This window comes from Cervus canadensis, chromosome 8 (assembly GCF_019320065.1).
Source record: "Cervus canadensis isolate Bull #8, Minnesota chromosome 8, ASM1932006v1, whole genome shotgun sequence".
Classification (NCBI taxonomy): domain Eukaryota; kingdom Metazoa; phylum Chordata; class Mammalia; order Artiodactyla; family Cervidae; genus Cervus; species Cervus canadensis.
In genome coordinates this window covers 17,334,442-17,400,404 of record NC_057393.1, presented here as the reverse complement: position 1 = coordinate 17,400,404, position 65,963 = coordinate 17,334,442, and the positions used below count along the sequence as shown (strand labels likewise).

The 65,963-nt window shown below is 44.1% G+C and overlaps 1 protein-coding gene across 3 annotated transcripts; it reads left to right on the top strand.

Moving 5' to 3' along the window:
* Positions 1-6,614: 6,614 nt before the first annotated feature.
* CASP7 (caspase 7) lies at positions 6,615-48,580 on the top strand. Of its 3 annotated transcripts, none has more exons than XM_043476221.1 (8): positions 6,615-6,755; positions 13,893-14,002; positions 24,357-24,440; positions 39,636-39,772; positions 40,376-40,504; positions 43,287-43,462; positions 44,006-44,135; positions 46,753-48,580. In XM_043476221.1, the coding sequence occupies exons 2-8, from the start codon at positions 13,893-13,895 to the stop codon at positions 46,974-46,976; spliced, it is 990 nt and encodes a 329-aa protein (XP_043332156.1). In that variant the 5' UTR covers positions 6,615-6,755; the 3' UTR covers positions 46,977-48,580. The 3 variants fall into 3 exon arrangements, with proteins under 3 accessions (XP_043332156.1, XP_043332155.1, XP_043332157.1); XM_043476220.1 differs by lacking the exon at positions 6,615-6,755 and adding an exon at positions 7,299-7,456; XM_043476222.1 differs by lacking the exons at positions 6,615-6,755; positions 24,357-24,440 and adding an exon at positions 7,299-7,456.
* Positions 48,581-65,963: the final 17,383 nt, after the last annotated feature.

Below are 65,963 nucleotides of genomic sequence, written 5' to 3'. Positions count from 1 at the left end.
AATGCAGGGGGTCTGGATTCGATCTCTGGTCGGGGAACTAGATCCCACATCCCACAACTAAGTGTCCACATGCCGTGACTAAAGATACTGCAACAAAGATTTCGTGTGCCACAACTAAGACCCGGCACTTTTACAAAAAGACCTACAGTTTCCCCACATATTTTGCTCTGTGTGGGATTTCTCCAGCTATACCTGGACATGGGCTGGAAGTCTCAATAATCACTGAGAAAGAACTCTGCCCCAATCCGGAGGGATGCAGAATCACAGCCAAATTTCCTTTAAAGAAAAATGACCTAACACTTCTCTAAGGCTGTGACTGCATCACTGCTGTAAGTTGTGAAAACAAGGATGAACCAAATGCAAGATGCTAAATCTGACTTGTACCATCACTTCTGCTTTTGAAAGGCACTTATTATGTATCAGAAATTGTGAGAAGAAGCAACCCCGCAGAACTGGAAGTGGGACAGTTTAAAGACCTAAAATGAACATGCATTGCTGGGGCCAGAGACACACAGCCCTCATCTGCTTCGCAGACCTTATGGATGGTCTTCCTTGGCTGCATCCTAATCCTCTCACATCAGGCAGAGCCCCTTACGCTTCTGACGGTGATTACATCAGACCCTCCACATCTTAGCCAATCAACAAGCGTGCTCTTCTGGCCCCTTGGATCGGTTCAGACAACACGTGTTAGTCTAGATTCCCCACAAAATAGAACCTGGGGCAAAGGCTTCCATGCGAGAACTTTATTCAGAAGTGTGATCTAGGGGCAGGAAGTGGAGGGAGAGAGTCAACATCCTTTCCCACAGAAGCTTTGGACATTGGATTTCTTGGTCTCTACCTTCCAAGAGGCCACATAAACCACTGCTACTCAGGAACGTCTGCTGGAGGAAGGAAGCAGGAAGGAAGTACCTGCTGGCCCTGCCCACCACTGACTAATGTCTGGCCCCACTGGGTGTTAACTCCCTTATACGTCCATGCTGTGCATATGCCCAAGCAAACCCACAGCATCCTATGCTTCAATAGCAACAGGGAAAAAAGCAAGGGCAACAGCAGACCAAAGACACTGTTGGCTAAACTGACATAGAGCTAGCTGCCACTGTCAAGGCTGGACTGGCATAAGTCTTAAGACAGGTGAGACTAAGTGGATGGAAAAAAGCTCCTGAGAGGTGTGTGATATGTTGGCCAATCAGCAGAAAGTCCAGGACTTGGGCTTGGTGGTGGTGAGCCAGTCAGCTGAAGTAGAGGCTTGTTAACCTCTGATCTAGATGCTTCTGTCAACAGTGTCCCATATTGCTTCTTTTTTTTTTTTCCAAGTCTTGACTCACAGGGAGATTGTGATCAATGAAAAACCCCACATTTCATTTCACATTAGTGACTATCATATTCAGTACATGAACAATCGATTTTTTTTTCAACTTTACCATAGCACTTATTGCTTTTAAATTGCATCCTATTGATGGCAGCCCCATTGCTTCAGCCAGTTAAGATCTTTTTGAACCCTGGTTCTGTCATCGAGAATATGAGGTAATTCCTCTAGTTCTGAACCATTTCCAATGCCCTGCAGGGCCATGGATGTAAAATGATTTTGAGATTATGAAGAGATGACCAAAGAGAAGTAAAAAGAAAGCTATCAAGCCTCCAGTCTGTCGTTGCCACTCTGGTTAGACCAGGCTTTTTCCTCCCATGGTGGGGGTGTGTGCATGCCTACCTTAGTTTAGCTTCTCCCAAAAGCAGAGCTTGAGGTAAGGACTTGGCTGCAGGTGATATATTTGGGAGATGATCTCACAAGGTAAGAATGAGGGTCTGAGGTGAGTGAGCAGAGAAAGAAAAGTCAATAAAGGGTGCATCCTGAGCTAATCACCATTGTGGGCAACTAAGGTTCAATCTTGTTAGGGATCCTCTGAGGCATTGTGTAGAATATTTCCCCAAACCATCCCACTGAAGGACAGAGGCTGGGATACTTATCCACCCAACTCTCATCTCCCAGTGGCTGCATCTCAGGGGCATTAACTCCCTCCACCTCTAGAGTACACCTGTGTGCATAAGCTGAACAGACTTCTACAGCTTCAGAGAAAAGCCCAGAGGCAGAGAAGCAGGGGGATGATGCTGCAGGAACTTAAGGGGGTCCTGGTGCCACACATGGAGCTATTGATGAGCCGAGGGGATGCAAACAGGGTACTGCAAGGTCAGTCACTCAAGGAAACTAACTGTGAGAAGGGGCAAGGAGAGCATCTGCATGAGATACACCATGAACTCCCATGGTCTTCTTTTCCAGCTGCTGGTGTCAATTCTATTCCCTCCTTTCTCTTCTCTGCACTGTGCAACATGTGACCAACACTTGGGGTAGAGAATTCAAGAAGCAAGGGCTTGCCTCTGGCAGTCGGGCTTTCCCAGATCAGAACTCCCACCCCACTCTTACCCGCATCCCTTGGTGTTTTCAGGTGCCTGGGGGTGATCACATGGGGTTAGACAGAGGCAGAGTTGATTTCAATGTATGAATTTGGAGGCAAAAGAAACAATTCATTCCATATAGCCCGTCAGGCTCCTCTGTCCATGAAATTCTCTAGGCAAGAATACTGGAGTGGGTTGTAATGTCCTTTTCCAGGGGATCTTCCCGACCCAGGGATTGAACATGGGTCTGAACTGCAAGCAGATTCTTTACCCTCTGAGCCATGAGGGAAGCCCAACAATATAACACAACTTAACTTGCCATTAAGTCCCTTGGACTGCAAGGAGGTCAAATCAGTCAATCCTAAAGGAAATCAATCCTGAATATTCATTGGAAGGACTGAGGTTGAAGCTGAAGCTCCAATACTTTGGCTACCTGATGCGAAGAGCCAATTCATTAGAAAAGACCCTGAGGCTGGGAAAAATTGAAGGCAGGAGGAGAAGGGGACAACCGAGGACAAGATGGTTGGATGGCATCACCGACTCAATGGACATGAGTTTGAGCAAACATGAATTTGGCTCAAGCTCATGAGTTTGAGATGGTGAAGGACAGGGAAGCCTGGCATACTGCAATCCATGGGGTCACAAAGAATCAGACACGACTGAGCAACTTTAAACAACAGCTTGCCATTACCCCTAGAGGGCCTAAGGAAGAGGCCCCTGCACCTTCTTCCCACCCCAGGGCTGTGATCCAAACTTTACTGAAGAGAGCATGTTAAAGGCTTACTAGATGCAGGGAAGTTATTAGCGGACTGTGCCAGTGGAACTTGCTAGTGATCTGTCCTCTAGAGCTTTCTGGAAATCTACCCTCTAGTGCCAGAGACAGCTGTTCGTGGGGAAGTATCTCAATGGAAGGACACCCGAAGGGGTGCCAGGGAAGTTGCTAATTGCCGGGTACTGCTGGGTGCTGGGGAAGCCAGGTGTGTGATAGAAACCTAGAAAGTGTGCACCCCTTCTGTAGGAGCCCGATTCCTCAAAAGTATGCCAGACACACCAGAACCAGGGAACAAAACTTTACCTCCTGCAGTCTCTCTCTTTTTGCCTTTTTATACAGTCCATGGGGTTCTCACGGCAAGTATACTGGGGTAGTTTGCATTCCCTCCTCCAGTGGATCACGTTTTGTCAGAACTTTCCACTATGACCCGTCTGTCCTGGGCGGCCCTGCACATCACAACCCATATCTTCACTGAGTTACGCAAGTCCCTTCACCACAACAAGGCAGTGATCCATAAAGGGATGGCATCACTGGTTGGATGGCATTACTGACTCAACAGACATGAACTTGGGCAAACTCTGGGAGAGGTGAGGGACAGGGAAGCCTGGTGTTCTGCAGTCCATGGGCTTGCAAACAGTCAGACACAACTTGACGACTGAATAACAACAACAATCTTTCTCTACTGTCCCCAACTGGCAAAGCTGAACATAGGACCACAGGCAAAGGAAAACTACTTAAAAGACCCAGTTCCATTTTCACAGAACGGAGAGCTTAGAGGCAGTGGATAATAGCATCAATTCTTCTTGTCAGGGAATTCAGCCTGAATCCTGACCCACCCCTCTCCCCCTTTGCAGAAGCCTGCTGGTGCCTTGGCCAGAGTCTGGGCTTGGGCCTGTGAGTCCTAAGACGGGCATTTCTGTTCCTCAAGGGATTATCCTTCAGTGGAGTCCTGTACAAAGTCATAGCCTGGCCTGAGCTGTCCTGTGAATAGCAGAAGAAGCAATCACTGATTGCACCCCATGGAGGTGTGGTACCCAGCAGGATGAGGGTGGGATTGTTGAGCTCAGCAGGATTAGCAGCCGCATCCTGGTGACTAGAGCAGAGGGCCAGAGGCAAAGTCCAGAGGGATCAACCCAGGAGCACCCATGAGGTCAGCTCTTCTAAAGACTTCTGAATAATGGAGTTGGGGATTTTTATGGGGTGAAGAGAAAGACTTAGCTCTAATTGTGTGAGTTTGGAAAGGAAGCAGAAAACAGTGACATGGGCCAAAGCTGGAGAAACACAGGAAATACAGTTAGAAGAAAATAGCATTTGGATCTAACAGGTCAGTATCAGAGAGGGAAATTTTTTTTTCTTTAGTTCTTTGAATGTTTATTTACTAATTAATTTATTTATTTTAATTGGAGGCTAATTACTTTATAATATTGTAGGGGTTTTTGCCATACATTGATGTGAATCAGCCACGGGTATACAGGTGTTCCCCATCCTAAACCCCCCTCCCACCACCCTCCCCATCCCATCCCTCAGGGTCATCCCAGGACATCAGCCCCGAGCACCCGGTCTCATGCTTCGAACCTGGACTGGCGATCTGTTTCACATATGATAATATACATGTTTCAATGCTATTCTCTCAAATCATCCCACCCTCGCCTTCTCCCACAGAGTCCAAAAGACTGTTCTTTACATCTGTGTCTCTTTTGCTATCTCACCAGAGAGGGAAAAATTTAAAACTGTTTCTTCCCTTTCCATATCTGTAGTTTTATTTGTTGGTGCTGTGATAATCCAGCCTTGGAGCAATACTTTCAGAGGTGCCACATTAGTCGACACTAGAGAACTGAAAAAGCAAAGTTTTGCTTCAAATCATCTTTCTCTCTGAGTCAGCAGTGAATTCCTGTGTGCAACACGTTTTAATAAATGCATGATATAATTATCACATAACTCTTGCAGATGGAAAATTTATTATTTTTTATAAGCATCCTGATCCTGGTTCTGTCACTAGCAAGCTTATGATGTGGGCAACCTCTCTGAACCTCAGATTCTTTATCTATAACATGAGCAGAGGGATTAGTTGTGAAGGCTCCTCCACATCTATCACTGTTTCATTGTATTTCAGGCATAACTTGCAAAAACTTAATTGTATAAATAAGACAAATTAGAGTAATTTATTTGCCTTACTAAAGGATTTTTCATTTCTCAAGTGATTCACAATTGAATTCCTTCAAAAAGCATTTTATCTTTGGGTCTACAATGACTTAGTTGCCCCTGACATTTCAGAAATATGGGTATTAAAGAAAGAATAGGACACCCTGTCTTAGTCTGTTTCAGTTGCTGTAACAAAATACCACAGGCTGAATAGCTTACGAACAACAGAAATTTATTCCTCTCGGAACTGGAAGCTAGAAGGCCAAGAACAGAATGCCAGGATGGTTGGGTTCTAGTCAAAGCCTTCTTTGGGTTACAGACTGCAATTTCTGTGTCCTCACTTGGTGGCAAAGGCCAGGAAGCTCTGTCTGGCCAGCTTTACAAGGGCACTAACCCCAGGGCTCCACTTTTCAGATTTAAGCGCCTCCCAAAGGCCCCACCTCCTAACGCCATCACTTTGGGGATTAAGTTTCAACATATGAATTGGGGGACGTGTGCATATAGTGCATACACTGTAGCATAGCCATAGTGTAAATAGTATAATGGCCTGTTTAAAATATTCATGAATTCGGGATTCTGGCAGAAGTTATTAAATTACAATTATTCACTTACACTTGCCTGGGGCCAGTGTTTCTTAGACCAAGAAAGTGTCCTTACCTGGTGAGATTTTACGGAGCATATTGAAGTCTCAGGCCCAGAGGAGAGCAAAGACGAGAGGCCCGTTCTTGCCTGACGTCACATCCTGAAGATTCGCTCCTTTCTCTCAAGGCGTTGACAGTTTCATAGCAAATGTCTCTGGTGTGAAGAAAACTGTAATTTCTCCTAAGCTATTTACACCTCAGCGCGCCTGTGTTCATTAGCCGGTCGCGTGAGAAGTCCTGGAGAGCAAAGCCCTGGAGGCCTCCGCTGGAGTCTCCAGGTTGAAGAAAGACAAATGTGGGGGCACGCGTGGGTGAGGGGTGAAGTGGTATTGGGGCAACTACAATGTCGCTCCCGTATTAGACTAACTTACGGCCACACACCCGGTGGCTGGGCTTCCCAGTTGGCATTAGTAGTAAAGAACATGGCTACCAATGCAGAAGACAGAAGACAGGAGGGTTAGATCCCTGGGTCGGGAAGATCCCCACCTAGAGGAGCAAATGGGAACCCGAACCAGGATCTTCGCCTGCAGAATACCAGAGGAGGAGCCTGGCGGGTTATATATAGTTCATGGGGTCGCAAAGAGTCGGACACAACCGTGCGACTCAGCAGGCACGCACGCACGCACCCAGTGGCTGACACGTGGTGGCGCTCAATAGACAGTCCATGAATGATTCTGGAGCCACATCCAAGCCTGCAGGAGGTGTTAGGCTGTGGGAACGCGCCCTGCAGAAGCCGCGGAGTGTAACCAAGTTCTGGGAGCTGGAGACCACGGCAGCTCCCACCCCCCGCCCTCGGTAAACTCGTGCAGGTGCGGGCGCCCCGTCCCCCAGGGGACCCGACCCGCACCCGGTGGGGTCAGGATCTGGCTGGGCAGCAGCCTTCGGGCTTTGGGAACTGGGTCCCGGAGCTGATGCGGAGGCCGAAGTCGAGCTCTAGACAGAGGGCAGCAGCCAAAGGGCAGGAGCGGGTACTCTGACGAGCGCCCCATGATCCGCCGCCCCTGGGAAGTCTGCCGGGCGCGCTCTCAGTTCAGCCCGGCTGGGGACACTGCGTGCGGCGGACTGGCGGAGCGGAGCGCGCTCTTCGGGTCACTGGGAGCGCGGTCGATTCTGCAAAATTTTCTCGGGGGAACGGCGCGCGCGGCGGCGGGATCCCTTTAGAGCTGTGCAAACTTTGCCCAGCACGCTCTCCGGTGCGCGCCACCAGCTTTGCCCCAGGCGCCCTCCGGGGACTGCGGCCGCGACGCTCGGCCAGCGGGGCTGTGCGCGCTCTCCCCGACAGGGCGCGCGGAGACGCGGGGGTCCTGCGCGCGGCAGACGGTACGGAGCGCCGGGTTCCGAGTCGGAGGCGGCGCCCGCAGCCCCGCCCGGTCCGGGTCTAGCCCCGGGCGACTCCTCCCCCGGTTACGCTGGAGCTTTTAGTTTCGATTTGGTTCTAGCTGCCGCAGACCCTCGCAGCTGAGCGACGGAGACGTACGCCATCTCCGGCCCTCCGGTCGCCGTGGGAACGGTAACTTCGGCCCCCGTCTCCGCCGGGCGTCTCTCCCGTGGGCCGCCGCCCTTCCTTTTCCCGCTTTCCTCCCTTCCCGCCCGGCTGCCCGCTCCGGTGTTGTCCCGAGCGCGGTCGTCGGGGGCCGGGTTCCTTCGGGCAAAGCAGCAAAACTTGAGAAAGAAGGCTCTCCCCACCCCCAGTATCACTTACTTTACTCACTTTGCCCTCCCTTCCCGTCTAGCCCCCGGGCTCGGGACACTCGGTGCTATTCGAGATTCGGAAAATGAGGGGTGGACCTGGGAGGTCGGGAGAGGGGTACCTGGAAGGGGAGAAGAGGGGTACCTGGGAGGGCGGGAGGGGCTTGTTCTCTCGTCTGGCTAACACAGGGGCTTCCCGTGTCTGACAGCCCATGGTTCCAGTCCCAGCGTCCCGCCTGTCAGCTGTGGGGCCTTGACCCTCTCTCTGCCTGTCTGTGAAATGGGTCTGGTGGTGGGCCGGGAGGGTCAATGAGGGGAATGCGGTGCACAGCAGTGCCTCTGTCTGGGCTTAGCACACTACAGGTAAGCGTAAGCCGCTGACATCCTGCGGAGCGCTTGATTCCTTGAGGAAGTGGAGAAAGGCAGGACTCTCCGTCTGCAACCCTTCACCTTTGTATGCAAGCTTGCCTTTTATGGGGCAGTAAAATCGTTTGCGAGTGGTTCTGAGTAATCCCCGGGCCTTTTCCCGGGAACTCCTGGGCTGGCCAAGGACGTGGCCCTAACTTTTGTTTACTTACAGGCTAATTACTCCTTTAGGGTCTTATAACCTGATGGCCATCCAGGTCGCCAGCCACTGCCTGGTCTCATAGTTCACTTCTGCTTCCTGTTAGCTGTGTGGCTTTGGGCAGGGTATTGAACCTCTCTGAAAAAACCAAAGTTTCTTCTGTAATAGGCTCCAGCTTCTTGGCAGTGCTGTGAGCATCACGGGACAGTGGAGTACTTCAGGGCCCAGCAGAACCCCCCGGCCCCCTCAGGTGCTGGAGGTGAGCGGTGGAGGTACTCTGGGGGCCTTCTTTTTGAGCCTTTTAGAAAAATTGTCTTCACTGGGGCTAGGGTGAGGCACAAGTTGTATTATGTCACTTTTCAGGGGAAACAGCTGCAATGAAATTCAGATAATAGCTGGGAAATGATTTCCTACCACATATGTATGAGTCACTTAAACATGTGTAGAAATAATCACTAGGGTAACTGTTTTTCAATCTTCACAAAAGCTGTTTAAAATATTAATGTGATTTTTTTTATGCTTTATGGCATTCTTTTTTAATTAAAAAAAATTTTTTTACACCAAAAACATTTTGTATTGGGGTGTAGCCAATTAACAATGTTGTGATAGTCTCAGGTGAACAGACTCAGCCATGCATATACATGTCTCTATTCTTTTTAAACACCAGTGGGAGTTGACAGTAGAGTGTTGTCTTAGTCTTGAGTTCTCCAGACAGTGGTGATAATAGGGAGTCTTTATCAAACATTTAGACACGCGAGATTAGAACATTTAGCATCTTACATGCATTGTTCCATTCATCCTCACAGCCGTGTGTGACTTAGGCTTCGCTGTTTTCCCATTTTACAGATGAGAAAACTGAGGCTTGGAGACATTGAGTCCTTTGTTCAAGTGCGTGCATGTGTGCTAAGTCACTTCAGTCGTGTCTGACTCTTTGCAATCCTATGGACCATAGCCTGCCAGGCTTTTCTGGGGATTCCATGGGATTCTCTAGGCAAGAATTACTGGAGTGGGTTGCCATGCCCTCCTCCAGGACTTTGTTCAAGGTCCCATGGCTGATATAGGTGGAGGTGCTGATTTACACGCCTGGCCTGCAGTTCGCCGTGACTAGGCTCTCAGCCACCTTCCCGAATCCCTTTGATTCCGTTGTCTGTCCCATGCCAACAATTTAGTCAGGGCCCTGAAGGATTCAAAATGTTTAAGTACATTTCAGTTGTGACATTAATAAAGAAATATTTATTGAGTGCCTATTGTATACCTGGCACTTTTCTATGACTGAGACAAAAAAATGATGATTAAGATAACTTCTCAAACTACAAATAAGAGTCCTAGTGGATAAGAGTAAGAGTAATAATAATAACTGAGTACTTACAGAGAGTGCCTGGCATTGCTAATGCTGTATGTGTATTAAATATTAATTTATTAAAAAGAAGATAGATATGTTTGACAATTGAGTAAGCGATATATTCCCCCAAATGACTGACTGGTCTTTGCAGCCTTAGCATTACAGCAGGAATGAATACAAGAAAATGACACCAGACATGCTCTCTCCAGGCATAGCTGACCGAGATAGGCCTGGATTATCTTGGGCTTCAAAGAGAACCATAAATAAAAGGTCAACACCAAGCCTTGGCTTAACTGAAATGATGGGACCAAGAACAGGCACCCCACTCAGTCACCACTCTCATTCTGGGTGAACTTTACTTCAACCAAAAATTAAGGCAAGCCTCAGAGGAATAAGACAGTCACTGAATGTTTAGCCTTACAGATACAAGAATGAAGCTCCATCTTACTGCCTTATTTTAGACACACGTTCTAAACGTTGTTAGAAGGGTCTCTCAGTGCCCCCCTAGACAAGTGTTCAGCTTCAGCCCAGAAAAATGCTCTAGGTTTCAAACAGAAGACCCTCCTGGCTTAGAGTTTGCAAAGAAAGCTTTGGAGATCTTCCTACCTCTGAGCTGTGGAAATCAGCCTGTCACTTAAGTCCAAAGCCCCTTTCAAGTGTCAGGAAGGGATGAGGGGTTTAAGTTGCTCCCCTCTGTTGATGGAGCGTTTCGGGTGTTTGATGGGTATGCATTTCGCTGCCTCCCTCACTTCCACCCTCTCTGCTTCCCCTTTTCAGACCTCAGGTCAAGAGTGAAAGTATGAAAGTGTTATTCGCTCAGTTGTGTCCAGCTCTTTGCGACCCGATGGGCTATAGTCCTCCAGGCTCTTCTGTCCTTGGGATTCTTCAGGCGAGAATACTGCAGTGGGTTGCTATTTCCTTCTCCAGGGGATCTTCCCGACCCAGGGGACGAACCCGGGTCTCCTGCACTGCAGGCTAACTCTTCACCTTCTGAACCACTGGGAATACCAGGTCAAGAGAACTCTCCCTAATTCCTTTGGGGCTTGGTCAGGTCCCTGCTCTGACCACAAGTGGCCCTGATCATGGTTGTCAACGTTCATGCTATGTGCCTTTCTCTCAGCAAAAACAGGGCCAGGTCAGGTGTCTCCCAGATTCCTAGTACACACCTGGTGCATTGAAGTTCCAGGAACTTGTATCTGTATATTGATATATAGATATGATGATCTATATAACAGTCACATTGTTTTATCATCGTACATCCTAGGTTCAGTCTTTAAGATTAGCCTTAGCATTAATATACAATTCTTTCTTCACTCTGTTTGACAATCTCTAGGACAAAAGACTTAAGGCTTCAACACCACATGTCAAAGTTATGTGTCTTTTTCTGGTGGATTTTGTATAACATTAACTGGTTAATTTTGAAAATATCTCCGTGCTTTACTAATAATGATCCACAAGTAACTAAGTCTGTGTGAAGGAGATGAAATAAAAATGATTGCGTGTTTTCTACATGTCTATACTTAACATTCATTTCCTCTGGATATGGGTCATCTCTATTTTTAAGAAACGGTTTGGGTCCTAATCTGAAAAATCTTACTGCCTCCCAGTCAGAAACAGTTTGGTGTCCATGGTGGGGTGTTGATTGTGTGTTGAGGAACAAGATGGCCATCAGACTTCTCACTGTCTTTGTAGAGATCTGGTCATGGAACTTACTCTCCCTGTCCCTTCTCACTGCCCAGCTGACCCCTAAATAAACTGCAAGGTGACAGGATAACACCACTCAGGGCTACAAGGTCAGCACTTTGCCATCTTGGACGCCTCCCCCCATCTAGATTCCTTCTGCCCGCTCTAAAAGTCATTGCTTGTGCTCTGGGGCACAGTCAGATAGATGCCTTATTTTCCAACCGGGTGAAAACCTCTGGGGGAGTACATCTGATAGGAGTACAGACCTGCAGCTGCCACCTGTGACCCTGAGATTGCTGAGATAGAAACCAGCACGAACAGAGTCTGGGGAGGTCTCTCTTTGTTGCAAAAGGCCCCGCCCTTTACAGGAAAGGACACAGGGCTTGGTTTAGGAGAAAGGACTCTAGTACAGGCTCTGCTTCTGACCAGCTGTGTCACTTAGCTAATTCTCTTCGTTTGGGGTGTTTGTTTCTTCCAGCTTCCCATTCAGTTAATATTTGTTTAGCAAATACTTTATGAGTGCCAGGCACCCCTGTCATGATGAACTTACATTGTCATGTTTGATAATGTCAAGCAATAAGAGTGCTGATAATCAAGACAAATACAAGGACTGTAAAGAGACTGGGGGAAGGGAAGGAGCTGGGCAGGTAGGTATAATCAGGGAGGACCTCCCAGCAGAGGTACCAGTGAACTGAATTCTGAAGATAGAGATCTAGCCACCTGGCCAAAGATGGCTTGTCCAGCAAAGGTTTGGGTGATGACTTCCAGACTGAAAGAACCATAAGCCCTGATGGAGCCTGAAACGAGCATGGTGGGCCCAGGGATGCTCAGAGCCTGGGAGGCTGAATGGTATGTTGGTGAGGGCTGGGCTCTGAGTGGTGCTGCTGGCTTCAGTTCTGAGTTTGGTTAACTAGTTACTTAGCCTGGGGCCAGTTACTACCTTTTTCTAACCTCATGTTCCTCATCTGTCAAAGGCAGTGATCTTAGGGCTGATCTAATAGTGTTTGTATGCACGTGTGCTAAGTTGCTGCAGTCGTATCTGACACTTTATGACCCTATGGACTGTAGCCCCACGAGGCTCCTCTGTCCATGGGATTTTCCAGGCCGGAATACTGCGGTGGGTTGCCATGCCCTCCTCCAGGGGATCTTCTCAACCCAGGGATCCAACCCCCATCTCTTATGTCTCCTGCACTGGTAGGCAGGTTCTTTACCACTGGCATCACCTGGGAGATCCCAACATCATTTGGGAGAGTATTAAATAAGATAATACTTACAATGTGATTAGCTCAGCAAATAATAAATTATTTTTATTATCATTAATTTTGCTTCTTAAAGTAAGGGAAGTAGTAGGTGAGTAGGAGATCCTATTGTTGTTTTGTTGCTTAGTTGTGTCTGACTCTATGGCAGTCCATGAACTGTAGCTCACCAGGCTCCTCCTCCTCCTGCGATTTCCCAAGCAAGGAAACTGGAGTGGGTTTCCATTTCCTCCTCCAGGGAATCTTCCCAATCCAGGGATCAAGCCCCTTGTCTCCTGCTTTGGCAGGTGGATTATTTATCTCTTGAACCACCTAGGAAGTCCCAGGGGATTCTGTTGGCTGGTAATTATCCTATATCAGGGGTTAGCAAACCTGTTTTTAAAGGGCCAGGTGATAAAATATTTTAGGCACTTCAGGCCACATGATGTCTGTCACAATCATTCAACTATGGTTGTGGTGGGAAAGTAGCCACAGACAATATGTAAATGAATGGGTGTGACTGTGTTCCAGTAAAACTTTATTTACAAAAACAGGTGGCGAGTACATAGAGTGAGATTTTTAGCACTGAACACCTGTGTGTAGGAAAGACGTAAAGGTCACAAATCAGTAACTTCAGCTTCAGCCTTACAAAATTAGAAAAATCATCTGAAACAAAGAGCTTTATACTCCAGGTTGCTGCTGTTTTTATTTTATTTATTTTTTGGCTGTACTGGGTCTTCATTGCTGCGCACAGGTTTTCTCTAGTTGTGGCCAGCAGGCTTCTGATTGCGGTGGCTTCTTTTGTTGCAGCGCACAGGCTCTGGTGCACATGAGCTTCTGTATTTTTGTCACCTAGGCTCTGTAATTGTGGCTCCCAGGCTTTAGAACACAGCTCAATAGTTGTGGTACACAGGCTTAGTTGCTCTGCAGCATGTGGTATCTTCCTGGACCAGGGATCAAACCCGTGTCCCCTGCATTGGCAGACGGATTCTTAACCAAGGAGCCTCCAGGGAAGTCCCTGTTTTTTGAACTGGGCTTGAGGGATGCCAGGCAAAGGATGAACATCTTATAACCTGTCAGGAATTCAGGAGGAGTTTCTTGTTATTACAGACTTGATGAACCTTCCACAGTTTCTCCTACACAGTGAACATTTAACAAAAGCATGAATGCTGGATTAGAAGCTCCCAGAGGGACGAGGACTTTGCTTTCTTTGCAGCTGTGCATCCAGACCCTGGAGGGAAGCCTGAAGTAGAGCTGGCACTCAAGCATTTGAATGAATTATTGGTACAGCATCCCTGGAGCCCAGATAGGCAGTACTGATCATCTCTAGGCTTAATTAAAAACTATGTCACTGAATGAGTGTTATTTAAAACATCATGAGGCCAGTGATGCCACTGGGTACCAATTTTCTGGTTGGTTTTTTTCCTTCCAGATGGCAGATGATCAAGGCCATATTGTGGAGGAGGGGCCTGAGGATCCCGAAAACAATGATACAGTTGATGCAAAGCCAGACCGGTCCTCTTTTGTCTCATCCATCTTCAGGTAAGTTTCCTTTCTCGCTGAGTTAAAGAGGAACCCCGGGTCACTTCAGCCTGTCATGCCTCTGTCATCCCCACTCACCCGTGTGAAAGGGGGCCTTCAGGGGAGGAAGTCTGTGCTGTGCGTGGGAGATTTGTGCAGAATCCTGCCTGCTATGTATGACAACACTGGGGTCCCCCTCTGCACTCCTCTGTCTCTAGGGTAAGCCCAGGTGTGGGGGAGCCAGGCTCCCCATCAGAGGTCAACTGCAGCCGGGCTCCTTTGGGAAAAAGCTTGGGCTACTGCTTCTGCCAATTGGGACCAGGCTTGGCTGAAAAGCCAAACTGGGGACCATGGGATAGGAGATTTTAGGGTAGCACTCTGCTGATTCCTACCGTTTACTTTTCCTTTTTTCACTTCTTAAATCCTGAGCTTTACATTTAATAATAGCAGCTTCCTTTATTAAGCCTTCATATGCCAGCTCAGTATTGCATGCAATCCTCACAACCCCAGTAGCTGGTTCTGTTGTTACCATCACTTAACAGGTCGGTAAACTGAGGCATTGTGAGGTTTAGTAGCCTGCCTTTGCGATGGCGGTGACTAAATGGTCGAGCTGGGATTAGAATCCAAGCAGTACCAGCACTGCTCACAGCCCTGCTGTGCTCTCTACTTAAAAGTACGGCTGCAGGGAAGTGGAGGGGCCGCTTACCTCCCCTCCTGAACGCTGGTCATGGAGAGGCAGTGTGTGGGGCTCCCTGGCAAGAGGCAAGGGTGGTCTGTGGTCAGAAGCATCAGCCTTCTTGCTAGCTCCTAAACCAAGCCCCACGTTGGAGAGACAGCAAGGGGGATAAAGTCTGAGGTTAGGGAGTGCTCCCCAGCAGTGCTCAGGAAGGGAATTGCTGGTGACGAGGGGCATGCTGGCTCCCTGCAACATCCCGCAGACAACCTTGGGTCACATCATCCCAGACAGGGCTCAGAAAAGTAGGAAGACCTCAGCATCCTAGATCTGCATTCCATTGGCACTGGTTGCCATTTAGGGCCAAAGATATCCCATGAGATGACCAGAAAATACAGCTCCAATTGCTGAAAACTTTTCAAAGTCATGAGGTCGGGTGGTCCAGGCTAAACCATTCCCCAGTGCAGTGGCCTTCAAATGTTTCTGCTCACATACCCCCCAAATAATGTAAAACTAAGACATACCCCCCTCATACACTTTACAGTGACAAAGAAATTTCTTGTCAAAATAGTTGCAAAGGATGTAATAGTATTTCTGTTTTCTCATCTCTCTTGAGTATTCAGGTTAAGTAAGTTGCCTCTAAGTAAAAGAGGAACTGGAATCGTGTAGTAGTCATTTCATAAGTCTTAGTAAAGCCTTTTGTTATACTTCCCAGAAATTATGAAAATGAAAAGGGTATTGTCAAGGCTAACATTTAAAAATCATCCCTTTAAGTGTATGGAGTCTGATTCTTTAGTAATTTAACCCATTAGAAATGTTCATGAACAAGCTGTCCTGTAACATCTATAATTTTTATGTTCTTTTTTCCCCCGAGCCCCTTTTTTGATTGTTTTCCCCCAAACCCCTTTCTCTCCACAGTATTTTATTCTGATGTAATAGACTTAGTTGCTTGAAAGTCTTTTATTGATCACCTCATCATACATCTCTTTAACATATATATGTATGCATATGTACATATGCAGAAGTTTGAAGACATTTTTCCAGGTTTTATGAGTATTAAAAGAAATTTCTCCTAAACTAAGTTATTGTTTTTTATTCACAGTTGACCCAAGCAAATATATGTTGATAAATTGTTAGTGCTGTTAAATCATTTTTCGTAGAAATAATTATCAAATATGGGAGGGGAGGGCCTATAAGAAGCTAGTTTGTGAGTAAATGGACAAATAATACTTTTTGCTAGAGTAAGAAAGAGTTTAGTATCATCGTTTTTTCCTGTCTTTCATTTTTAGAGATAAAAGTGCTGAGATACGGTGAATAAGTACATGGGATGGCAGGAGTTTTGTTATAATGTCACTTAATTCTTTCAATTCCTTCTCAGTTCTGTGCCAAAAATGACAACTCAATTATTTCCTTCTTCAATTGTATTGAAAATAAAGAACTGGAAATTACCTGACTTACAAAACAAATTGTTATTCAACCCTTGAGACCTTTAATTTTTTTCAGTTTCTGGGAAGTACACCAAAAAAGACTTTATTAAAACTCCTCAAATAACTATTAATTAAACCTGTTTCTGTTTTACTTAAAGTCAAGTTGTTTAACCCAAAATGCTCCAATAGAGATAAGATAATTAAAATCGCATTAATAAGTATTTTTCAGTATCATTTTGGTGAGATGCTTTTAAGCTGTCTGCTGTTTATTTATTTTTGAAAACTGGTCCTTTCTCCTCATAACCTACTCTCCTTCTTCGTTCTCCACCTGAGTTATTGACACAGTTCTTCAGCAGTCACCCAAGCCAGGTGGAAAGGAGGAAAGAAGGGAAGGGCACAAAAGCCAGTGCTGGGCTTTATTTATTCACTTATTTGTGATTAAGTGTTTGCTTTGCTCTCCAAGGACTCGAGCTCAGTGATAGAGTCTTTGGGAATAGTCAGGGTGTTAAAGTCCTTAAAGGAGAGTCACACCGCTCTCATTTCATCCTATCACGTGTATTTTTTAAAATATTTTTTGATATATAATTGGATCTAAACAGCCCCGTGTGGCCCCATATAGCCCTATTTCTGATGCCATCCTTCACCCTGATCAGACTCTTGTATAAGTATTCATAACGAGCCCCTACCTCCTCCTTGAGCACACCACAATGCGAGTCAGGGAGACTCATGGACACCGATGTTTGGCTGGCCCTTTGTTAGATGATGTGGCAGTTTCTATGTCATCTAAGATTTAGGGTGAATGTAAAGTCCACCCTTCTCTTCTGTCAGCGAGATGGGAGTTCGTAGAGGGGCGGTGGTATCGTACTTAGGCAGACCACTTTTAGGAAAAATACAAATGGAAATTCAGGGTCTGGCAATTCATTCACTTAAAAATGTCTGCATCCCTCAGAAGGTCTTTGAGTACCCTGGTTAGAGACCGCTGACTAGAAGACCCACCATGTTGCAAAAAATAGGTGTGGTCTTTGATGTGGGGTTTTTTTACCCCCATAAATTCTTTGGAAAGGTAAATAAGCCTGTATATAATCTATATTCTGGCCCACTATACCCTTTTTATGTATTAGTTTCTCAGTTTTTGCAACCCCATGGACTGTAGCCCACCAGGCTCCTCTGTCCATGGAATTCTCCAGGCAAGAATACTGGAGTGGAAAAAAAAAAAAAATACTGGAGTGAGTAACCATTCCCTGGTTCCAGGGCATCTTACCTTCTTTATAGTGTGGCTGATATTAACATTAGGCTTCATATTATCAAAATAAGTAGTAAGTACCCTTGCAAAATATTTAAATTCAATTCCATCTTCTGAACTGCTTATTTTAGTTGTATGAATTAATCCATAATTGTTGACTTACTAAATAGTATTTGAGCTACATTAAATGTCAATTTAATGTTGTCTTCATCCAGGTTGTGAAATATTAGTTGCTTATTTTCTCTGCCTTCACTCAGATCTGACCTATACCCACGTTAGATAGTATACCAGCCACCTACCAAACAGTTAAAATTCAATCAAAATGTATGACAAACCCTTAAAATTTAGATTTTTTTCCTCCCTTTTTTTGTTTGATTTTTTTGCTTTTTAGCTTTAGTAGAATAGAAGTTTCTTTCATCTAGTAAAGTATCTTTAAAATTTTAACCACTTGAGATACCATTTTGATCACTAATTAATTATTTCATTTGTTCATTAATTTTTTAAAATTTATTTATTATTATTTTTGGCTGTGCTGGGTCTCCTCTGGGAGGTAGATGTGGTTGCAGTGTGTGGTTTTCTCATTGCAGTGGCTTCTCCCGTTGTGGAGCACAGACTCTAGGCGTGTGGGCTTCAGTAGTTGTGGCACGCAAGCTCTGTTACTCCACCACATGTGGACTCTTCCCGGACCAGGGATCGAACCAGTGTCCCCTGCATTGGCAGACAGATTCTTATCCACTGAGCCACCAGGGAAGTCCCGTTCAGTAAACATTTACGGAGTGACAGAGAACGTAAGTCCCTTGCAGCAAGTCCCATAGTTGACTAGTGGCAGAGCCAAAATTTGAACCTCTACTCCCCTGCCTCTCAAACCGAGCTCTCAACCACCACTCTCAGTTGCCGCCTTATGTGCCAGGTCCCGTGTTGGGCCCTGGGTTTGCAGCCGGCAAGCAGACCAACATGATCAGTGTGGTCTCTGCCTCAGACACTCACACTCTGGTAGGGAAACCATACATGGAACCAGTAACTGAAGTGTGACGGTGTCAGGAGTGGGCAGAGCAGAGATGGGGGGAGATGGGCCGAGCCGGATTTTAGAAGGACTTGTCTACACGTCACAGAAAGGATCTGGAATTGGTTCTAAGGATGGGGAGGTCACTAAAGGGTTTAAGCCGTAGAGTGACTTGATTGATGATACCTACAGAAACCCACAAGATCACCGAAGCTGCAGCACGGAGGAGGATGCTCTGAAGACGGGTTTGTGGGGAGAGGAAGTGGGTTAGGAGCTCCCCAGGCAGAGTGGATGGTGTAGGTGGAGTGGGACGGGGGCCTCCAGGGCTTCTGAGAGGTAGAAGTTGTCAAATTTTGACCAAGTGGAAGGAGAAGCCAGACAAGAGGAGAGTGACACCTGGATCCCAGGGAGTGTTGAAGGCGGCTCGTGCCCACTGAGCCCTCTAGCCCGGCAAGGGGGTCAAGCCCTTTCTGTTTCCAGTGTCGGGGGGATAGCACTGCAGCAGCATTTGCTGCCTTTCAGTTCCTCCCTGACCGTGCCTGCGGCCTGTGGCTCTGCTGACCAAAACCTCGTGAGAAACTTGGATGGTGTCAGAGACCTCGTATATGATGGGGTGAAACTCCAAGTGTGATTAAGACAGGATGATCTGAAGCAAAGAGCGAGTGTCCCTTATCACACCTGGACTGTGGACATTCCACACTTACCGTCTGGGCTTTATGGATTCTGACTGGGGTTGTAATTCTGTGACTGGGGTGACCTGAACACAGCACTCGATGCTGGTTGTTTCCTGCAAGTCTGACAGGTGTGTGGCAGCCCCTCCGTGGTTCCCTCTGTGGAGTGTGGGGAACTTTGCATCCCTCACGCCAGAGGGGTGGGTGCAGGCTGTGGTGTGGGAGTGTTGCTGCTCTGGGTGCTCCCCACAGCTGATGGCAGGCACCTTCCCCCTCCTGTCCCATCCCCAGCTCCCTTCTCTAGGTGTCAGAATTGCAGGAAGGTAAGGCAGTGGACTCGATGGACATGAGTTTGAGCAAGCTCCGGGAGTTGGTGATGGACAGGGAAGCCTGGCATTCTGCAGTCCATGGGGTCGAAAAGAGTCGGACACGACTGAGCGACTGAACTGAACTGAAGGCAGTGGAGGGGGCAGTAGCACCCCATCTGTCTCTAATTGAGGACCCTCACCCTCCACTGGAAACCCCAAAGACTCCGGGAAACAAAAAGACCCCTCTTTTCCCCCAGAAGTCTGGCTGGGATGGATGCAGTGGCCTAGGTGGTCCCAGGCCCTTCGACTTGTCTTGGTTTTTTTTTTTTTTTTTCGTCTCACTGCCACTAGATGGCATGACAGCATCGTTTTATTTCCATTTCATTGCATGCATGCTCAGTCATGTCTGACTCTGCAACCCCATGGACTATACCCTGCCAGGCTCCTCTGTCCATGGGATTTTCCAGGCAAGAATACTAGAGTCAGTTGCCATTTCCTCCTCCAGGGGAATCTTCCCAACCCAGGGATTGAACCCAGGTCTCTTGAACCATCAGGGAAGCCCATTTCATTGGGCCCTGAGTAAGTGAAGTCAGTCGTATCCAACTCTGCGGCCCCATGGACTGTAGCCTACCAGGCTCCTCTGTCCTTGAGTAAACCAGACTATTCCTTAATTTGCATTTCTTAAAACACGAAACTTTATTAAAATGTCTTCTACTTATCTGATTACTGAAGTACACTTGGAAAAGACAGAGAACCTCAAAGTAAAAATATTCAGAATGTAAAATTTAAATTAGTAAAATGTTTGGACTTAGCAACTATATTCCGATAAACTTTTTTTAATAAAAATAGAAAAAGTTCCATAAAAAATTGTTTTAAATGAGCTAGAAGTAAGTGCTGCGTGCCCTCTGTTCTGTACCTGTTAATCTAACCAACTGTGGATTGAAAATATTGGGAGAGGGGGTTCCAGAAAGTTTCAAAAGGCAAAATGGATTTTCAGAGTGCCAGCAACTATTTACACAGCATTTATATTGTTTTAGGTATTATATAAGTAGTCTGAGGATAATTTAAAGTATAAGGGAGGATATGCCTATATTATATGCACACGGTGCTAAGCTGCTTCAGTCATATTGGACTCTTTGCAACCTCCTGGATTGTAGCCCATCAGGTTCCTCCATCCATGGGATTCTCCAGGCAAGAATACTGGAGTGGGTTGCCATTCCCTTCTCCAAGGGATCTTCCCAACCAGGGACTGAATCCCCATCTCTTAGGTCTCTTGCTTTGGCAGGCAGGTTCTTTACCACTGGTGCCACCTGGGAAGCCCTATATGAAAATACCACCCCGTTTTAAACACCATACTTGAGCATCCAAGGATTTTGGTATCCTCAGGGGTCCCAGAACCAATTGCCCTCAGATACGAAGGGACAACTGTGTGTGTACCATCTATGTTTATTATGAGCCATCATTTTTGAACAAGACTTCATGTCATCTGAGCACTGGAAGAAGGATTTCTCTTGATATTAACAGTAACCCTAGATCCTAGCCCAGGTTACCTGCCATCCGTGTTAACAATGTGGACCCTGCTCTGGATATAAGCTCAAGTTCTTAATGAATATCTAGGCACAGCTAAAATAGCTAGTAACCGGGAATAACTGTTCACAGAATTGTAGAGTATTGGGAGCTGCATGAGGCTGGGAGAGGAAGGATGGGGGCAAGCTGGAGGAGGAGGGACTTGTCAGAGAATAGACAGGTTATGGGGGACTGGAAGAGCCTGCCTGGCGGGGGTGGGGGTGGGGCACAATGCCACAGGGGAGTGATGGTCAGGCCAGGCCACACAGCACAGGTCTCCGTGGAGGCCCTTGAACAGGCTGAGTTTTGTCCCAGTGGCACTGCTGGAAGCCAGGGCAGATACAAAACCAAGCCCTGCCCAGTAGCCTGGAAGATACCCCTTCCCAGCAACACTGCAGCTGAGAAATCAGAGACTCCTTTCTGAGTCTCTCCTCAAGGTCACTATTAAAGGAAATAAAAAATGCAGAAAACAGATTGCACAGGCTCTCAAACTTCCCCGGGGCCTTGGTGGAGCCGGGGGTGTCCCTGCCAGGGGTGTGTTTACCCTTCCAGTTCCTGAGTGAGGAGGGCAGGAGAAAAGGCTTGTTTTCGAAGCTTGATAAACTCCCTACTTTTGAGGCTCTGGCTCAGATCCCGTGGGCTTTCCCCTCTGTGTCATCTCTGAGGTCCAACTTTTGTCCTTCCTGGAGTGTGTTTCATAAATAGCACTTGGTTGTAATTCTTCTTTCTCCTGGGCTGCAGCTTGAGTTGCCCCACCAGTAAGTGTTATATGTAAACAGGTCCCTATTTTGTTTTTAAAAAGTGCTCTTTGTGTGGTTATAAGAAAGATCCAGGTGGCCTGCCTGTTCATTTGGAGGGGGGTGGGCGAATTGGAGAAAAGCAGAAACAAAGCAGACTTTAGCTTATTCCAAAGACTGTGTCCCTAATTAAGCAAAAGTCATTCAGTCATACTTGTTGATTGAAGCAGACCAGGTCCAAGCACCCTAAAAGAAAAAGAACTTTAAAGTATACCCAGGCAGTTTACTTTTTTTTAGTAAAAGTAGCCTTCAAGTTCAGACCCTGGAATCCTGGAGGCCTGTCTCCCAATTTTTTATATAAAGAATAATCATGGTTTAATTAGTTGAAGCAGTGATGGTATTGCTTAAAATACCAGTGCAGTGCAGAGTTGGACAACTCAGGTTCAGATCCTGGCCCTGAGTCCCACTCTAGTTGAGTAGAGTGTGAGTAACTAGAACAAATTTTTTGGCTCTCTTGAGCCTCAGTTTCCTCATCCATGTGATAGAAATACCAATAACATCCACTGGGTTGTTGGTGAGAATTAAAGAACCTGATGAGGGAGAAATCTTAGAACTGTAATTTCAAACCAGAGAACTCCTTGAAAGGTAATTTATCCAGTTCCCCTTCTGTAATGATCAAAGCAAGTGAAGACCAGAGAGGTAAAGTCCTCTATTCACAGTCACCCAGCAAGACCAAGACCCAGGTCTAACTTGGGGTCATTGCATCAAGTGCCATCCACAAGTGCAGTGGCATCGAGCTGTTCAACCATATTAATCCACCAGCGGGGCGGTTTTTTTTCTTCCACCCAAGTGGGTCAGCAAATTTAATTCTTCATTGAAACTGCTCCCTTTCTGCTTCACTTCAGCTGAGGGATGGTATACAGACAGCATTTCAACAGGGCTAGCGATGGGCTTTCTGATAAAGGGGGCCATGTGACCATTTCAGGAGCAGCAAGCCACACCTCTGAAACATGATCAGGCAGTCTAAAACTTTGAAGCCATAACTTCTACATGTATAGATGATTGCTCTTCTAGAAGAGAAATAACAAGCTATAATGTTAGCAGAAAAAGTGAGGAAGGAGTTCGGGAGAGAATGGATACATGCACATGTATGGCCAGGCCCCTTTCGCGGTTCACCTGAAACTGTCACAACATTGTTCATTGGCTATACCCCAATACAAAATAAAAGGTTTAAAAAAAGGGAGAAAGGGCGGTAAATAGTAATAGAACTTTTCAAACACCGTTAGCATAGAAGTCCAGTAATAAAAAAGTCCTATGAGAATAAGACCCATTGTTTCCCAAGGGAACTTGTAGTCACAGTAAGAAATGTGCATTATGGTCTTGCATGATCAAACCCCAGCTCACTGGTGCTTAGGGCTTTCTGTCTGGCCTACAGCTGGTAAGATGACTTTGTAAACTCCGCGGCTAAAAGTGGAAAAGGTAGATGAAGTGGTTCTGAGAGAATCAAAACAGAGTGTCTGAGCTGTTCTCAGTTCTGGAGCCTGCAGCCACAATACAGATACCACTGGGTCTCCCACTTTGTTCTAGGCTATTTAAAGAGAATTCAGTCCTTCATTTCAGCTGAATGATTTTTTTTTAAGTCGTTTATCAGTTTTTATTGCCAGAGGTCTCTATTCTTTTTTAAAGGAGGAAGTTGGAAATATGGAGGCTGATAATTCTTCTCCTTAGCCTGACTTTAAACTGACTTTCTTTCCCAATATAAGTGTATATTTGCAAACGTAGTTTCAGAGTGGAAGGAATGGAGCCAGTTTTCTCTCCTTCATAAACCTGAGGATGGCAAGTGATTAGGAGGTTTGCCCAGGAGAGCAGATGTTGTAACTCGACTTCATCAGCTTCACACCTTTCACTTACTGTGACCCTGAACCAGGAAATTGAGAACAGCACTGCTGAGCTATTTGCTTAATAATCTGGGTTTTTATGTGTTCACCTCTTCCTCATTGCATTTGGAGGAGTGAGATAGGAAAAGTGTAGTCATTTCCTGAACCATTTGCTTTTTTCAGGACCCTTGAAAAATGATTATATGCCTTATTTGAAAATTAAGGTGCTTGGTATACCTCTATGGTCTTTTGTTTTATTACTTACAGTACTATCTTGAGTATCTTGATAAGGAAAAAAAATAACCTTAATGAATTTGAACTCTGATTGAACACACACTCACTTCCTACTTTTCATTCACTTACATAAAATTTTACATCTTTTCGCAGTTCCTATGTGTGCTGTTTTGCCACCTTTTTGTGCATTTGGCACTTCGGTGGGTTGCCTACATCTGCATGCTCATCACTTTAAATAGCTGTGTAGTATTTTATTCTCCCTATCCTCTGTCCCCTGCTCGGCCATTGCCCCATTGTTTCTAGTTTTTCACTCTTAAAGATGGTGCTGCTGGGTGCATCTTCGTGGAAGTGTGTGGGTTTTCCCTTGGGCCCCCAAGTTCCTGGAAAGTCACTTTTTCTCTAGGGAGCCGTCCGGGAATAGGGAGGAGGCAGCCACGTGGAGCCTGGGCATTTCTGCCGGTCAGCAGAGAAGGGGGAGGCCAGTGTGATGTTCCCAGCCCCAGTGTGAATGGTCCTATGGAAAAGTCCAGCGTGCAGTTCACTGCTGATTCAGTCACAGGCCTTCAGGGCCGGGCGGACTGTGCCAGTCTCCTGCCCCTGCTGAGCTCCGAGCATGTTGAGTTTTTATTATTTCAGGGAAGAAGGAAACTCACTGCCGGTCATCGCAGGGCGAAGCGTAGTTCTGATGCAGAGAGGGGTGCTTTCGGATGGAGACATGAGGTACCACCTTCACTCTTTTCCTTCCTCTCGGTCTTGTTCTGTGCCTTGGTGTGTCCCAACTGCTGGGGATGCCCTCTCCTTAAATCTTGAAACCATGAATGAATCATCGCAAAAATATTTAGACAAAGCAGCTATGAAAACCGGAGCTCTGGTTCCCATTGAAGCAGCCCTAGGGAATTGTGTGCCTGGTGGTGTGTTTACTTTCGTGTTGATGAATGTCTGCAAACAGAGCTACTGGGAATCCTATTCATGGAGACACTTTAGAAAATAAATAGGAGCGGGTGCTTATATATTCCCTTCCAAATATAGAAAGGTATAATTCACATTTTGAGCAGCCTAGGGGATCTGTAAGAAGATAAAACCTGTATTTATTCACTCCGGTGATGGGGAAAATTATACTTGTGCCGAGTGTATTATAAAAATTTATTGTGCACCTTCTGAAGTTTTTTTACTTCTTTGTAAAGTAGGCACAGTATTTTTATCCTATAATGTTTTCTGGTATGAGTGACTGTGGATTTTTCAAGGAAGTCTTTTTGTATAAATAACCATCGGAGCTTGGTTGTAATTCTTTGTCTCTTGATGTTGCTGAAATGACTGAGTTAGCCATGCACTGTGAAATTTGAGGTTCTAAAAAATGGCTCTCAATCTAAGAGGTTAGAATTACCTAGTTCCTTCCTGATAATCAGTGCTGGCATTAGCTGTGTTCCTAGCAGAGATTTGAGCTTACTGGAATGCATCTGGAAGTTGAAAATAGTGGTCCTTCCCCATATGAGCGAGGAACTACATCAGCAGGCAACATGAAGGATGGTGAGGAAGCACCATAGTCAACCAGCCTGCTTCTGTAAATTAGCTGCTCATTGTATCTGAGTGCACACTTGAGCGCACTTCCTAAGTCAGTCCTTCTGCTGGGCCTTCGTGGCTCTTGTGATCTTGCTTGTCTGGCCCCAATTAAGCATGGTGATTTTGTGGTCAGATTTGTTTTTTTAAAATCTGCAGCCAATTGTGTAACACATGAGCTTTTAAGAGGATTTTGGAACTTTTAATTCACTGGTTTATGAGAGCCTTGCAGGGTTCAAAACCAGAATCCAGTGTTTCTCCTCGGCGCAATAATCTTGGCCAGTGTGTTCAGAATGTAGAAAGGTCAAGTTAGAGACTAAGTTTATCAGCACAAAATCAGCAAAGGGAGGGGACAGAATGGGGCCTGGGGAGGGTAGAATGGGATGGCATAGAATCTGGCTTTGAAAGTACCCTGGCTGGTCTTTATTTGTTACATCCTTCCATACCTCTCAGTTGTACTTTGTAGAACAAATGTGGGTAATGATTATTAACAGACTTCTTAAAGCATTAAACACTATTGAAAAATATTAATGGAACAACAAGGCCCTAATGTAGAGCACAGGGGACTGTATTCAGTATTGTGTGGTAAACCATAATGGGAGAACATATGAAAAAAAGAATATATATATTCAGATATGTGTATCTGAATCACTTTGCTGCACAACATTGTATATCAACTATAGTTCAAAAAAATAAATTTTAAAAATGTATCAGTGATCCTTGTTCCTGGTGACTTGGGGGATATCTGTAGTGGTTCCTCCACCATTTATGCCATTTGTCAGATTCAGGAGAAAGGCTGGTTTCCATTGATCTGGACTGGAGCAAAGTGCAGGCGTCCACCTCTTGGGGTCTAGTGTAATAGCCGTTTTCACATGTGCTAGCATCTCCTGCAGAAAAGCTCAATGAACCTGAGAGGACAAGAACAGCCACTTTTAGAAAATCTTATCTTCGGGGGAGGATCGTCAGCTTTAGAAGTTTTTAATCTGGATCCTTGAAAGCTTTTTATCACCCTGTCCGTTCCCTCCCTGGCCCCCACCCTTGGAGAACCTGCGCTGCTGAGGTGTGGACCAGACCACATTCATCTCTGTGCACTTGGCTGATGGATTGATACCATCTCTTTGGAGCTTTTGAGGGTCTTATGATTCTGTCCAGCAGCAGTTGTTTATCTAACAATCTGCTTGGCTCTGGCCATTGATCTCCAGACAGTAACTTTATGAGCTGCTAACGCTGGGATGGCAGAGCTCCCCTCCCCACACTCTGCTGATATGAGTTATGGGGCCACCAAGGCAATGCTGGAGACTCGCTCAAACATTGTGCAAACAAGGGCACATCAGGATGACCTTGCTTGCAAAGAGGCGTTTCCTGGAAGTGTCTTGGTTGTTGCTGTTAATTTCGGTTTAATGTTCAGCTCAGCTGTCACCTCTGTCACCTTGCAGATTTCGTGGAGAGCCATAAATCCCACACGTGACCCTAAATATAACCATGCTGCTGACCCAGGGTGCCTTCCACAAGGCCGTGGGTCCCCGAGGCATATCTGGTGTGACCTTCTGGCCCAGAGCTAAGGGGCCCAAAGGCTGCAGCCCTGTGAAGAGTGGCATTTGATAGGGTGGACAAGCTGGTGCTTCCTACCTTGTTTAGGAGGGAGAGGGACTGGTCTACCCTCCAGGACTGGGACCTCTGCTTCCACTGGCTCTGGAAGTAACCAAGAGGCTTGAAGCAAGAGCAGAGACAGGAGTGAAAGGTCAGGGTCAAGAGGGCCCAGACTAGTGCTAAGGCCCTCAGGCTTCAGAGGGTGTGACCATCTCCAAGAAAACACCCAGGCCTGGGGATCAGAGCCTGGATCTAGGGCGAAGCCTGGGCATCTGTTTTAACAGAGAAACCCTGGAATAAGGTGTTAGACCGCAGAATAAACCTGGGCACTGCCACTGTCTAGCTTTGTGATCTTGGACAAGTTAATGCAATCTGTTCTATGAGTTATGGGGTTAATGCCTCATTGAGTTATTGTAAAGATTACATGAGATATAATATGTAAAGCAGCAAGTGTTCAAAAAGTGGTACTTAGAACTGTATTTATTATTGTTGTTACTGTTGACGCATAGACGAGCAAGAAGTTTAGAAAGTTAGGGAAAGAGGTGAAATTGCAGTAGAAAACAGAAAAATGGGGTGTTTGGGGACGTCTCAATAGTTTGCACAAAAAAAGTATGAATCCAAAAATTTCAAAAAGGTAATGTTCAAAACAGACCTGATCTTGAAATTCATTTGCAGCAAGTGATTTTTAACTAGTAAATAATAACTTTAAAAAAATCTTTGAATAGTTGCCTTATTCATAGATACAAAAAGAGATATACAGTCAAAATTCCTCCTCCTTCCTACTGTCCTACCCTTGGCCCCTGGAACACAGGTAATCACTTTTGACGCTACTTAATAAATAACATGGGCTTCCCAGGTGGTACTAGTGGTAAAGAGCCCACCTGCCATTGCAGGAGACGGAGAGGTAAGAGACTCAGTTTGGATCCCTGGATTGGGAGGATCCCCTGGAGGAGGGTGTGGCAACAGACTCCGTATTTCTGCTTGGAGAATCCCACGGACAGAGGAGCCTGGCAGGCTATGGTCCATAGGGTCACAAAGAGTCGGATGTGACTAAAGAGACTTGACAGGCACGCAGGTGATAAGTAACATTCGTAATAATAATGACATTTATTTACAGCTTACTACATGCCAAACACAGTTCTAAGTGCTTTGTGGGTATTAACTTGTTTACTAGCTTTGAGGCAGAGGCTGTTATTGTTCTTTTTACAAATGAGGAAACTGAAGCTCAGAGAGGTTAGGCTAAGTAACTTGCCCAGGATCGTTCAGCAATGTGCTGGAGCAGAGTTTCAAACCCAGGCAGTCCAGTCCCAGAATCTGTGGATTTATCCTTTGTATCATCCTACAGGAGTCTCTTTATGCAAATCCAAGTGAGATACTAATTTTTCCTGACAGGTAGCACAGTGTTCTCACTGTTCTTCTGCTTTGTTTTGCTCTTCAGTTAATGCTACTTATTGGAAATCATGCAACAGCAAGACAGACAGAGCCTCCCCATTATTTTTTAACAATACCGTTTGGTTTGGATTCAAGACCTTCTCTTTTAGAGTCCATCCAGGAAGTATAGACCGAATTGGATCTTGATACTTGCCCTGCTGGTTATTATAAGAGGGAGTGGCTAATTGAATAAACTTAGGTCTGCCAGCCAGGTCTTTTCATGGAGGCTTGCTATTATTAAGTTTCAAAATTGGAAATGGGAACCGTGGGAGGGAAAAAAATAATGGAAGAGAACTTCTCCAAAAGTATTTCCAAACAGTGTTAGGTGTCAGACACAAAAGAGCAACTTGAGCACAGTGATTGTCCGGTGTCCTGCGGAATCAGCGCCTGGGGCTCCCTAACATAAGCCCCTCTCACGAATCAGTCCCCTTCCTATGTGTGAGGCTGGCCCAGTTCATGTCTCTGCCACAGCCTGGCAGCAGTAATGGGCAGAGTGGGAAAGATGGCGCAAGAAGGAGAATGGGGTGGAAGGGAGCTAGATAATCCCCAGGAAGAGGGACCCTGAAGCCTCACAACTAGCAGGTGGTAGACTCTAGTCTCTTAGACTCTTTCTTGCAGAATATATCCATAGGCGACAGTCTGTAGTCCACTTGGGTTTTGTTTGTTTGTTTTTGGTTTTTCCTTTTTGTTGCTTTTGGCTGGGCTGGGTCTTCATTGCTCTAGGCAGACTTTCTCTAATTGTGGCAAGTGAGGGCTTCTCTCTAGTTGCAGGGCAAGGGCTTCTCATTGCATGGCTTCTCTTGTTGCAGAGCACAGGCTCTAAGTGTGTAGGCTCAGTAGTCATGGCACATGGGCTTAGTTTCTCCAAGGAGGCATGTGGAATCTTCCCCGAGGAGGGATCGAACCCATGTCCTTTGCATCAGCCAGCGGATTCTTAACCACTGGACCACCAGGAAAGTCCAGTCCACTTGGTTTCTTCCTGGCTCTTTTCCCCTGGTGACTTCTCAACAATCGTTTCCTCCTCTTGCTTGTCTCTTGTTACATACGTTAAACTAATTGTCAGGGTTTGCTTCCCCAGACTTAAGCTACAGGTGGAGTTTTCTCAAAGCCTGTGCCTCTTAGCAAGATAAACTTGATGGGATTGAGTTGATAATCACTCTCTGATGCACATCTTTCGTAGAGAAAGACCTGAGTTTCATTTTAACAAAAAACCTATTTGGGTTAGAAGGAAAAAGGAATACAGACTGACTCAAATCCGGAAGGAGGAAGCAGATATGAAGTTCATTTTGAAAATGAGATTTCAGTTTAGGGGAAGAATGTTGTTGTTCTTGTTCAATCGCTAAGTCGTGTCTGACTCTTTGTGACCCCATGGACTGCAGCGCTCCGGGCCTGCCTGTCCCTCACTGTCTCCTGGAGTTTGCCCAAGTTCATGTCCATTGAATCAGTGATGCTATCCAATCATTTCATCCTCTGCTGCCCTCTTCTCCTTTTGCCTTCAGTCTTTCCCAGCATCAGGGTCTTTTCCAACAAGTCAGCTGTTTGCATCAGTTGGCCAGATTATTGAAGCTTCAGCCTCAGCATCAGTCCTTCCAATGAGTATTCAGGGTTATTTCCTTTAGGATTGACTGATTTGATCTCCTTGCAATCCAAGGGACTCTCCAAGAGTCTTCTCCAACACCGCAATTGGAAAGCAACAATTCGGCGCTCAGCCTTCTTTTTGGGGAAAGAGTAAGAAAGGGAAGTTGTCCTTACCTCCCTTAAGATATTTAATCGGGATGAGAATCACATTTCATATTCATTTTTAAAGTACTTTTTAGAACCATGGAAAGTATTTTCTTTAAAGTGTGTATCTTTACATGCACACTTTTGTGTTCCTATTTTTAAAACAGTTTATTTTCCAAATTCTGTTCTGATAGAAACTGAGTCCTTTTCTTTAAGGTAACTTATAGCTGAGCCTGTTTTTCTATGTTTTTTTCTTTTTGGCTGTGCTGTGGCTTACAGGATCTTAGTTCTCTGACCAGGGATCAAACCCTTTGCCCTCAGCATGGATAGTGTAGAGTCCTAACCACTGGACGGCCAGGGAATCCCCAGAGCCTGTGTTTCTTATAAAAGATACTTGCTGGTGTAGTTTTGCTTATCACCACTGAGGTTGGGTTAATGGCAGCCTAAAGATACCACAGCTTGTTTATTATTTGGATATCATTGTACAAATTGCTTGAAAATAATCTATGTTTCAGAAAACAGTAAAATTTTATCTCTTAAAGGGCTTAAACGTGGCCTCCAGCCTGTCAGACTTAATGCTCCTCTTGTTAGGGTCTTTGTTGTTTAGTGGCTAGGTCATGTCTAACTGTTTTGCGACCCCATGGACTGTGGCCATAAATTAGCTAAAGACCTGTCAGGAGTCAGTGAGAAAATGCAGATATGAGAGTTTTATCAAGATAGCAGCCCATAAGAAATACTGACATGCTAATTATTGTTATATTACATATAAAATGGGTGTGATTATACCCCATCCTTCTACCTCAGAGGTGTCAGTTGAAGACCAGAGACTCTGTAAATGTATGGAATATGGTGTAGATATTTTAACTTGCCCAGAGAACACCATCCGTGGAGGTCATTGACACAGTGGCAATAAGGAAGCCAGTCCTGCTCCTCCCCAAATGGGGTGTCCTTGACCAGTACAGAAACACTTTTGCTGACACTCATCTCTGAGCTTTTATGGAGCCCTTAGAGTGGGAGAAGACTCCACGGGAAGACCTGCTGTCACCGAAACTCCCCACTGTTTTGTGACAGTCACAGAGGCCCCAGGGAATTCAAGAGAGGAAGCTGATGTTCTGTGAAAGCAGAGACTCACCGACCCAGGGCACACGGGATAATGCAGACCTCTGTCTGACCCCAGGTCCAGGGCTCTTTTGTACTGCCTCTCTGGGGGAAATTGTTTAGTCGCTCAGTCGTATCCAACTCTTTGTGACCCCATGGACTGTAGCCCACCAGGCTCCTCTGTTCATGGGATTCTCCAGGCAAGAATACTGGAGTGGGTTGCCATTTCCTTCTCCGGGGAATCTTCCCGACCCAGGTGTTGAAGCCGTGTCTCGTGCATTGAAGACAGATTCTTTACCACTGAGCCACCAGGGAAGCCCTGGGGGAAGTAGGATGAAGGAAAATTGGCATCACCCCTGTAAACAGACAGGAAACAAAGGAGAGGGAGTCTTTAGAAGGTAGGAGACCAGACCGAGGACATTTCTCTTTTAGAAATAAAATGATACAACACAAGAAATTTGACCTTATAAAAGTAGAAGATAAAGTCACGTTAAAGCTGAAAACAGCAATAAGGAATCTGAATGTTGAACTTACACAACTCATCTGTAATCTGGGCCAAAGTAGGAGGGGAAAGGCCACCTCCTTTCAGATTCTGATAAACTCAGGTAACACTGAATGAAAACTCAGAGTAAAGGACCCTTGGACCAGGGAACAAGCTCAGCTTTTACTTTCATTTTACTTATTCCAACTTTTTAAAAAATTTGTTTTAATATGAACCATTTTTAAAGTCTTTATTGAATTTGCTACAGCATTGCTTCTGTTTTAAGTTTTGGGTTTTGGCCGCAAGGCATGTGGGAGCTTAGATCCCTGACCAGGAATCGAAACCTCATCCCCTGCATTAAAGGTAGTCTTAACCACCAAAGAAGCTCCTTCTTCCAACTTTTGATCAAGCTTTGGGAGAGTGGTGGACACATCACTCTGTAACAAATACCCAAGGGCATAGGACTCTGGAACTCTGACTTGAAGGAGGAGACCTGGGATGGTCCCACTCCGCCAGTCACTTCTTGGGTGACCTTGGACAACTCCCTGCCTGTCTGTGGACCTCAGTTTCCATGTCCGCCAAATAAGCAAACAAAACCTGATTCATTCATTCATATGACATTTTTTAAATCCTGATTGTGCCAACTAAAACCTTTCTTGCAGTATTTAGTAGAAGTGGCAGGAGTGGATATATTTGACTTTTTCCTGATCTCAAGTGGGAAGCATTCAGCCTTTCATTATTAAGTATGTCATGAAAATTCAGTTAATTATCAAGTCAGAAAAAACAGGAATTTTGGAACTTGAGAATTGTACCCCGGGAAGCAGATTCACAGAAAGCTCTGAGAACTGCTCTACCTGTTAGTCAAAGGCATGATTATATACATTTTTGAGACACGGGATTGTACATCGAAATTGCATACTGGGGGTTTTGGTGGTCCAGTGGTGAAGAATTCACCTTGCAATTCAGAGGACACGAGTTCAATCCCTAGTCGAGGAACTAAAGTCCTGTGTGCCGTGGAACACCTAAGTTCTTACCCTACAACTACTGACCCTGCATGCCTCAACAAAGATTCCACGTGCCACAACTAAGACCCAAAGCAGCCAAATAAATAACTTAATTTTTTTTAAAAATGACATACTGGTATTTCACATGAAGTTCACCAAAGACACATAGCCCAGGTAAGCACATGCAAAGCCAGCAGCAAGTCACCATGACCCCCCGCAGAGTCAGGAAAGAATGCTATATACATTGCTAGCATCAGAAGAAAAAAGAAATATTGATCTTTGCAGCTGAGCTGGCAGCCCCATCCTATAAGAGCCCTGGTTAATGTATAATGCAGAGGCTTACTGCACATTAGGAAGCGGAGGGAGGCCCAAACAAACACAGAGTTTGTGTTTAATTTTTTCATGCCCTGCCTAAAAATATAAATTTCATTTCATTAAGTATGATATTAGCAATGGGTTTTTCATAGATGCCCTTTGCAGGCTGAGTTAGTTCCATTGTAATCCTAATCTAATTATCATTTTTCTCATAGCAGGGTGTTCAGTTTAGTTCACTCACTCAGTCGTGTCCAACTCTTTGAGACCCCATGGACTGCAGCACGCCAGGCTTCCCTGTCCATCACCATCTACCGGAGTGTGCTCAAACTCATATCCCTTGAGTCGATGATGCCATCCAACCATCTCATCCTCTGTCATCCCCTTCTCCTCCCACCTTCAATCTTTCCAGCATCAGGGTCTTTTCCAGTGAGTCAATTCTTCACATCAGGTGGCCAAAGTATTGGAGTTTTGGCTTCAGTATCAATCCTTCCAGTGAACATTCAGGACTGATTTCCTTTGGGACTGACTGGTTAGAAGTCTGTCACTGTTTCCATTGTTTCCGCATCTATTTGCCATGAAGTGATGGGACCAGATGTGATGATCTTAGTTTTCTGAATGTTGAGTTTTAAGCCAACTTTTTCACTCTCCTCTTTCACTTTCATCTAGAGGCTCTTTAGTTCTTCTTTATTTTCTGCCATAAGAGTGGTGTCATCTGCATATCTGAGGTTATTGATATTTCTCCCAGCAATCTTGATTCCAGCTTGTGCTTCATTCAGCCCAGCATTTCGCATAATGTACTCTGCATATAAGTTAAATAAACAGGGTGACAACATACAGGCTTGACGTACTCCTTTCCCAATTTGGAACCAATCTATTGCTCCATTTCCAGTTCTAACTGTTGCTTCTTGACCTACATAGAGATTTCTCAGGAGGCAGGTAAGGTGGTCTAGTATTCCCATCTCTTTAAGAGTTTTTCACTTTGTTGTGATCCACAGAGTCAAAGACTAGTGTAGTCAATAAAGCAGAAATAGATGTTTTTCTGGAACTCTTTGGCTTTTTTGATGATCCAGAGGATGTTGGCAATTTGATCTCTGGTTCCTCTGCCTTTTCTAAATACAGCTTGAACATCTGGAAGTTCACAGTTCATGTACTGTTGAAGTCTGGCTTGGAGAATTTTTTTTGCTAGCATGTGAGATGAGTGCAATAGTGCGGTAGTTTGAGCATTCTTTGGCATTGCCTTTCTTTGAGATTGGAATGAAAACTGACCTTTTCCAGTCGTGTGGTCACTGCTGAGTTTTTCAAATTTGCTAGCATATTGAGTGCAGCACTTTAACAGCATCATCTTTTAGGATTTGAAAAAGCTTAATTGGAATTCCATCACCTCCACTAGCTTTGTTCGTAGTGATGCTTCCTAAGGCCCATTTGACTTCTCATTCCAAGATGTCTGGTTCCAGGTGAGTGATCACACCGTCCTGGTTATCTGGTTCATGAAGATCTTTTTTGTACAGTTCTTCTGTGTTTTCTTGCCACCTCACCTTAATGTCTTCTGCTTCTTTTAGGTTCATACCATTTCTGTCCTTTACTGTGCCTATCTTTGCATGAAATGTTCCCTTGATATCTCTCACTTTCTTGAAGAGATCTCTAGTCTTTCCCACTCTATTGTTTTCCTCTATTTCTTTGCATTGATCACTGAGGAAGGCTTTTTTTTTTTTTTTAATTTTTATTTATTTATTTTTTTGTCATACATTGATATGAATCAGCCATAGATTTACACGTATTCCCCATCCCGATCCCCCCTCCCACCTCCCTCTCCACCCGATTCCTCTGGGTCTTCCCAGTGCACCAGGCCCGAGCATTTGTCTCATGCATCCCACCTGGGCTGGTGATCTGTTTCACCATAAATAGTATACATGCTGTTCTTTTGAAATATCCCACCCTCACATTCTCCCACAGAGTTTCAAAAGTCTGTTCTGTATTTCTGTGTCTCTTTTTCCGTTTTGCATATAGGGTTATCGTTACCTTCTTTCTAAATTCCATATATATGTGTTAGTATGCTGTAATGTTCTTTATCTTTCTGGCTTACTTCACTCTGTATAAGGGGCTCCAGTTTCATCCATCTCATTAGGACTGATTCAAATGAATTCTTTTTAACGGCTGAGTAATATTCCATGGTGTATATGTACCACAGCTTCCTTATCCATTCATCTGCTGATGGGCATCTAGGTTGCTTCCATGTCCTGGCTATTATAAACAGTGCTGCGATGAACATTGGGGTGCACGTGTCTCTTTCAGATCTGGTTTCCTCAGTGTGTATGCCCAGAAGTGGGATTGCTGGGTCATATGGCAGTTCTATTTCCAGTTTTTTAAGAAATCTCCACACTGTTTTCCATAGTGGCTGTACTAGTTTGCATTCCCACCAACAGTGTAAGAGGGTTCCCTTTTCTCCACACCCTCTCCAGCATTTATTGCTTGTAGACTTTTGGATAGCAGCCATCCTGACTGGCGAGTAATTGGTACCTCATTGTGGTTTTTGATTTGCATCTCTAATAATGAGTGATGTTGAGCATTCTTTTCATGTGTTTGTTAGCCATCTGTATGTCTTCTTTGGAGAAAAGAAATGTCTCAAAATGGATTAAAGATCTAAATGTAAGGACCAGAAACTATAAAACTCCTAGAGGAGAACATAGGCAAAACACTCTCCCGACATAAATCACAGCAGGATCCTCTATGACCCACCTCCCAGAATATTGGAAATAAAAGCAAAACTAAACAAATGGGACCTAATGAAACTTAAAAGCTTTTGCACAACAAAGGAAACTATAAGTAAGGTGAAAAGACAGCCCTCAGATTGGGAGAAAATAATAGCAAATGAAGAACAGACAAAGGATTAATCTCAAAAATATACAAGCAACTCCTGCAGCTCAATTCCAGAAAAATAAATGACCCAATCAAAAAATGGGCCAAAGAACTAAACAGACATTTCTCCAATGAGGAAGGCTTTTTTTATCTCTCCTTGCTTATTCTTTGGAACTCTGCATTCAAATGGGTATATCTTCCTTTTCTCCTTTGCCTTTCACTTCTCTTCTTTCTCAGCTATTTGTAAGGCCTCCTCAGGGACAACCATTTTGCCATTTTGCATTTCTTTTTCTTGGGGATGGTCTTGATCACTGCCTCCTGTACAGTGTCACGAACTTCCATCCATAGTTCTTCAGGCACTCTGTCTATCAGATCTAATCCCTTGAATCTATTTGTCACTTCCACTGTATAATCATTAAGGGATTGATTTAGATCATACCTGAATGGTCTAGTGGTTTTCCCTACTTTATTCAATTTCAGTCTGAATTTGGCAATAAGGAGTTCATGATCTGAGCCACAGTCAGCTCCTGGTCTTGTTTTTGCTGACTGTATAGAGCTTCTCCATCTTTGGCTGCAAAGAATACAATCAATCTGAATTCGGTGTTGACCATCTGGAGATGTCCATGTGTAGAGTCTTCTCTTGTGTTTTTGGAAGAGGGTGTTTGCTATGACCAATGTGTTCTCTTGGCAAAACTCTGTTAGCTTTTGCCCTGCTTCATTTTGTACTCCAAGGCCAAATTTGCCTGTTACTCTAGGTATTTCTTGACTTCCTACTTTTGCATTCCAATCCCCTATAATGAAAAGGACATCTTCTTTGGGTGTTAGTTCTTGAAGTTCTTGTAGGTCTTCATAGGACCGTTCACCTTCAGCTTCTTCAGCATTACTGGTTGGGGCATAGACTTGGATTACCGTGATATTGAATGGTTTGCCTTAGAAAGGAACAGGGATCATTCTGTCATTTTTGAGATTGCATCCAAGTACTGCATTTTGTACTCTTTTGTTGATTATGAGGGCTGCTCGATTTCTTCTAAGGGATTCTTCCCTCCATCATAGTTTGGCCTCAGGTCAAAGAAACAAGGGAGGGAACACAACCCTGCCCATCAACAGAAAATTGGATTAGAGATTTACTAAGCATGGCCCTGCCATCACAATAAGACCCAGTTTCCCCCTCAGTCAGTCTTTCCCATTAGGAAGCTTCCATAAGCTTCTTATCCTTATCCATCAGAGGGTAGACAGAATGAAAACCACAGTCACAGAAAACCAATCAAACTGATCACATGAACCACAGCCTTGTCTAACTCAATGAAACTATGAGCCATGCCATGTAGGGCCACCCAAGACAGACAGGTCATGGTGGAGAGTTCTGACAAAACATGGTCCACTGGAGAAGGGAATGGCAAAGCACTTCAGTATTCTTGCCTTGAGAAACCCATGAACAGTATGAAAAGGTAAAAAGATAGGACGCTGAAAGATGAACTCCCCAGGTTGGCTGGTGCCCAATATGCTACTTGAGATCAGTGGAGAAATAACTCCAGAAAGAATGAAGAGACGGAGCCAAAGCAAAAACAACACCCAGTTGTGGATGTGACTGATGATGGAAGTAAAGTCTGATGCTATAAAGAACAATATGCATAGGAACCTGGAATGTTTGGGGTAAGAATCAAGGTCAATTGGAAGTGGTCAAACAGGAGATGGCAAGAGTGAACATTGACATTTTAAGAATCAGCGAACTAAAATGGACTGGAGTGGGTGAATTTAACTCAGCAGGGTATTGGGTTTTGTCAAATGCTTTTTTGCAGCAACTGAGTTTATCACATAGGTTTTGTCCTTTATTCTGTTAATATGATGGGTTACATAGATTGATTTTTGGATGTTAAATTGACCTTGTGTTCATGGGATCAATCATACTTGGTCATGATGTATAATCCTATTTATAGATTGCAGAATTGGCTTGTAAGATTTCATCAAGGATTTTTGCATCTATATTCATGAAGGATATTGATCTGTAGCTTACAGCAAAATATTTATTGAGCAACTTACAAGATAGGCATTGTTCTAGGTATTGGGGATTCTGCAATTTTTCAGAAGAGATTTTATTTTCAGAATATATATATATGATAAATATGTATATATATATGATAACATATATATTTTCTCTCATGGAATTTACATTCAGGTGGGTGACTAGCGATGCAGCTCCCCACTCACATCTGATGTTTTTTTTCCTCTACTCTCTCAACAATGCTCCAGGTTCCAGCTTCAGTGTCTGTGTGCCTGACTCTTAGAAAACTGAATGGTCAGTGTCTGGAGAGCGGAAGGGGCCTACTTTCCATTTTAAGTTACTGTTCCTTTTTCCCCCTTTAATGGAAATGTTAACTGAATGATAACATCCATACCGAGAAGGGCACACACTTATGTACCCTTTTGTGTCTAGGTTCTTTCACTCAGTATTATCTGTTTGAGATGCATCCACCTGACTCTGTGTTGTCATAGTTTATTCATCTCATTATTGTAGGCATGTATTTCAGTGCACTCTGTTCATCATCATCACAGATCATGTATTTTTTTTTTTTACAAACTGAAGGCTTGTGACAAACCCTATGTTGTCAGATGATGGTTAGAATATTTTAGCAGTTTTTTAAATTACTTATTAATTTATTTGGCGGTGCCAAGTGTTAGTTGCAGCATGTGGGATCTTCAGTCTTCACTGCGGCATGCAGGATCTTCTGTTGTGGCATGTCGGATCTATTTCTGTGACCAGGGATCAGACCCAGGCCCCCAGCATTTGGGAGAGACTTAGGCATTAGACCCGGAGAAGGCAATGGCACCCCACTCCAGCACTCTTGCCTGGAAAATCCCATGGACGGAGGAGCCTGGTAGGCTGCAGTCCATGGGGTCGTGAAGAGTCAGACATGACTGAGTGACTTCACTTTCACTTTTCACTTTCATGCATTGGAGAAAGAAATGGCAACCCACTCCAGTGTTCTTGCCTGGAGAATCCCAGGGATGGGGTCGCACAGAGTCGGACACGACTGAAGTGACTTAGCAGCAGCAGTAGCAGTAGGCATTAGACCACCAGGGAAGTCAGCAAGAAAGTACTTTTTAATAAAAGTATACCTACATTTTTTTTTAAGAAATAATGCTGTTGCATACAGTAGACTACAGTATAGTATAAACATAACTTTTATATACACTGGGAAACAAAAAAAATAAAATCATCTGACTCACTTTATTGTAATAATTGCTTGATTGCAGTGGTCTGAACCCACATCTCTGTGTCTGTAGTATTGCACTATATGAATATCCCACAGTTAGTCCATTCTGCTGTAAATGGACATTAGGATTACTCCCTGTTTGGGCTGTTACTGAACAGTCCTGCTGTGCATATGCGTGGTGGCTCTGTCCTTACGCAAACATCTGCTCTCCTCTGGGCTGGACACCCAGGAGTGGAATGGGTCTCTCAGAGGATATGTTTAAGTTCAGTTTTAGTAGATTCTTCCAGTTTCCACAGAGGGATGTACGAAGTGGGCTCCCCCAGCAACAGAGAGTAACTCCAGGTGCCGAACACGGTGTAGTTCTCTCAGGGATTGTCACCAACACCCTGTAGCACTTGTAAGGAACGTACTGGTATCACATTATGATTTCAGTTGGCATTTCTGTAGCATCTAATGAAATTAAGCAGGAGATCCTATTCATTTTAAATATGACAGTTAAACAGAACAATTTGTCTACCCCAGGTCTTTTTTTTCCCACAGACATCGCAGCTTTCTTAGGTATCCCTTTTATGCTAGTAGTAAAATCAAGAGGTCATTACTGTCTTGACATCTTCGGTAGCCCCTGACTGGCTTTGTATTTCCCTAGTAAGAAGAAGAAAAATGACTTAGGGAAATCAGTCAACACCCCCCGGGACCGAGTGCCTACATATCAGTATAACATGAATTTTGAGAAGGTGGGCAAATGCATCATCATAAACAACAAGAACTTCGACAGAATAACAGGTGGGTGCTGGGGGCATGGGCTCAGCTCTTCCGTTCCCTTCCACTTTCTTCAGCTTCATTCAGACTTATATGATGCATTTGTCAGAAGACCTCTATGTCTACCTGCTATAGCAGACAGCCCCTCTGCAGGTGGTGTCCCGTGTTCAGGAGAGAGGGATGAGGGGAAACTGGGAACTTTCAGTTTGAGATTCCCATCATGTGGATTAGCAGATGTGGGACGTGGACCAAAGGACTCAGAGGGTGAAGCAGGGGGGCGGGCTGTTTGGCGTTGGCTGAGCCAGGTGATGGGGCTTCCCAGGTGGTGCTAGTGGTAAAGAATCTGCCTGCCAATGCAGGAACCACCAGAGACACAGGTTTGATCCCTGGATAGGGAAGATCCCCTGGAGGAGGAAATGGCAATCCACTCCAATATTCTTGCCTGGAGAGTCCTCATGGACAGAGATGCCTGGTGGGCTGCAGGCCATGGGTTAGCAAAGAGTCGGACCTGACTGAGCATGAGTCCAAGCCGCATGAAGGGGCTTACCTTTTTTTTTGGGGTGGGGGGGCGGTGCTCACCTTTTGTGTATGTGGCGGCCATCGGTGATCGGCGCTTGATCCCCACAGGAATGGGTGTCCGCAACGGCACAGACAAAGATGCAGAGGCTCTTTTCAAGTGCTTCCGGAGTCTGGGTTTCGATGTGTCTGTATATAACGACTGCTCTTGTGCCAAGATGCAAGATCTGCTGAAAAAAGGTACGCCCATGCCCCTCCTCCTTCAGTCATCTTACTGCTCCCAAGCGGAGCAGGGCCCCACCTGGTCTAAGAAGCTGCCTTCACATGATGGGGGGAAGGATCTCAGCGTGGGAAGCCTTTCCTTCCTCCAGGTGACTCCATACCTGTCTCCAGGACACCTGTCTCTCTCGGTAAACTTAGATTTCCCCCTAAAAGAAGGAAAGCAGCTTACCTCACAGCAATAGGTTCTATAGCTACAAAACAGTCTCAATTTCAAAAGGCTAATTCCTAGGAAAGTAGCAAATCTTACCTTTCTGTCCAGAACAGACTTTAAGTATAAATTTTCACTGGTGACAGATAGAGAATAATAATCCCCATATACTTCAGAACTACCTTATTTCTTACACAACACGTTCACAGAATTGCTTCTTTAGATCTTTAATGGAACCCCTGCTGCGTTGGCCAACAACATCATCATGCCCATTTCATAAATGTAGGGATAGAGCTTTAGAGAGAGAATAAGGGTCATACTGAAGGCAGTTAGGAGGAGCAGAACCAAAACTCAAGCGTTAACTAGTTCCAGAGCAATTATGTTTTCTATTACCCCATACCTATCTAGTGGAAGCTACCTATGATATTCTCACATTTAGGGCAAATAATTGAAAGTAACACCCTCCCAACCTGTTAGACAGTGACGCGTGGGCAGAGGGTAGACAGTTTCAAACACTGCTGCTTTTCTTAGATGTGCAGCTAAACAAGAAAAAGATCCTTCCCCCCACCTTATAACACTCTCTCTTAAGTACCCCTCTCTTACATTTTTAAAAACCAGGCATCTTTTCCTTACTTCTTCAAACAAGGATCTTAAGAGCCGACCTTCTGTACCCTAGTAGGCCACATGGTAGAACAGACTGGAAATCACAAGTCTATGTTTGGGGTCTAGTCCAAGCTTGAGCAGCTGGGTGAGCAAGGCAGGGTGTCTGTGCCCTCCTGGTTTTTTGCTTTCCTGAAATGCGGATCATGATATAGCAAGTCCTGCTTCTTGGGGTTGCAATTAGCATTAGCTGAGGGAAAGCTTGTGAGCATGATTTGAGAAAGATAGTGTCCTATACAGATGTAACGACTTGTCCCAATGGTAGTTTCTGTTCTTATGAAAAGTGAGTTATACTGGGACTTCCCTGGAGGTCAGGTAGCTAAGACTGCATGCTCCCAAAGCAGGGGGCCCAGGTTCGATCCCTGGTCAGGGAATTATTTCCCACATGCCACAACTAAGTCTTCATATGCCACAGCTAGAAAACTCCCACATTCCACAAGGAAGATCGAAGATCCAAATACTGCTACTAGGATTTCACACAGCCAAATAAGTAAATAAAAATAAATATTTTTTAAAAAGCAGATTATCCTACCTGAGCCCAGGTCATGTCAAGATCACAGAATTCTCATTTATTGTCCTATCAAAATAGCAAGGTGGTGATTTCTCTTGACAGGGCAAAGTTCTAGGACATCTCTGAGATGCCATTTTTTATCAGTGAAATAAAAATAAATGAGGCCTACTTCAAGGGGCTCTTGTAGAGGTTAAGTAAGATAACTCGGGCAACGTACCTAGATCACTGCTGCAGTAGGTGTTCAGGAAATTCTTTTACTACTATTATTTTTTTGGCCACATCACAGCTTGTGGAATTTTAGCTCCCCAACCAGGAATCAAACCCAGGCCCTCAGCAGTCAGAGCATGGAGTCCTAACCACTCAACTGCCGGGGAATTAAGAAATTCTAAATCTTACTCTTCTCTCATCACTGATGAAGAGAAGAGAAGAAGGAAGGTTATAGTACATAGTTCTAGCTAGCTAGCTAGTTAGAACCATGGAACCTTAGATGAGATCAAGCTAAGCCAACTTGTTGGGGCTTCCCAGATGGCGCTAGTGGTAAAGAACCTGCCTGCCAGTGTGGGAGAGATGTAAGAGATCCACATTTGATCCTGGTCGGGAAGATCCCCTGGAGGAGGAAATGGCAACCCACTCCAGTATTCTTGCCTGGAGAATCCCATGGACAGAGGAACGTGCTGGGCTACAGTTCATGGGATCTCAAAGAGTCGGACACGACTGAACGACTAACACTTTCTTTTCTTTTCAGTAAAAGTAATAGATTCACATTGTTTGGCAACCTCCACCACCCGCCTCCAGAAGAACTCTTTTCATCTTGCACAACTGAAACTCTGTCCCCATGAAACCCTAATGCCCCATTTCCCATCCCCTCAACCCCTGGTAGCCACCATTCTGCTTTCTGCCTTGGTGAACCTGATCACCCCAGGAACCTCATGTACATGAAATCATAGAGCATCTTTTCTTTAGCCAGTGTCTTGTTTCACTTAGTGTGTTTTATTTTCTTTAACAAATACTTGCTTGATACTCATGTGCTGCTTTGCAAATATCAACTCATTTAATGGGTAGCTCCATTTTACAGACAAGAAAACCAAGACACAAAATGGTTAAGCAGCTTGCCCAGTGTCACAGACCTAACCAAGGCCCTGGCCTTTAGCAGCCCAATATGCTGCCTCCCAGGAGCTGCCTGAAGCCCTCTTGCCTGTGGGATTCTCTTCCACGTGAGGCAGCCTCATTCTGGTTTCAGACTCAGTGGGGATTCTAGAATTCTCCCTCTAACCTCTCCCCAGTGTCTTCCAGGGGTGCTTCTCCACCTCTGCCTGTCCCTCTTTGTCAGTGGCAGCTGCCAGACTGGAAGGGAATAGTACTTCTGAGGTCCCACACCCAGGAGTCATATTTTAACTTTTCAATGTTTCAATTGCTTGCAGCTTCTGAAGAGGACCACAGAAATTCAGCCTGCTTCGCCTGCATCTTATTAAGCCATGGAGAAGAAAATTTAATTTATGGAACAGATGGCAAGACAGCAATAAAGGACTTGACAGCCCATTTTAGGGGGGATCGATGCAAAACCCTGTTAGAGAAACCCAAACTCTTCTTCATTCAGGTAATCCCTTTTCGGAGTCTATAGAGAGACTTCCCTGGTAGTCCAGTGGCTAAGACCCTGCCTTCCCAATGCCGGGGGCCCAGGTTCAATCTGTGGTCAGGGGACTGGATCCCATATGTCATAACTAAGCTGCAACTAAGACCCAGCACAGACAAATAAATTAATTTTCTTTAACTATTAAAATAATTTTAAAAAACAAAGTCAATAGAAATGAAAAAAGATTACAGAGTGATCTTGGCTTATATCATTTTTTACAAATCTACGTGCTGTTTCCATTGGGGTATGCAAATTTAGGTTGTATTTTTCTACCTCTAATGCTTGGCATCTATATTTGCATTGGATCACAAAGTATGTGAGTTTAAGACATTATAGTCTCTCTATTTGCTCTGCTTGCTAATTCAACACATCTTCAGATTATCTTGGACATCGTTGTGTTGCTGGTACATGCCAAGCACAGTTCTAAGGCTGAAGTGGGATACAGCTGTGAATAGCACATGTGTTCCTATTCTCAGTTTCATGCAGCCATCTCTGCTTTGATTTTAGGCTTGCCGGGGAACAGAGCTTGATGACGGGATCCAGGCTGACTCAGGACCTATCAATGACACAGATGCCAACCCCCGATACAAGATCCCAGTTGAAGCCGACTTTCTCTTTGCCTATTCCACAGTTCCAGGTATCAAGTCCCTTGTCTGCTAACCAGACTGTGCATCCCACCTTCGAAATGGAGACTTGGAGCTGTGTTAGTTTCCCATTGCTGCAGTGATAAGTTGCCTCAAACATGGTGCTGAACACACACAAATGTATTATCTTACAGTTCCAGAGGTCAGAATTCCAGAATGGGTTGGCAGGACAGCAGTTCCTTCTAAAGACTGTAGGGGGCGCAAATCCACATCCTTGCTTTCCCAGCATGTTTAGAACTGCCTGCATTCCTTGGCCTGCGGCCTCCTTCCTCTAGCTTCAAAGCCGGCAGCCTCACATCCCTGACCCTCCTTCCAACCTTACATTGTTCTTTCTGACCCTCTTGTAAGGGCTCCTGTGATTAGATTAGTCCCGTCTGGATAATCCCAGGATAATTTCTCCATCTTGTTTCCTTGACCTCAGCCCCATCTGTGAAGTTCTCTAGGGCAGCAGTTCCCAGCGTTTTTGGCACCAGGAACATGACTCGTGGAAAACAGTTTTTCCATGGACCAGGGTGGGGGTGGATGGTTTCCAGATGATTCAAGCACATTACATATACTATGCACTTTATTTCTATTATTATTACATCAACTCCACCTCAGGTCATCAGGCATTAGATCCTGAGGACCCCTACTTTATGGCATGAGCATTTCTGGGGGCCACTGTTCTGCTTACCATAGGGATACAGTCACTTTTCTCTCCAAAAGAAAGCTGAATTCTCTCATTTATGATGATGACTATTATTGGTAATTATAAGAACAAGCATGTCTATGGCACCTATTTACTGAGTGTTGTTTGTGTCTTTTACCCTGAAATAATCGTGTAGTAGTTAGAGAAGGTGTTATTTCTGTCCTAATTTTACAGTAGAAAAAAAATTGAGCTTGAGTAAGTTTAGGTGACCTGCCCAAGGTCGTATAGAGATTTTCACACATCATAGAGTTATAGCTCAGACCAGAATTCCTTTATACAATAGCCTGTAAACAGGGTGCCAGGAATGCCAGCAGCAAGCAAGCCTCCCTCTTGTTTGGGTTTGCCTGAGCAAGTTCAGTGAAGTTCCATTGTTTGGGGTAAAAACCATCACTCAGAATTCTCCCAGCTGTAGCGGTACTTTGTCCAGTGCTTGGTATAGAAGTATCGGTTACAGTAAGTTGGCTGTTGTGTTTGGAAAACCAAACTCTGGCAAGATGTACAGACGGGATTTTGTGAGAATGAGAACTTCACAAGTTTTAAGAATCCTGTAAGAAAGAAATTTGGTTCCTGCCCTTGAGAGGAAGGCAGAGTCATGGGAGCATATAGTTGTGCAATCCAACCTGTCAGTCGAGTTGGAAAGACCCTCAGCCAGGTCTGGCAGAACTGAAGGAAGAAGGGTGAACACTAAGGGTGAACTCTAGGGAAGCAGGTGAGAGAGGCTTCCTCTGAAAGAACTTCTGTAACCGAGTCTTAAAAAATCAAATAGCAGGATGAAGGGCAAGATGGCTTATCAGACAGAGTGCCCAGGGGCAGGTGGCTCAGTGCATTGGTAAAGCTCAAGAGCTGGACCACAGGATGTATTAGTCTTTTCAGGCAGCTGTGACATGAGTCCACAGGCTGGGGAGCAAAAGTTCATTTTTCACAGTTCTGGAGGTTGCGATCAAGGTGCCAGGCATTGTGGCTTCTGATGAGAGCTGTTATCCTAGCTTGTAGATCACTGCCTCTTCACTCACGTGGCCCAGGGAGGGGAGAGAGGCCATAGCACAGGGTGTGACTGGGCATGTTTTTGTTGCTGTTCATTAGCCAAGTTGTGTCCAACTGTTCATGACTGCAGGACTGGGCATGAACAAGTTTCAAACCTAGACAGGGAAATGGGGGCCCAATTGTGGTGGGCCCTGCAGGATGTGCTAAGCAGCCTAAATTTCACCCTCATATAGAAGGAACTGTTTTAGGTGAGAGAGGGACGTCGACTTAAAAAATATTCACAACCTAAAACTTGAGAGTTATGTTTTATTACATGGAAATTCTTAGGACTTAAGCCCGGGAGATAGCATCTCAAGTAATCTTGGGAGAACTCCAAGGAGACAAGGGAAGGAGCCAGGTTATATAGAAGTTGTATAACTTCTATATGCAACAAAGGACAGGTAGTTTGAACATCAAAAGACCATTGTTAATTAAAGAAAACCAGATAACCCAAATTAATGTAGTGCTGCTGTATGTATGGGAAGATATGAGAGTCTGAACTGCCTGAAATCACTCCATTCATATGCATCAACTATTGGGGCCAGTATCCTGTGTTTTTCACAACCTGAGCTCCCTTGAGGCTCACCATCGGAAGTGGCTGCAGTCTGATGGCTGCTAGATCACAGGTATTCTCCTTCCTGAGTGCCCTTCGGGCTCACCAGCTCACATTGGAGGGCTACAGTCACTGATGACTACGACATCCTTGTTTACTGATATGGCAGGAAATATTCCTGTAGTACAGAGTTTGGAGGACACATATCCCATATGAGTAAGTGGGGACTGCTGTCATTCAGAAGAGCACATGTGAAGGCCCCAGTCACAGACAGCTCCTTCTGGGTAGTGAGCAAAGCAGCAGCCAGGTCAGCTGACTTCATCTCCTTTCTCTTCTCCTGTTGAAGGCTATTATTCATGGAGGAACCCAGGGAGTGGCTCCTGGTTTGTGCAGGCCCTCTGCTCCATCCTGAATGAGCATGGGAAGAGCCTGGAGATCTTGCAGATCCTCACCAGGGTGAATGACAGGGTGGCCAGGCACTTTGAATCCCAGTCTGATGACCCACGCTTCCACGAGAAGAAGCAGATCCCATGTGTGGTCACCATGCTCACCAAGGAACTCTACTTCTGAAGATAACCATTCCAGGGGTGCATTCCAGCTGAGAAGCTACGAATCATTTGTTGATGAATCAGAAATTTTTTTTTGTAATGCTCTTAAAAGATCCAGAAATTCTATAAGATTTTAATTTCAGGAAAATTATTGATTCAATGGGAAAGAAACTCTCTGGTGCTGTCTTATGGTCTCTGAATTTTCAGAGACTTTTTTTTTTACATTGTTATCCATTTGATGACTTTTTCTCTTAAGATTCATTTTCTGTTTGTCTTTCTCCTTGTTGTTGCACTTAGTACATACAACAAAAATGACCTCTGCAGATGACTTTTGACTGTGTCCACCGTGACTGGTGGTGACTTTGGTAGACTATCAGAGTCATATTCGTACCTGGCAAAGAGAGCCCTTGACAAAAAACAGCCAAAGGGATATTCATTCGCCTGTATTGCAGAAAGTGGGATATCGAATGTGGTTTAAGTGAATTTTTCATTGACTTAGGGAAGATTCTTGTGCAAAAATTCCCAGATATGTTAAGAGGGGAAAAAAATAAAATGATTCTAATATGTAGCAGTCAGGATCCAGTCAAGAAAACGGAAACCATTCTAGGTATTTCAGTAGAGGGAATTTAATAGAGGAAATTGACATACGTGGATGATGAAAGAGAAGATAGATGAAAGGAAGCTGTAACCCAGGTGGCACCAGTGATGAAGAACCCGCCTGCCAGTGCAGGAGAGGTAAGAGACTCGGGTTCAATCCCTGGGTCAGGAAGATCCCCTGGAGGAGGGCATGGCAGCCCACTCCAGTATTCTTGCCTGGAGAATCCCATGAACAGAGGAGCCTGGTGGGCTACAGGCCATAGAGTCACAGGGTCGGACGCGACAGAGGTGACTTAACATGCATGCGTGTTGTCACATAGGCTTATGAGGAGGTGTGGTTCCTTAAGTTCAGAAACTGGGACCCTGCACAGGAGCTGGAACCATGGTGGGGCTGCCTGGTGGGAACTGGACCACCCGGGAGTTGCAGGAAATGAAGCAATGGCAGGAACAAAGCCACTGCCCAAGATGAAGCAACACCAGATGAGTCAGACATGGGAAAATTCCCTGATGTTTTCCACCTCTCCTCCCGCCCTGTAGTCTTCCTTCAACACCTTACCCTTCCAGCTCTACCTGGAAGCCATCTGGCAAAGGTCCTGGGAAGTGTGATCTCCTGCAATACAGAGCATAGCCAGGCATAGTGAGGCAGAGAAGGAATGAGAAATGGTTATGGGCCTGGCCCACAATATGAATAGAAGGAATTCTGTTCCCTGTGATGAGTGATTCATCCATTCAGTCATTTAGTCACTGAGTTGTCAGACAATCTGTGTATTACCTACTATGTGCAAAATCACCTGTTTTAGCTTTATAATCTACCTGGAACTTTTTAGGTTATTCCAAGCCTTATTCTGAGTAAATTTTTGTTATCTCTGATTCTCTAAATGGAAAAAGGTTTATGGCAAAATGTTTTCACTGTATTTTCAAGGTGGTATTCTCTTTTGAATTCTTGATAAGTTACTGTTTAATTTTGCCTAGTAACTTGTTAACAAGTGTTTATATTTATTGATTAAAATGTGGTTGTTTAATTCCTAATCTGCTCAGTTTGCTTTCCTTTTGAAGTGTCTTTTTTTTTTTTTTATGGCAGTTGGAAAATGAGAAAACAGGATAAGAACTGAGCCTATGACTTGAACTCAACACAAAACGTAATTCATGATTTCTTTTGAAGCTAGGACACTAATAAAACAAGTAAATAATCACTTAGGAAGCTGAAAATTTTCACGTAAATGGTTAATGAACTTGTAAAGCTGTTTGTGATAGACTGATTAATTTGGCAACAAAATCAGATGGTGTAAAAGTATCTTCTTTCAATGAGAGAACTAATTTAAGGGCAGTTTCTTAGACTTGTCCCTGGTTTCCTGCCGTCTAAAATATACCAAATGTTCAAAACATAAGTGGTGATCATGAATCAAGAAAATCAACAAGCATCTACCCCACTGTTTTCAGAATTCACTGGCTGTTCTTTGGGAAATAGGCCATCCTATTAAAGTTCCCTATCTTAGAATATGCCCAAGTGTATTGTAATTTGAAGTAAAAACCATAGCACTCTAGTTATTTGCCTTGTAATCTTCATTAAATAGACAGACATGATCAGCATTAATTAATGTCAGCATTAATTTTTTTTTAATTCTCTGAGCAGTCATAGGTATTAAGTTTATAAATTATGAATATTACCTCATGCTCCTTAGTCCCGAGATACAAATCACTGTTGGAAAATAGCCTTTGTCTTTGAGTACATCATGGGGCAGATGCTCTCATTTACCAAGATCAGAAATCCTATCCCAAGTTGTTGATATGTTCATACCCATCTCCATTCTTAAACTTTCTGATCTTTTTATAATCTGAAATTCTGATGAAAGATTACTCTAAAGGAGAACTCGATCCTGGTGAATACACATTCCTGGTTATTGTTAGAGTCCAAGCTTCCTCCTTGCAAAAATACCAAGCGGAACACTGACGTCTATGAGGAAGATGCTTCCCTTGGCATCATGGGCTCAAGTCTGGGTTTCTATTTGCTTTTTCTCAAGGTGCCACTCACCTATTTTAAGTACCAGCTTTAGGCTCTGTCCTGAGCTTTTTCCTCTGAGCAAACTTCCGTAAACCATCATAAGCTGATTATATTTGTAAATTACCCAAAATAGGTCTCACAGTACTAGGATGCAGTATATTCAGCATGATTTAAGACCTCATGGAAACCAAGTTTCTCTGTGAGAAAGAAGATAATGTTCACTGAAAGGACATGGACACTGGTTGACAAATCCTTTCTCTTGTAAATCTTTGGACTAGATACTCTGGGCACCAAGGATTGCCTCTTGGCTTCCTAGGAACACACTCTTCTGTCTGGCTTTCCATCTGGCAGGTCCTTTTCCATCAGATGTCTGGACAGGTGAGAAGCTGCGGTGGTCACCAATTTAAAGCAGCAGCAAATGCATCTGTATCTTTAGGCAGGGACACACAGAACAGTAGCGCCAGGTAGCACGCATTTCCAAAGGAAAGTTATCCTTCAGAGTTCTGCAAAGAACTTCAGAGTTCTTTGCAAAAATATGCCAGGTCTAAAGGTTCTTTTACACTGTTTTGCCTTATAAATGTTTTTGCCTTGTAAATACAATGTCTGTGCCCCACAACATCCACATCCCCTGGGAGCTTGTCAGAAATGCAGAATCCCAGGCCCTGCCCCAGACATGTTCAACAAGAACCTGCATTTTAACCAGAGCCCCAAGGGATCCCCATGCATGTGACAGTTTGAGAAACTCAGTATTGACGGCAAGGACTACTTGTTTACACATTTTGCTTCCCCTGTGTACTGAATCTGGAGCTTCATAATATTTTTCTGTTGTTTGGTCACTAAGTCGTGTCCGACTCTTTGTGACCCCATGGACTGCAGCACGCCAGGCTACTCTGCCCTCCACTATCTCCCAGAGTTGGCTCATATTCATGTCCGTTGAGTCAGTGATACTATCTAACCATCTCATTCTCTGCTTCCCCCTTCTCCTTTTGCCTTCAGTCTTTCCCAGCATCAGGGACTCTTCCAATGAGTTGGCTCTTCCCATCAGGTGGCCAAAGTATTGGAGCTTCAGCATCAGTCTTTCCAATGAATATTAAGGGTTGATTTCAGGGAATAGCTACTCACTCCAGTATTCTGGCCTGGAGAACTCCATGGATCACAAAGAGTCGGACATGACTGAGCAACTTTCACTTTCACGTTCCTTAGGATTGACTGATTTGATCTCCTTGCTATCCAAGGAACGCTCAAGAGTCTTCTCCAGCACCACAATTTGAAAGCGTCAATTCTGCAGTGCTCAGCCTTCATAGTCCAACTCTTACATCTGTACATGACTACGGGAAAAACCATAGCTTTGAGAATACAGACATTTGTCAGGAAAGTGATGTCTTTACTTTTTAATATGCTGTCTAGGTTTGTCATAGCTTTCCTTCCAAGGAGCGAGCGTATTTTAATGTCATGGCTCAGGGATGATTTCTTTTAAGATTGACTGGTTTGATCTCCTTGTAGTCCAAGGGACTCTCAAGAGTCCTCTAGCACCTTATGCCTAAAATGAATTCATGAAAGAACATAACATGTTTTGGAGCTTTCACGGAAGGCATGTTTCAAGCATGTCTGAATCTTCGGCAAGATCTTCTTGTAAAATTATATGATGCAGTTAATCTCCATGGTATGCTTTCTATGCCCATCTCCATTTTAAGTGGGCCTTCTGCTGAATGATACAATAAGACTGTTTACATGTTCTCAAAGTGTTTGAGAATGTGAATTGCAGGCTTTAAAATGTCTTCATAGACTGAATGGGATTAAGGGAGCCATTCTTTGCATGGTTTTGTTGCAGGCACAAGTTGTTGTGCACTGAAACCACAGATCCTTCCTCTTCCCACCTATCCTCACAGTTGAGAGAATAATTGCCTCTCCCTGCCAGTGTGCCCTCAGGCCATGGATCACCCTTGATAGATTTCAGTACTTTGTTTTGGATCAGATGGTAAATAATTCTGATTCATAAATCATTAACACAGACACCCCAAGCACACATTTGGAAGGTCCCAGCCAGCACCACAGGATTGGTGGGGACATGGAAACACCATTAGCTTGCAAGTTCATGCTTGACTAACCATCTAAAAGTACATGATCAACATCTGAAAACCCAAAAGCCAGATATGATGAGTTGACTTTAGCGTGAACTTTGGTTTATATAAATATTAATGACACTACAATTTTCCAATAAATTTGTTTTAAGCATTTAAAGCCAAACTGTGTCAAAGGATTTACATTTGGAAGGCACTTGGGCTTATAACAGCAGGAATACAAGCCAGGCATTTCTTGAGCTTTAATGGCCAGATCCAGGTAGAGGGCATGAGGTTCAGAAAGAATTTGGGAGAAAGGGAGGCAGAAGCAGTCTGATAGGTTTGATCTAAATCGGTAGTTCCAGGGAAGTTGCCAGCTGGCCTAGTGGTTTGCCACTCCATGCTTTCACTGCTGTGGCCTTAAGTTCAGTCCCTGGTAGGGGAACTGAGATCCCACAAGCTGTGCAGCACGGCCAAAGAATAAAATAAATGAAATAAAATAAGTGGCTAGTTCCAGCTTCAGTTGTTTGAGGCTTATCTCAGTCCTCACAACATCAAATTCTTTCTTATGATCCAGCATTAGCAGAGGTGCTTTTAACCATCCATATTTAGAAACTTGGCTCTGGACACTTCCCTGGTAGTCCAGTGGTTGAGAATTTGCCTTGCAATGCAAGGGACGCCAGTTCGATCCCTGGCCCAGGAGGACCCCACATGCCACAGAGCAACTAAGCCCGTATGCTACAACTACCAAGCCCACGTGCTACAGCTACTGAAACCCACATGCCTAGAGTCTGTGCTGTGAAACAAGGGGAGCCAACACAGTGAGAAGTCCGTGCACCCGCAACTAGAGTTGCATCCAGAGAAAGCTGTGTGCAGCAGCAAAGACCCACCACAGCAAAAAAAATGTAAGTAAATAACTAACTAAATACATAAATGTTTAAAAGAAAGAAACTTGGCTCTGAGTCCTATTAAAAGATAAACTGAGGCAAACTAAAATTTTAGGAATTTATTTAATCCAAAGTGGGAAGTGATTAGAAGTGCTCCGTAAAGGGAGCTGGGGAAAATCTTTTACAGGGAAAAAGTGGAAGCAAAGTAAGGAAGTTATTGATTGGCTCTAGCTTAAACCCAGGTTGGCTGTGATTGGATGCCCTTAGCTTTCTCTTTCCTGACCTTGAGATGTTTATAGGCTTAGATTTTGATTTTCTTATGTTGGTGCAGCAGTACAGTTAATCAGTCGCTCAGTGGTGTCTGACTCTTTGCGTGACCCCATGCAGACTGCAGCGGAGAAGGCAATGGCACCCCACTCCAGTACTCTTGCCTGGAAAATCCCATGGCCAGAGGAGCCTGGTAGGCTGCAGTCCATGGGGTCGCTAAGAGTCGGACATGACTGAGCCACTTCACTGTCATTTTTCACTTTCATGCATTGGAGAAGGCAATGGCAACCCACTCCAGTATTCTTGCTTGGAGAATCCCAGGGATGGGGGAGCCTGGTGGGCTGCCGTCTATGGGATCACACAGAGTCAGACACAACAGAAGTGACTTAGCAGCAGCAGCAGCATGGACTGCAGCACTCCAGGCTTCCCTGTCCTTCACTATATCTTGGAGTTTGTTCAAACTCATGTCTGTTGAATCGGTGATACCAGCCAACCATCTCATTCTCTGTCATCCCCTTCTCCTCCTGCCCTCAGTCTTTCCCAGCATCAGGGTCTGTTCCAATGAGTCTGCTCTTCGTATCAGGTGGCCAATGTATTGGAGCTTCAGCTTCAGCATCAGTCTTTCTGAAGAATATTCAGGTTTGATTTCCTTTAGGATAGACTGGTTTGAACTCTTTGCTGTCTAAGAGACTCCCAAGAGTCTTCTCCAGCACCACGGTTCAAAAGCATCAATTCTTTGGCACTCAGCCTTCTTTATGGTCCAACTCTCATATCCATACATGACTACTGAAAAAACCATAGCTTTGATTTTATGAACCGTTGTTGGCAAAGTGATGTCTCTGATTTTTAATATGCTCTCTAGGTTTGTCTGAGGTCTCCCAAAAGTGCAGGCATTACACCAAAGATTGATTTATGCAGCAAATATTTAAAGAGCACTGCTAAAAACCAGATGTTTTATTAGGAGTGGGGCTAAAAAGATGGCCAAGAAATGATACTTACCCTAGAGGAGGCAAACAAATGACTCCAGTAAAATAGTGACTTATTTTTGTTTATTAATTGAGCTGTGCATTCATCACTCTGGAGTATAGGTAAAGAGGTATCCCTCTGCCTAGGAATTCAGAGGGGTTCCCAGAGGATGTATGTAACTCTCTTCTACTTTGGCCTCCCAACAAGGCTGAAAGGAGGCAGCAGACACAGGAAACAAAGGTCAGCAGGTAGAAACTGTTTATTTTCACTTCAGTTCATTTCAGTTGCTCAGTCGTGTCCGACTCTTTGCTACCCTGTGGACTGCAGCACGGCAGACCTCCCTGTCCATCACCAACTCCCGGAGTTTACTCAAACTCATGTCCATTGAGCCAATGATGCCATCCAACCATCTCATCCTCTGTCGTCCCCTTTTCCTCCCACCTTCAATCTTTCCAGCATCAGGGTCTTTTCCAATGAGTTGGTTCTTCACATCAGGTGGCCAAAGTATTGGAGTTTCAGCTTCAGCATCAGTCCTTCCAATGAATAATCAGGATTGATCTCCTTTAGGATGGACTGGTTGGATCTCCTTGCAGTCCAAGGGACTCTCAAGAGTCTTCTCCAACACCACAGTTCAAAAGCATCAATTCTTCAGTGCTCAGCTTTCTTTAATGTAGTGATTCTCAAGTTTTAGTTTCTTGAGAACCCTGGAGGATCTGTGTTTGAAGCAGTTTCTTGCACCCCACTTCACTCCCATTGTAATTCAGTATTTCTGGGTTGGAGACCAAAAATGTTCACATTTAACAAATGTGCCTGGAGATTCTGATGTAAGTGGTCCTAGGACAGTGTGCTTTATACTGATATTAAAAGATTCCCTTGCAGATCAACATGAGTGGCAGCAAAACTTCAATTAAACAGCTAGGAAAAACCATGAAAGGGTCAACCATTCATTGGCTATAATCATATCTGGTGACTTAGTTACTTTAGACTGCTGACAAATTTCTATAGAATGAGAAGTTTAAACAACATCTATTTATCACAAATCTGGGGTCTATAAAGTCCAAGACCAAGGCACTAGCAGATTTGGTGTCTGGTGTGAGCCTGCTTTCTAGTTCAAAGATGGCCATCTTCTCACTGTATCCTCACTTGACAATGGGCAAAAAATTCTCTGGGAGTCTCCTTATAAGGGCACTAATCCTATTCATGAGGGCTTCACCCTCATGACCTAATCACCTCCCTCAAAGCCCCCCTTCCTAGAGAAGAAACAAATCAACAAAATTAGAAATGAAAAATGAGAGATTACAACAGACAGTGCAGAAATATGAAGAATTAAGTTCAGTTCAGTCACTCAGTCATGTCTGACTCCTTGCAGCCCCATGGACTGCAATGCAGCATGCCAGGTTTCCCTGTCCATCACCAACTCCCGGAGTTTACTCAAACTCATGTCCAGAGTCAGTGGTGCCATCCAACCAGCTCATCCTCTGTCGTCCCCTTCCTCTCCAGCCCTCAATCTTTCCCAGCATCAAAGTCTTTTCAAATGAGTCAGTTCTTTGCATCAAGTGGCGAAAGGATTGGAGTTTCAGCTTCAGCATCAGTCCTTCCAATGAGTATTCAGGACTGATTTCCTTTAGGATGGACTGGTTGGATATCCTTGCTGTCCAAGGCACTCTCAAGAGTGTTCTCCAACACCACAGTTCAAAAGCATCAATTCTTCAGCGCTCAGCTTTCTTTATAGTCCAACTCTCACATCCATCCATGACTACTGGAAAAACCATAGCTTTGACTAGATGAACCTTTGTTGGCAAAGTAATGTCTCTGCTTTTTAATATGCTATCTAGGTTGGTCATAGTTTTCTTCCAAAGGGCAAGTGTCTTTTAATTTCATGGCTGCAGTCACCATCTGCAGTGATTTTAGAGCCCAAACACATAGTCTCTCACTGTTTCCACTGTTCCCATCTATTTGCCATGAAGTGATGGGACCAAATGCCATGATCTTAGTTTTCTGAATGTTGAGTTTTAAGCCAAGCTTTTCAATCTCCTCTTTCACTTTCATCAAGGAACTGTTTAGTTCTTCGCTTTCTGCCATAAGGGTGTTGTCATCTGCGTATCTGAGGTTATTGATATTTCTCCCGGCAATCTTGATTCCAGCTTGTGCTTCATTAAGCCTGGCATTTCACATGATGTATTCTTCATATAAGTTAAATAATCAGGGTGATAATATACAGCCTTGATGTACTCTTTTTCCTATTTGGAACCAATCTATTGCTCCATTTCCAGTTTTAACTGTTGCTTCTTGACCTGCATACAGATTTCTCAGGAGGCAAGTAAGGTGGTCTAGTATTCCCATCTCTTTAAGAATTTTCCACAGTTTATTGTGATCCACACAATCAAAGGCTTTGGCATAGTCAATAAAGCAGAAATAGATGCTTTTCTGGAACTCTCTTGCTTTTTCAGTGATCCAACATGTTGGTAATTTGATCTCTGGTTCCTCCGCCTTTTCTAAATCCAGTTCGAGCATCTGGAAGTTCACGGTTTGTGTACTGTTGAAGCCAGGCATGGAGAATTTTGAGCATTACTTTGCTAGCATGTGAGATGAGTGCAATTGTGTGGTGGATTGAGCATTCTTTGCAATTGCCTTTCCTTGGGATTGGAATGAAAACTGACCTTTTCCAGTCCTGTGGCCATTGCTGACTTTTCCAACTTTGCTGGCATATTGAGTGCAGCACTTTCACAGCATCATCTTTCAGGATTTGAAATAGCTCAGCTGGAACTCCTTCACCTCCACTAGCTTTGTTTGTAGTGATGCTTCCTAAGGCCCACTTGGCTTCACATTCCAGGATGTCTGGTTCTAGGTGAATGATCACATCATCGTGGTTATCTGGGTCATGAAGATCTTTTTTGTACAGTTCTTCTGTGTATTCTTGCCACTGCTTCTTAGTATCTTCTGCTTCTGTTAGGTCCATACCATTTCTGTCCTTTATTGTGCCCATCTTTGCAGGAAATGTTCCCTTGGTATCTCTGATTTTCTTGAAGAGATCTCTAGTCTTTCCCATTCTATTGTTTTCCTCTATTTCTCTGCATTGACCACTGAGGAAGGCTTTATTATCCCTCCTTGCTATTCTTTGGAACTCTGCATTCAAATGGGTATATCTTTCCTTTTCTTCTTTGCCTTTCAGCTCTCTCCTTTTCATAGCTGTCTATAAGGCCTCCTCAGACAACCATTTTGCCTTTTTGCATTTCTTTTTCTTGGGGATGGTCCTGATCACTGCCTCCTGTACAGTGTCACAAACTTCCATCCATAGTTCTTCTGACACTCTATCAGATATAATCCCTTGAATCTATTTCTCACTTCTACTGTATAGTCATAAGGGATTTGATTTAGGTCATACCTGAATGGTCTAGTGGTTTTCCCCACTTTCTTCAATTTAAGTCTGAATTTGGCAACAAGGAGTTCGTGATCTGAGCCACAGTCAGCTCCCAGTCTTGTTTTTCCTGACTGTAGAAAGCTTCTCTATCTTTGGCTGCAAAGAATATAATCAATCTGATTTCTTTATTGACCATCTGGTGATGTCCATGTGTAGAGTCTTCTCTTGTGTTGTTGGAAGAGGGTGTTTGCTATAACCAGTGCATTCGTTTGGCAAAACTCTATTAGCCTTTGCCCTGCTTCATTCCGTACTCCAAGGCCAAATTTGCCTGTTACTCTAGGTGTTTCTTGACTTCCTACTTTTGCATTCCAGTCCCCTGTAACGAAAAGGACATCTTTTTTGGGTGTTAGTTCTAGAAGGTCTTGTAGGTCTTCGTGGAACTGGTTCAGTTTCAGCTTCTTCAGCATTACCGGTCAGGGCATAGACAACATGCCAAAACCAGACATGATACCAAAACCAGTCAAAGACAACAGAAAAAAAGAAAACTATAGGCCAATATCACTGATGAACATAGATGCAAAAATCCTCAATAAAATTTTAGCAAACAGAATTCAGCAACAATCAAAAAGCTCATACACCATGATCAAGTTGGGTTTATTCCAGGGATGCAAAGATTCTTCAATACACACAAATCAATCAATGTGGTACACCATATTAACAAATTGAAAGATAAAAACCATATGATAATCTCAATAGATGCATAAAAAGCCTTTGACAAAATTCAGCACCCATTTATGATTAGAACTCTTCAAAAAATGGGCACAGAGGGAACCTACCTCAACATAGTAAAAGTCAGATATGAGAAGCCTACTGCAAGCATTACTCTCAATGGTGAAAAACTGAAAGTATTCCCCCTAAGATCAGGAACAAGAACAGGGTGTCCACTTTCACCACTATTATTCAACATAGTTCTGAAAGCCCTAGCTACAGCAATCAGAGAAGAAAAAGAAATAAAAAGAATCCAGATAGGAAAAGAAGAAGTAAAGCTCTCACTGCAGATGACACAATACTGTACATAGACAACTCTAAAGATAGTATCAGAAAATTACTAGAGCTAATCAGTGAATTTAGCAAAGTTGCAGGATAGATACAAAATCAATACACAGAAATCACTTGCATGTCTATATACTAACAATGAAAAATCAGAAAGAGAAATTAAAGAATCAATCCCATTCACCATTGCAACAAAAGGAATTAAATATTCAGGAATAAACTTACCTAAGGAGATGAAAGAACTGTACACAGAAAATTATAAGACACTAATGAAAGAAATCAAAGATGACATAAACAGATAGAGAGATATTCCATGTTCCTGGGTAGGAAGAATCAATATTGTGAAAATGACTATAGTACCAAACACAGTCTACAGATTCAGTGTGATCCCTATCAAATTACCAATGGCATTTTTCACAGAACTAGAACAAAAAATTTCACATTTCATATGGAAACACAAAAGACCCCGAATAGCCAAAGCAGTCTTGAGAAAGAAGAATGAAGCTGGAGGAATCAACCTTTCTGACTTCAGATTATACTACAAAGCTACAGTCATCAAGACAGTATGGTACTGGCACAAAAACAGAAATACAGAACAATGGAACAAGATAGGAAGCCAGAAATAAACCCATGCACCTATGGGTAACTTTTTTTTTTAACAAAGGAGGCAAGAATATATAATGAGGCAAAGACGGCCTCTTCAATAAATGGTGCTGGGAAAACTGGACAGCTATGTGTAAAAGAATGAAATTAGAACACTTCCTAACACCATACACAAAGATAAAATGGATTAAAGACCTAAGTATAAGACTGGAAACTATAAAACTCGAAACTATAAAACTCTTAGAGGAAAACATAGGCAGAACACTCGATGACATAAATCAAAGCAAGACCCTCTATGGCCCACCTCCTAGAGTAATGGAAATAACAAAAGTGAACAAGTGGGACCTGATTAAACTTAAAAGATTTTGCACAGCAAAGGAAACTATAAGCAAGATGAAAAGGCAACCATCAGAATGGGAGAAAATAATAGCAAATGAAACAGCTGACAAAGGATTAATTTCCAAAATATACAAGCAGCTCATACAACTCAATACCAGAAAAACAAACAACCCAATCAAAAAGTGGAAAAAGACCTAAACAGACATTTCTCCAAAGAAGACATACAGATGGCTAACAAACACATGAAAAGATGCTCAACATCGCTCATCATTAGAGAAATGCAAACCAAAACTACAATGAGATGTCACCTCACACTGGTCAGAATGGGCATCATCAAAAAGTCTACAAACAATAAATGCTGGAGAGGGTGTAGAGAAAAGGGAATGTTCTTGCACTGTTTGTGGGAATGTAAATTGATACAGCCACTATGGAAGACGGTATGGAGATTCCTTAAAAAACTAGGAATAAAACCACCATATGACCCAGCAATCCCACTCCTAGGTATATACCCTAAGGAAACCAAAATTGAAGAAGACACATGTATCCCATTATTCACTGTAGCACTATTTGCAATAGCTAGAACATGGAAGCAACCTAGATGTCCATCGACAGATGAATGGATGAAGAAGTTGTGGTACATATACACAATGGAATATTACTTGGCCATAAAAAGGAATGCACCTGAGTCAGTTCTAGTGAGGTGGATGAACCTAGAAGCTATTATACAGAGTGAAGTAAGTCAGAAAGAGAAAGATAAATATCATATTCTAACACATATATATGGAATCTAGAAAAATGGTGCTGAAGAATTTACTTACAGGGCAGCAGTGGAGAAACAGACATAAGAGAACAGACTTATGGACATGGGGAGAGGGGAGGAGAGGGTGACATGTATGGAAAAAGGAACTTGGAAACTTACATTACCATATGTAATATAGAGAGCCAGCAGGAATTTGCTGTATGGCTCAGCAAACTCAAACAGGGGCTCTGTGTCAACCTAGAGGGGTGGGATGGGGAGGGAGAAGGGAGGGAAGATCAAAAGGGAGGGGATATATGTACACCTATGGCTGATTCATGTTGAGGTCTGACAGAAAACAACAACATTCTGTAAAGCCGTTATGTTTCAATAAAAAATGAATAAATTTTTTAAAAAGCCCCCCTTCCTAACACTGTCACATTGCAGGGGTTAAGATTTCAATATATGAATTTAGGGGAGGGGCACAAACATTCAGTTCATGACACCCGGCTAACCATCCTATCCCAATTCCAAATGTGCTCAGAACTAGAGAACACTTGACCAGGTACTTCCTAAGGCTAAACAGGAACTTTGAGCCCAGGGTAACTTTCGGAAGAAGCTTGGAGAGTGTGAGGGAGTTTGCAGTGAGTGGGTCCAGATGCACAAGCTTCTCTAGCTGGTATCTGCAGGCACACGTCTTTCCTCTTCCTCTCAAATCACTCAGGCAGTCATTTCTAGGCAAGATGGGCCGCTCACGTTTTCCCTCTCCTCTCGCTTCTCGTAGGTACGCAATGCGAAATACTCTCTTTAACAACATTACTGACATTTTAAAAGGAACTTTTCTCTCCCACGTCTTTCATAATTAATGTTAACCAGGTGAATGTTAAGTAAGAAGAGGAAAAATTAATTCTCAAGTGAATGTTTTTTTATACCAGAGTGTAGGACCTACTCTTAAAAAGCTTAGGAAAATCAGCTTTTGCAAATTATCTTTTCTGAAGCTTCCAGCTGTATTAAGTGCTGACAGTTTTTAAGCACTGAGATGAAAGAGACAAATTCTTTTGCTTTTGTGTTGCTAATTATGATTTCGCTTGGCGTTATGAAGCCTGCATTTCTCCTGAGACATTTGCCAGCATACATTAACTGCACAAATATTTACAGACTAAAGCATAGGGGCAGCTTATACCAAAAAAGATATGGAACACTTGAAAAAAAAAAAAAGTCTCTCTGACACATTATATTTGTAGCCCGTTACCCAGAATCAGCACGAACTATTTGCCCCTTAGCCTCAGCAAATGTGTTTAAAGAGCGTTGTCCGGGGTTGACTAAGTGTTTACTTTGCTGGCAATGGATGCTGAAGCCTTTCTTCAAGAGCCTTGTGGGTGACACTTTTTTTTCCTAGAGTTAAAAATAAAGTTTCCAAAAATACGTATGCATCTTATGGATTGCTACGTTGTCAACACTTTTCATCTCCTAGGCCACCCACGTGGCGTGGAAGAGGTTTAGCCAGTGGTTGTTCTAAATCCCAGGAGCTTCAGAAAGCTAAATTGAACAAGCTGGAAAATTGGAACAGCAAAGTCACAAGGCTCTCTGTACCTTCTCCTTTTCCTAGTGTGCTGGTTGAGAACAGACTCTGGAGGATGAGCCCTGTTCCCAGTCTAGCTTTTGCACCTCCAAGTTGCATAACCTTAAGGAATCTTTCAATCTCTCTAAACCTGAGTTTCTCCATCTTAAAATGGAAATAGCCATGTGTAAGTACCTAGGCTATGTAGGAGAAGGGCATGGCAACCCATTCCAGTATTCTTGCCTGGAGAATCCCATGGACAGAGGAGCCTGGCAGGCTATAGTCCATAGGGTCTCAAAGAGTTGGACACAACTGAAGAGACTTAGCATGCATGCGCACACACAGGTACCTAGGAAATGGTATCTACCTTGAAAAGTCTTGTGAGAAATGAAGGGAATAATGAGTATAAAGCTCTTAACACAATGTCTGACACACAGAAAGTACTCAGTGAATATGTAACTATGTTTTTAAACTGTGGGACTTCCCTGGCATTCCAGTGGTTAAGACTCTGAGCTTCCAACGTGGGAATTAAGATGCCACGTGCTATGCGGTGTGACCAAAGAAATAAAACAAACAACCCAACCTGACTTTATTAATAATTTAGGACACAGGAAGGAGGTTAGGAATGCAGAGAAAAGGAAGTGCAAGTGGACTCTAATCTACAGAAGAAGCTTTCTGAGAATTATGGCTACCCATGCAGAGGAGAGGAAGGACAGAGGCCCTGTGACAATATAGGAAGGCAAAAGAATGGCGGAGCCAATAGCCTGAGCTTTAGAAGAGGAATGGGCACTGAGTGTAGAGATGCCAAATAAAAAACAAGATGTCAGTTACATTGGAATTTCAGATAGAACAACAATATTTTTTTTAGTCTAAGTATGTCCCACATATTCCATGAAATAAATTTATCCTGAAAAATCATTTGTGGCTGATCTAGACTTCCAGTTTACCTGGGTATCCTGTTTTTATGGGGTCATTTTTTATTGTATTTGTCTATATGTTTTTCTCAGTCTGGCTGCCCCAGCTCTAACTCTGCAGACCCTCGTTCCAGCTGCTGTCACCTCCTCTTGGCCCTGAATACCCACCTCACGTGGATGTTGGGAGGAGTTAGAGAAAAAATGTGTGGAAAGGGTTTTGCAAACTCCAAAGAACTATAAAATCAAGTAAGGAGACATTTCCTTTGGTGGATGTTGTTATGAATCATCAAGCAAAAGGCAGGTCTTTGGGAATTTAAAGAGATAAATGGAAAATTCCAGGGAATTTATGCAGAAGCAGGTGGGGAGGGGGAGTTCTAAAGACCCTAATGAGAGGGACTAGATGTGATGGTCCTCAATGGGGGCTACACCCTAGAATCACCTGGAGATCTTTTCCAGTCCCAGAGCCTGGGCAGCATCCCAGACCAGCTCGGTCAGGATCTCTGAGGGTGGGTCCAGGAATCAGTGCTGTTGAACCCTGATTCCAGTTTGCAGCCAAACTTTGAACCAGTCGTAGAAGGTACCCTAGGAAGAGGTAACAGTTGAAGTTGAACAGTTTAGAAATTTCAGAGCCCAGAGAGGGTCCTACGGCATAGCTACACTCTTCAGTGAGACTGAGTGTAAGAAGGAGAGGAGGAAAAAAAAAAAAGAAAAAGAAGACAGGAAGGAATTGTAAAGATAGATATATTCTATCTGCTAAACTGTTAAAAAATAATATAAGTACCAAGAGCAAATGAGTATAGCTAATTTTAAAACCAGAAGATTTGGATGTGTGCTGGAAGCAAGGATTAGGTAAGAATACCAAGCAAGAATTTTCAGTAATTAATCAACCAGTGTCCAAAAGCCACATTGCTGATGTGAACAGTGGTCCCTCTCAGTTGAGAGGGCAAGACGGTCCATTTGTGACTGAAGAGGGCAGTTGGAGGATTTGTATTTTCAGTGAAGTCACAGCTGGTTCACAATTTTTCTTCCAACTTAGGACTTGAGGGAACTGAAGACTGATTTCTCTTTCAGGCATAGAGATCTGGAAGGTGTGGGTGGATATGTAAAAACGCACGAATTTGTGTTCTGGGTAAACTGCAGCTACATAGGAAGCCACCACTTGTCTTTGACTAATCATGATAGATACCAAAAAGGAAACAACCTTTTGTACACTTTTTTTTCTTCCATCAACTGATATTTACTGATCTGTGCTAAGCACTGCTCTTAGAATTGGGGAAAGAACAGTCAACAAAACAGTCTTTGGCCTCATAGAATTTATATTTTAGTGCAGAAGAGAGATGGTTAATATGATTTCATGTAGTGAGAAGTATGACTAAATTAAGCAGGATAAGAAGCTCAGGAGGGACTTCCATGGTGGTCCAGCGGTTAAGAATCCACTTGCCAATGCAGGAAACACGGGTTCTGTCCTTGGTCTGAGCCGGCTCCACATGCCATGGGGCAACAAAGCCCATAACCACAGCTACTGAGCCTGTGCACTCTAAATCCTGTGCTCCGCAACAAGAGCAGCCCCTGCGATGAGAAGCCTGTGCACCGCAACTAGAGAAAACCCACATGCAGCAACAAAGGGCCTGTGTGCTGCAACAAAGACCCAGTGCAACCAAAAATAAATTAATAAATTTAAAAAAAATTTTTGTGAGCAGCTCAGGAATGGTGAGGTAGGTGAGAAGAAGGTTAATTTAGGTTAGAATGACTGGGAAAGATCTCTCCCAGGCCTATACTTGAGTAGACTGACGGAGTAGGCAGTGGACATGCAAAGGAGTTTTTTTAGGCTGAGCAAGCAGTGAATGCAAAGGCCCTGAGGCAGCTACCACCTGGGCCTATTTGAGAAACATCAAGAAAGCCAGTGCTGCAGAACGGGATGCTGGGAAATGAAAAACAGGCAGGGTCTGATTGTGTAGGGCCCCCAACCGTGGTGAGCACATGGATTTCATTCTAATATAACAAATGGGAAGCCATTCAAAGGATTTGAGCGGGGAAGTGATGGGATCTGATGGACTATTTATCACCAAAGATACTCTAGAGAAGAGACTGAAGAGAGGAAGAGAAGAAGCAGGGAGCCCAGGTGTTTCAGCAGTGGCCGAGGTGAGAGAGGATGGCAGACTGGCACGGCCAGGGATGTCATGGGAGGTGGTCAGACATGGGCTTTATCTTGAAGGCAGAGGCAGAAGGACTGGCTGACAGGTTCGGAGCAGGGATGTGCGAAAAGACGAAACCAGGTTGATTCAGGTTTATAGGCTAAGCAGCTAAATGAAATGGTGCCGTTTCCTGGGTCTGGAAACAGGTGTGGTGGGAGGTGGGGAGAATGTGAAAATCAAGGTTTCTGTTTTGCACAAACTGTTTGAGCTACCTACTGAACTTCCGTGCTAGACCCGGGGGTTAACCCATCCAGGATCCATTCTCTCTGCATTAGTTTCTAACTGCTGCTGTAACAAATCACCGCGAATGTCATGGCTTAAAACAAAACTAATTTATTCTCTTGGAGTTATGAAGTTCAGAAATATAAAATCAAGGCATCAGCAGGGCTGTGTTCCACCTGGAGGTTTCAAGGGGAATCTATTCCCTTGCTGTTTAATAAAGCTTCTAGAGACTTTATATTCCTTGGCCCTTGGCGCCCAGCCCCCACGCTCACCAGAAACCCCTCTCAGATTTTCACTTGCTCCTTTTTCACTCTCCTCTTTCACTTTCATCAAGAGGTTCTTTAGTTCTTCTTCGCTTTCTGCCATGAGGGTGGTGTCATTTGCATATCTGAAGTTATTGATATTTCTTCCAGCAATCTTGATTCCAGTTTGTGCTTCATCCAGCCCGGCATATCACATGATGTACTCTGTATATAAGTTAAATAAGAGGGGTGACAATATTCAGCCTTGAGGTACTCCTTTCCTGACTTGGAACCAGTGTAACTTACCTGATATCAAACATTTTTTATCAGCTGCCTTCCCTTCTTGGGAATAATACCTGCCCTGCTTCCCTTGCAAGATTTTTATGCAGGTAGAAGGAGACTCTGCATAAGTGTTTTGTAACTGGCAAACTGCAGAATCAGTTAAGCTGCTACCAGCTTAACTGGTACCTACTCCCCTCCTCCAGAGGGAAGAAGGGGACAAACCCAAGGTCTTCCAGTGAACTGAAGCAGGCCAGAAGCATAAACTTGGTGTACTGATTCTAGGTCTGGCAGGTTTCAACTCTGTCATGATGTTTATTACTAGATGACTCTTAGATGATTACTGAGCCTCCTGTGGCCTCTATTTACTGATGTGAAACATGGAAAGAATGACATCACACCCCCAGTGCCACTGTAAAGTGCTTTGGAGAGTCTTTAAACCCAGAGGGGAAGCTTCAGTTCAGTTCATTCGCTCAGTCGTGTCCGACTCTTTGTGACTCCATGGACTGCGGCATGCCAGGCCTCCCTGTCCATCACCAACTCCCAGAGTTTACTCAAACTCATGTCCATTGAGTCGATGATGCCATCCAACCATCTCATCCTCTGTTGTCCCCTTCTCCTGCCCTCAATCTTTCCCAGCATCAGGGTCTTTTCAAATGAGTCAGTTCTTTGCATCAAGTGGCGAAAGGATTGGAGTTTCAGCTTCAGCATGTCCTTCCAATGAA

What these genes read in the sequence shown, in the direction of transcription:
- CASP7 (XM_043476221.1), top strand. Translation starts at nt 13,893, where the DNA reads ATGGCAGATGATCAAGGCCATATTGTGGAGGAGGGGCCTGAGGATCCC. An exon ending in CTTTCGGATGGAGACATGAG is followed by an intron (nt 24,441 to 39,635) that starts GTACCACCTTCA and finishes GTATTTCCCTAG; the next exon opens with TAAGAAGAAGAAAAATGACT. An exon ending in GCAAGATCTGCTGAAAAAAG is followed by an intron (nt 40,505 to 43,286) that starts GTACGCCCATGC and finishes AATTGCTTGCAG; the next exon opens with CTTCTGAAGAGGACCACAGA.